This window comes from Notechis scutatus, chromosome 14 (genome assembly GCF_049901735.1).
Source record: "Notechis scutatus isolate UNSWTSFEM ecotype Mainland chromosome 14, rNotScu1.2, whole genome shotgun sequence".
Taxonomy (NCBI): Eukaryota; Metazoa; Chordata; class Lepidosauria; order Squamata; family Elapidae; genus Notechis; species Notechis scutatus.
The window spans coordinates 9,972,257-10,043,666 of NC_142022.1; the positions used below are offsets into that span (position 1 = coordinate 9,972,257).

The 71,410-nt window shown below is 43.0% G+C and overlaps 3 protein-coding genes and 2 long non-coding RNA genes across 5 annotated transcripts; 3 read left to right on the plus strand and 2 right to left on the minus strand.

The window, feature by feature from the left end:
• Window positions 1–6,307: 6,307 nt before the first annotated feature.
• LOC113427251 (uncharacterized) lies at window positions 6,308–9,588 on the minus strand. The gene is made up of 2 exons (XM_026689720.2): window positions 9,185–9,588; window positions 6,308–7,099 (listed from the first exon to the last, which is right to left on the minus strand). Exon 2 carries the CDS (start codon window positions 7,075–7,077, stop codon window positions 6,619–6,621), a length of 459 nt encoding a protein of 152 aa, XP_026545505.1. The 5' UTR covers window positions 7,078–7,099; window positions 9,185–9,588; the 3' UTR covers window positions 6,308–6,618.
• Window positions 9,589–18,817: 9,229 nt separating this feature from the next.
• Window positions 18,818–20,158, minus strand: LOC113430516 (uncharacterized). The gene has a single exon (XM_026692957.2). It carries the CDS (start codon window positions 20,142–20,144, stop codon window positions 19,197–19,199), a length of 948 nt encoding a protein of 315 aa, XP_026548742.2. The 5' UTR covers window positions 20,145–20,158; the 3' UTR covers window positions 18,818–19,196.
• A 17,516-nt stretch (window positions 20,159–37,674) lies between these two features.
• On the plus strand, window positions 37,675–40,603 carry LOC113427249 (uncharacterized). The gene is made up of 2 exons (XM_026689719.2): window positions 37,675–37,768; window positions 38,386–40,603. Exon 2 carries the CDS (start codon window positions 38,401–38,403, stop codon window positions 39,376–39,378), a length of 978 nt encoding a protein of 325 aa, XP_026545504.2. The 5' UTR covers window positions 37,675–37,768; window positions 38,386–38,400; the 3' UTR covers window positions 39,379–40,603.
• Window positions 40,604–45,955: 5,352 nt separating this feature from the next.
• LOC148129555 (uncharacterized) lies at window positions 45,956–47,101 on the plus strand. Its single transcript, XR_015745300.1, has 3 exons — window positions 45,956–46,014; window positions 46,355–46,553; window positions 46,626–47,101. It is a non-coding gene; the product is annotated as an uncharacterized LOC148129555 (long non-coding RNA).
• Window positions 47,102–58,321: 11,220 nt separating this feature from the next.
• LOC148129556 (uncharacterized) lies at window positions 58,322–60,885 on the plus strand. The gene is made up of 2 exons (XR_015745372.1): window positions 58,322–58,409; window positions 59,725–60,885. It is a non-coding gene; the product is annotated as an uncharacterized LOC148129556 (long non-coding RNA).
• The last annotated feature ends 10,525 nt before the right edge of the window (window positions 60,886–71,410 follow it).

The following is a 71,410-nucleotide window of genomic DNA, read 5'->3' on the forward strand; positions in this document are numbered from 1 at the left end:
TTTTTTTCCCTGTTTTTTGCTGTCATCTGGGATTTACTTACCTCCATCTGGGATGTGTCGATGGTGGTTTTGGTACGCAACAAATAAATGGGCAGAGTAACCCGTTGACTCACATCCTTCACCAAAGGCGGGGAAATATTAATCTTTCGGTACAGGACTTTTGAATCTAGGGATGGATGGATGGAGGGAGGAAATACACAAAGTGCAAGCCAAGGCAAAAGGATGTTAGGGTGGAGCTGAAATCCGCAACGCTAACAAAAAAACGCAGAAGAAAACAGGAGCGAAAGAAAAAGAAGCCAGCAACTCATTAATTGTAACAGACAATTATTCAATTACCACAGGTCAAAATAAAGATAACTGGGGAAAAAAAAAATAATGGTTATGGATTAATTAAACCTCCAGGCACGAGGCATGTCTTCCAATTATTTGCCTGCCTCCAGAAAGATATAAAAGGTGGAATTCTCCACTGAATCTTCACCAGTGTGAACTGCTCGTTTGCAACTTCATTCCTTCTTCTGAACTCTGCAAAGAACCGGGTAAGTTTGCATTCCTTCTCTCTCATTCCTTCTCTCTCCGGGAATTTGGGGGAGTTCTTTAGTTCTGAGGATGGAACTGAGACAGGGCTCCAAGTCGAAGGAAGGATTTCTTTCTGTGCCAGTCCTTCTAACAGGAAAGTCGTAGCTCAGGTAGCAATCAAAGGAAAGTAGCTGATGTACCTTCAGGCAGGCTCAGCTTGGCTCATTTATAATCGGCGAACTACTTTAGGGGAACAAAATGATGGAATGGCTCAGTTAGTAATAGCACGTTGACTTATATGCTGCTTCACAGGGCTTTACAGCCCTTTGTAAGCAGTTTGCAGAGTCAGCCTCTTGCTCCCCCCCCCAACTATCTGGGTCCTCATTTTACCGACCTCAGAAGGATGGGAGGCTTGAGCCGGTCAGGATCAAACTCCTGGCTGTGGGAATGCAGAGTTAGCTTGCAATACTGCCTTCTAACCACTCCATCACAATGGCTTGGAGGTGTAGGGGCCTCCTGCAACCATGCTAGAGAAGAAAAAAAAGCTTATTGGAGGGGCTGCCCCAAAGAGGAGGGGGTCAGCTTGTTTCCCAAAGCATCAGAGGGCAGGACAAGAAGCCACGGATGGAAACGAATCCAAGGAGAGAAGCAACCTAGAATTAGGGAGAAACTTCCTAACAGTCAGGACAATTCACCAGTGGAACAGAAGTTGCCTTCAGAAGCTGTGGGTGAAGTTTTTAAGGAGATTGTACAGCCATTTATTGTCCTGCTTAGCAGAGGGTTGGACTAAAAGACCTCGAAGATCCCTTTGGGTTCTATTCTGAATAGAATGTAACTAATTTGCACGTTTCCAATAGTTTGCAAACTGGAAGGCAATCTTTCATATAGCACTATGGGTGGCCTCCCTTAAGCTTGTTTCCCCTTTTTGGACAACAGACAAACGTTTGCTCAGAGCTTTCCATCTCTTTCCTGATGCCTGGAAGACAATTTGTTGTGGGAAGAGGAAAGAGATGGATGAAGTGGCTTTCTACAAGTGCCAAGCTATGCTTGGCTTCAGCTTCAGCTGTATGGAAATAAGTAGGCTTGCCTACTTCTAGATCAGGGGTCTCCAACCTTGGCAACTTTAAGACTTGTGGACTTCAACTCCCAGAGTTCCTCAGCCAGCTTTGCTGGCTGAGGAACTCTGGGAGTTGAAGTCCACAAGTCTTAAAGTTGCCAAGGTTGGAGACCCCTGTTCTAGATCTTGTTCTACTCATGGCTTCCTTCAGCCCCGTAGACAGTAAAAATGCAGATTTTTTTCAGAAGAAACACATAGTTTATTGACTGGAGGAGATCCTTAAAGCCAGGAGAACATTGGTGCTGTCTGAGCTTCCTTGTCTTCTTGCAGACATTTCATGACCCAAACCAGCGAACAACATCGGTGCTAGTGCGCTTTGCTGCAAATACTCCTTCTAGCACTGATGAGGTTACTTAGATGGGCCATGAAATGTCTGCGAGAAAACAACCAAGCTCAGAGAGCACCAAGGACTCCTCATTTCAACCCTGAGCTACAAATCTTCTTTGTTGGTGAGGAGACCGATTCACAAGGTGTGTGAGCCGCCAGATGTGTAGCCAATGGTCTGAATGAGCCCGCCTCCTGAGATCCAGCCACAAACAGCGTCCCTGCAACTTGCTAAGCCGTTAAAGGAAGGATTAATTAAATCCGACCTCGTGCAAATCAAGTCTCAGCTTTGGAAGCCATATTAGCATCAGACGCCTCCACGCTGCCACATTCTTGAGCCTGGGGAAATGGGAGGGGGGAATTTCTTGGAGCGTATGTGGTTAGACCTAATAGCATTCTTTTTTCTAAGTCAAGGTCATGTTGTTTATGCACCTGGGTGAGGGGACATCTCAAGTTGGGATGGATGGTGATGGAGGCATGTGATGCAATGATGGATGCAGGGGGTGGATTTGTAGTTTTTTACTTTTTGTAAGGAAATCCAGAACTTTCACATTCGGGATTCCTCAGATGTGCCAGTTGAACTACCCAAGTAAAAAAAGAACTTTGGAGAGGATGTCTGTCTCGGAGTTATTGGCTGGAATGGGAGGTTTTCTCGAACGCTGGCATCAAGAGCACATCAATTATAACTTCTTCCAATGAGCATTGTTCACCGTGGATATCTTTTCTCATGTTCTTCTTCCAGATCCATCATGTCTTGCTGCCCTCCATGCACACCATGCTGCCCTCCATCTTGCGCCATCCCATCCTGCGCTGCTAGACCCACCGTAGGTCTCGGAGGATGTGGGACTCCGTCTTCCCTCGGGGGCTTTGGAGGCTATGGTGGCATCGGGGGTTTCGGGGGCTATGGAGGTTTCAGCTCCGGTAGTGGTCCTGCATCCGCTAGAAGCCTCGGCACGCTTGCCGGAGTGACCCCATCTCCCATCAGCCAGATCCCAGCCTCCGAAGTGGTGATCCAGCCTCCATCCGTTGTGGTGACCCTCCCAGGACCCATTCTGGCGGCGAGTTGCGAACCGGTGGCCGTCGGTGGTTATTCAGGATGTGCTGCGGGATCTTTTGGGGGCTCCTATTCTCGTGGGCTGCTCGGCTCAAGGGGCATCTGTGGCCCCCGACGCAAATTCAGCATCTGTGGTTCACCGTGCTAAACCGAAGCTCATCCGAGAAGAACCTGAAGGACTGAAAACCCGTTGCGACGTCAGTGAATGTATGCCTGGAACGTAAAAGACTGCCAGCCAAATTGTTAAGTTGTTTGCCCAATGAGACAATTGAGTGCAGGTATTTGTCTCGCGCTCTAGGCCCTTTCTGAAAACCTGTTCTTTTTCTCTTTGCTTGTTCTATGGAAACCGCAAGTTTAAAGCCAACTTTTCTGTCGTTTTCATCTGTTCTGTAATTGCACTGGGAAAGGGAAATTGGTAAAGAGACAGAAATGTTAGAATCCAACTGTTGCTGTATCATACGATCTTCTTTTGCCCTATTAAAGCTTGTGCTGCATTATAAGTCCCGTTTGTGAATATTTTTATTTTCCTTCCAATTTATTCTCTGTTTCCCTGCTCCTGGTAGAAATATGTGGTTTACTCTGCCAGATTCTTGTTCATAGTAAAGACTTAGGGGACTGGAGGCTAAAACATAGGAAGAAGGGTTGCAGGAACTGGGTATGTCTAAGTTTAATGAAAAGAAGGACCAGGGGAGACATGATAATAGTCTTCCAATATTTGAGGGGTTACCCCAAAGAAGAGGGAGTCAAGCTATTCTCCAAAGCACCTGAAGGCAGGACAAGAAGCAATGGGTGGAAACTAATCAAGCAGAGAAGCAACTTAGAACTAAGGAGAAACTTCCTAATAGTGAGGAACAATCAACTAGTGGAACGAACTTGTCTCCAGAAGTTGTAAATGCTCCAACACTGGAAGTTTTTAAAAAGATGTTGGATAACCTCTTGTCTGAAGTGGTGTAGGGTTTCCTGCCTAAGCAGGGGGTTGGTCTAGAAGACCTCCAAGGTCCCTTTTCCAACTGTGTTATTCTTTTCTTTAAGAGTGCACAGCAGTAGTTTGGAAAGATTTATTTGATAGTGCCAGGCACGAACAACTAGGCACACATGTGTAGAGTTCAAATTAGCTACTTTATTGTTTTCTGCCTATAATACAGGAATCTCCTGGCATTTTTCACCTGGGAAAGACCAGATAAGACTCAGAGACATTTAGGGGGGCTAGATCTTGCCCTCTTGTCTTTACACATAGTGTAGTCTAAGCTAATTCCCCACTTGTCTCCTCCTCCTCTTGGCTGGGACAGTTGCTCTCCCCCCAAAAAGTAAGCTATCATAACCAAAAGAATGCTCCCACAGGTTTAAAAAATATAATACAACCCCAAATAAAATATGCAAACAGTGACAACTGTCAGTGACAACCCAGATTCATTAACACGGTCAACAAAATTTAATGAGAAAACCCATTTGTTTCTCAAATGGCATTGTGGTTTCTAAAATGATGTAAATCAGCAACATAAATGCCATTTAAATAATTTAAGTCTAATGGGGATTCTGAATCCTCCCGAAACCAGAGAGCTTGATTTATGTCACATACACACCCTTTAGGTTGTGCGGTTTCATAATGTTTCCCAACCGTTAAAATAACACAAGCCATTAATAGTCAAGGAGTATGAAATAATTCAAATGAATCCAAGTATTTTAAAATACAGGATGCCTTTGTTTTCTGAAAGAAATAAGAGCTTAGTATTGTTTAAAATAATGAAAATTTATTTGATTGTGTTTTGTGTGAGTTAACAGTAACTATTTTGACGCCAATAATCTATTGTCATTCCTCAAATATTTAATAATCTTCTTATTTCGGCAGCCCTGTTTAGAAGGAGTTTGGGAAACTCCCTTTTGAGAGGCCCATAAGTTCTGTGGCATGAAGAATCAGGGTTAAAAAAGTTCAGTAGACATTATTCTGGATGGCCAAAAGTGTCCATAGTGTGTTAGGATTGTTAAATTGGATGTCCAATTGGTTCCTTGGAATCCTTCTGTCTCCTTCAATACAGTCTCATTCAAAGAGAGGAGGATATTCCAGTGGTGGGATTCAAATAATTTAACAACTGGTTCGGTGCCCTCATGATTTCTTCCAACAAGCAGTTCACCAAACTGCTCAGAAAGTTAACAACCAGTTCTCCCAAACTGGTGCAAACTGGCTGAATCTCACCACTGGGATATTCCATGGATGACCATTGAGGTTGAACACGTTTTCATCTTCTACTGAAAGAAGCATGGGACAAAAAATGACCAGCCCTTCTCCCTGACTTTGGAGGCATCTGACCAACCATTGGTCTCAGAAGGTTGAATTTGGTTTCCCATGGGGGGATCACAGAAGACCCTTCCATCTTTGGAATTCCATCATGAACTGCCACAGAGAGGGAATGACTAGAGCGACTCCATTTTCTAGAACTTGCCTCTATGGCTGAAGCCTCAAGGACGTGGTAGGACTTGGAGTAAAGTTAGCTTATCGTAGACAAGGTTCTGTTTAGGACTGGGTGTAATTGGGTGTTCTTGGGACATTCCAATTTCTCCCTTCTCCACCGGGACAACTCTTCATTTTCCCAAACTGGGAACTTCTCAGCTTGAGTTCCAAACCTAACATTGCTCTTGACCAGTTTCATTCTTGTGGTTATAGCCAAGTCTCTTTCCTACAAGTGTAGCTCAGCAGAAGAAGGGTTAGTATCGTGTAGGTTGAAGGTGTGTGGGCTGTAGCATGTAAGCCAGTGAAGGACTGCCTTTTCTTGAATGGTAATTGAAGGGTGAGTTGTGTTTTCTGGGGGAGGTAAACAAGAGATCTCACAAGATAAGAGGATTAAGTTGCTCAGGACCCAGGATGTGAAGGGAAGTGATAGGATCTACAGCCTTCTTTAAGGTGGAACAAACATAGGGAACATCAACTGTTTGGCTTTTGAAGTTGAGTAGGCATGAACAGACTGTTCTTCTGGTCTTGCTTGGATCAACATAGAACTTCTCACCAGCCTTAAATTATGTGAGAACCTCTCACTTTGCGTAACTCTATTCCTCCTCTGACCCAGATCCTCCTTGACTGCAGGAATTGATTAATAGTTACCCTTGTTGAGATGTTCGTAGAGCTTTTCTCCCAGATGTTTTGAGGGCAACATCAATCATTCCTCCAAGGCCTTGACTACCAAATGCCACTCTTGAAGGTTCTTTAGAAGGTGCTGTGGAGTCATCTTCTCCCCCCCCCACCTCCCCCCCCAAAAGGGGAACACCCCACTCACCAACCCCAAGACAAGACAGGCAAAGTGTGTGATGCAACAAAAGTTTTAATGAAGAACGTGCAGGATGATACAGAAGAAGATGGAGCAGTTTTGGGTCTCCGTGGCCTGAAATACCAGCTCTACATTAACACAACGGAGGGAGGGAGTCACATTAAGCCATAGAAACATCAGAGAGGAAGAAGCACATCTAGGTTCAAAGCACGAGGTTTAGGAGTGCTAAGCAGTTCGTAGTTTGGACTTGAAATACAGGCGCTGTGCTTTTCTGGAGAACGGGCTCGAAGGGAAAATTGGACCCAATTTCCTGGAGTCGGAGGTGTCACGTACAATTGGCTTGATGTTCAGCAGGGGTATCCGCAAACGCTCTGTCTACGCTTTGACCCATAGGATCGGCCACCCCCCAGGTACCCACAGGAACTTCCCAGTCCATAACGGGAGGAGCCATAACCTCCGGACATACCGTAACCTCCAGAGGAACATGGGGAATAACCCCCTACAGCCAAAGGCTCACAACTGGAGGCCAGAATGGGTCCCGGGATGGTCAAAGAGAACGCAGGGGGCTGGATCACCACTTCGGAGGGAGGGATCTGGCTGATGCAGGACACGGGGACACCAGGAACCAAACCAAGACTGCTGGCTGAGGTGGCAAGTCCAGAGCCACCGCCATATCCCATCATGCCATATCCGCCACCTAAACCGAAACCACCACTGCCAAAGCCACTGCCGATGCCACAGGAGCCAAGGGCATGGACGGGCCTACAGCTTGGGATGGCACAGGATGGAGCACAGTGGGACTGCATGGCTGGGTGATGCAAGATGAGGCTAAAACGTAAAAAGGAAATAGAAAATATTGCATTATTTTTTAATAATAATAATAATAATAATAATAATAATAATAATAATAATAATAATAATAATAATAATAATAATAATAATAATAATAATAAGGGGTAGGTAGGTGGTGACCTAGAAATGATGTTCTTGCCTCACAATCTGGAGGCTGTGAGTTTGATTCTAGGTAGAAGCAGATCTCTCTCTCTCTCTCTCTCTCTCCTCTGATAATATAGATAGAAACTTAATCTGTTGTGGAGAAAGCTGAGTTGATTTTTAGATGTTTTAAAATGAACAATTATCTGCTGGGCTCTTTTCCAGAAGCGTTAAACTGCTTCTGGATGAAGACCAAAAAAAATATGCTATTTCTCTTCTTAAGGAAGCCAGGCCATAATTATTTCATTATTCACCCTCACATAGAAATTATACTCATATACTTAGCTTCATTGTGCATTTAGCCCAGCGCGGCAATTATATCTCAAGGACCAAAACAAGTTTTTTGTGTGACTTTTAATCATCGAAAACGCCAGAGTTGATTACGAAAGAGAGGGGAGGTGATGCGGGTTCATTCACAAATAAATGCAGTTAATTTGGTTAATTGGGGTGAAAAGAGACCTCGAGGGCAAGATTCGTAACTGGTGCCTTAAAACCGGCATGCTGAGGATTATCTGGTTGTTTGAGCTGGGTGTCTGCTTTGGGAGAACGTAATCAGTTCTAGAAATAAAGGAAGGGAGCAAATTAAATCGGGCCTTTGCTCACACAGGATGGGTTTACATTGTTGCACCAAACCACAGTTTGTTAAACGGAAGAGTGGTTTGGCACAAGATGCTAGCATTCAAGCAGGATCCTGGAACTCCCATGTCTAAATTTTAGTGTGCCTGGGGTTGTCCCCATGGTGCTTTTTCAAGAGGCAACTGGTTTGTTTTTCTTTGAAGACATTTCACTTCTCATCCAAGAAGCTTCTTCTTGTTCTAGGGGACAACTATGACCTGGATGACTGAGAATCTCCATAGATGTGCCTAGGGTTGATTCTCTTTGCAACGAGAAAGCTGAGCTATCAGAAATCTTTGGAGATCCTCAACTTAGAAGTTCTTCCAATGTCTCGTGGAAATAACTTCTCCTATAGCTCCTGGTTAAGCCCGCCCCCTCCAAGTGAGCCAAGTTCACACAACACAAATTAACCAGTTACTGTGTAAATCCAGAGTCTGGACTGGTGCCATCACTGGAGCTAGGAACTGGACCTTCAGAAACTGTGGGTGCTCCATCACTGGAGGTTTTTTAAGAAGAAACTTGACTTGACTTATCTGAAATAGTATAAGTTCTCCTGCTTGAGCAGGGGACTGGACTAGGAGACCTCCAAGGTCCCTTTCCAGATCTACTCTATTCTAAACCAGCCCTCTAGATTCACACAAGGCCGCAAGCAAACAGCCAGGATTTAACCCAAGCCAAGTTGCGTGAATGCAGCCGTGTCGACGTTTCCAGATGTGACCGTTGACTGGATGCCGTAAATAGTTTATGTCAGCCAGACTTTTAATTCATTCAGTACCCTTCTGATTCCATGGGAATCAAATCACAGTTTACCCTAAGCCACCTAGATTCATATGACATGCAAAGCCGCAAGAAAACAGCCAAGATTTAACTCTAACCATTGAATGTAGCCGTGTCGACGTTTCCAGGTTTGACTGTTGAATGGAACACAGCGAATAAGCAATTATTTGGGGGAGAATTCTAATTCGCTCAATCTCATTTTAATTCCAAGGGGCATCGAATCAAAGTTTAAGCCCTAAGACTTAGCTCTGCGGTACCGTCATCTACAGGAAGATCATTTTGCACCTGAGTTTAGTTAGACACGTCCCAGCTCTGAACTCGGTAAGAGCGTTTCCCTGACACTCATTTTAGAGGCATAAAGATATCCCTCAAATACAAAAATCTCCCTTGAAATTTTGGCTGGTTGAATCAAACCCCTGGTAGGTTTCGATCCGAGTTCGCTCCTTCTCGACTCCCGTCGAAATCGGAGCCACTCCGAGGAAAAATAAGCAAGGCACATTGAATAATAAATAAAGAACGAGTCCTTACCTTGTGCTGTAATGCAGAAGGAGAAGATATCAAGAGAGGAAAAGCTTGTGAGGACACCCCAACGGATCCAGCCTTTTATATTCTTTTGGGGGATGGGCACGTCACAAGGAAACGAGGCGTATCACGATACATTAAAAGATTTAATTGTTTTCTTAACAGACTTTTGATCGCTATCTCCCTTGCCCCAAATAATTGCACGGTGTTTGCCTTCTGTTTTGTTTGTGTGTGTTTTTTTGCCTTTCCCCCTTGCTAAAGAGCCGTGGACGTTGGCCCATCCTTCTTCGTGCATCCTAATCTTCTGAAATCTCCACCCAAGGGAGCTATTTAATCTGGCGTTCACCCTTGGTAACATCCCCCATTTCAAAAGCATGATGATATTAATAAGTTTAAAGAAAAAGAAAAAAGAAAAAGGAAGAGAAATGATGCTGTGGATGAGATGACGAGAAATCCCCCGCCCTGGGGAGGAAGATCAAGAAAGCCGTTTCGGTGCACTTATCTCAAATTGGAAGTCAAGGACATGTTCAAATTGGCAAGGCATTTGGGAGTCAACCTGGATTTAGCTCAAGGGTGATGTTTGGGCTTTGCTGAATCGACAGAATGTCCCGAACCCATGATTCAGGGTCATTTCTCCGGAAGAGTCATCTTAATTCCTACTAAAATCAGAATATACCATCATAAACAGGACCAATTTTCTCCTTTTTTGTGACTTGTTCGTGATTTAATGTTGGGTTCCTGTGGAGTCTACAACAAGGGTATGGGATTTAAACATCTTCCTCCATAAATCGTTTTCAAATTCTCTCTCTTTCTTGCTCTCCTTCTCTCTCTCTCTCTCTCTCTCTCTCTCTCTCTCTCTCTCTCTCACACACACACACACACACACACACATGCACAAACACACATACACACTTTCCCCCTCTCTCTCTCTCTCTCTCTTTCTTTCTTTCTTTCTTTCTTTCTTTCTTTCTTTCTTTCTTTCTTTCTTTTTTCTTTCTTCTTTCTCTTTCTCTCTCTCTCTTTCTCTCTTTTTTTCTCGTTCTTTCTCTCTCTGTCATTCTCTGTGTGTTTTTTCATGTTATGAGCTGACCAGGATCAGGTGCTTGAGTTGGGCAGCCATCTAAATTAATTTAACCAACCAATAAACAAAACTGAGCGAATAAATATCAAGAAAAAGGGAGCTACACATTTAACCGAGGGGTATATTTCCTGGGGGGATAATTCATGGTGTCTACTTGCACACTTATTTTCCTTCTTTTCTAATTGTCCTGATTTGGGGGATAAAAAAGCCAAGGGGGACCTTAGCCAACCTCTCACCAAAGTGGCCTTCAAAGGCTGCAGATGGACACAGGACCATAAGCTGTCCATAAGGATGTCCAATTTTTTTGTCCTTCTTCCTGGCGGGCAACTTAACCCCAAAAGATTCCCTTTTGCCCAAATTTACAAAGGAAGTGGAAGAAGAAGAAAAATATATATTCCTGCCACAGAGTTGCTGTTTTTTTCAAAAAAACAAACAAACCCAAACCAAACACCAAGCTTGTTATTCTGGTAGCATTTGAGTTCCACCCTGTTTGGCTGACCAATATCAGAAATAAAAATCTACCCACAAAAACCACTTGAAAAGGAACCTGTTTCTTCATCAGGCTTTGCAAACACACATAGTCAAAAGGAAGAAGGGGAGAAAAACCCACACACAAACACACAAACAAACACGCTCAACGCAAACACTTTAAACCAATTGTTTCAAAGTGTCCACTGCAATTAACCGTTGGCCGGGATGGCGTGATAGTCATTCAGATTTTTTAGAGGTGACATTTGCCCTTGGTCATAAAAACAAAATTGGTGATTAAAGCTAATTAAATAATTTAAAAAAATGCCTGGAACTCACTACCTGACTCTGCGGTTACATCCTCAACCCCCCAAAACTTTAACCTTAAACTGTCTACCATGGACCTCACCCCATTCCTAAGAGGTCTGTAAGGGGGCATCATAAGCTCACCGGCATGCCAACCATCCCTGTCCTACGGTTCCCATTCATTCGTACTCATTTATTATGGATATACTTATACCTGTTTATACTTATATGTTAATACTAGTTCGATACCCATGCTCCGCTATGAAACTATGTGGTCGGGCTCAGTTTTTGGGGAGGAAAATAGGGGGATAAAAATGTCCCTCTGCCTAACTTATGCTTATACTTGCTTTCTCATATATGTTTGACAAACTAAACTAAATAAATAAATAAAAATAAACCTTCTGATGGCTGCAAACGTCTTAAGGATTTTCTCCTTGAGATCCGTCCCCGTTTTCTGTGCATAAACAAAGATGGAGGAAAAGAGGAAGAAAAAAAACCAGAAGTCGAAAAAGAGGCAACCCACTAATTAGAGATTTTGCGAAGTGTTTAGATCATCTGGGTAAAAGAGATCTCAAATCACAGCCGCCACTTTTTCCTCTGGCGTTCCTGCCAGCCGATGCTCGGAAATGAATCAAGGATCAAGCAGATGAAGTCATCAAGGGGCCTATCAGGAGAAGACATTAAAAAAAAAATTTTTTTTAAATGTTTTTTTTACAAACCTGGTTTTTCTCATTGCAATATGGACTCCTCCCTGGAAATAGGAAAGACCAATATTTTTTTTTTTCCTGTTAAAATAGCTCCTACATTCCTTGCAGATAACGACAAGATGGGTATCTTCGTTCTTCCTAAATTTCCTTTTGAGGAGGGAATATAGTTTTAGTTCTTCCCCTTCACATTGCTAGACCAGGGGCCTCCAAATTTGGAAACTTGTGGGTTTCATCTCCCAGAATTCCCTGAGTGAGGAATTCTGGGAGATGAAGCCCACAAGTTTCCAAGTTTACTTTAAGACGGGTGGACTTCAAGTCCCAGAATTCCCTCAGTGAGGAATTCTGGGAGTTGAAGTCCACCCGTCTTAAAGTGGCCAAGTTTGAACACCTCCCATGAGGGTTTTTTTGGGGGGGGGTTGTTTAAGTTTAGCTGGGAAAATCAGATAGCCTTCACACACTGATATGAGTTCAACATTAATCCCAAGATCTATCTGATATTTTCTTCTTTGTTCTGGCTCAGCTGGATGGGATAATTCAAATTTCAACGAGGTGACCTGGGTTTGGGGAAAATAATAAGTATACCCAGCTTGAGAATTGGACAATGCTGAAAGATCTGGAGAAGAACAAGAATTTTAATCTTTCCGCCTTATGAAGGCATCTCAGTTTCTTGTGAAATCTATTCAGCTGGGGATACTTCTTGTCACTTGAATTAAAGGATTACTCAACAATGAGGTTGTTTCCAAGGCTTGATTTATGGAAATAAACAAAAAAATATGGCTTTTCCTTGAGCAGTGAATATTATATTTTGGTTTTTTAAAATGAATTTTTAAATAGGGCACTAGTTAATTGTGGGTGGCACCCAATTAAAAAGCAAGCCCGTTGTTTTTTTTAAACAAGAAGGGGATAACGTTGAAGATGTCATTCTAAAATTGCTGATGGAGATGAAAAAATGAAGTCAATGGGATTAGAACTCCATACAACACTACAGGGCCACTATTAATTAAGTACTTATAAAAATATGATGTCTTAATCCCAGCTCAGGGCCCAAATTTGGATATAAAAAGAATGTGAAATCCAAGCTTTCTCAGGTGCTCCTTCTCCTTATCTTCAGATTCAGGTAAGACTATCTTCTTTCGTTAATTCGACCTTTTTTTCCCTTCTTTTTTTTGAGATGCGAGAGGCCCAAACCAGTTTTAATTTCAACGTCAAGGACAATCTCAATCCAGATGCTTACTTTGATCCAGATCAATCTTGGCCCGAACAAGCAAACTTCTCAAAGGGGCTTGTTTCTGCCAAGTTTGATCTGCCTCACTGGAGGTTTTAAGAAGAGACACTAGACTATCCAACCACTTCTCTGAAATGGTAAAGGTTCTGCTGCTTGGCGGCTGGACTAGAAGACCTTCAAGGTCCCTTCCAGCTCTATTCTATTCTATTGGACGATTGTGGACAGAAGATGGAGAAGATGAAATCTCCACCTTGGATCTTCTAAGGGTCAAAAGGAGATGTTGTCCAGCAGGTTCCTGGAGGGTGTGCCCATTATTTTAATATCTCCCTAAATGGACTGGTCTTGTCCTAAATTTGAGGGTGCCTTGGTGAAAGAAACAGCAACTAGTAGCAAAATGCAGTGGAGAAGATCTGTAGAACATTTTGTGGGGCTTCCGACTGCCTTGTCCTTTCCTAGGGAAGGAGAAGATAAGACCAAGAGGGGGGAAAAGCATATCTCAAAATGATTCTTCCATATGAAAAGTTTAATCTCAGCTTTAGTTTATAGCAATCATAGAGAACCTGACTTTTGGAAGCAAAGAGGATAGGAAGAATCGCAAGTGGTGGAGATGATGTCCCATCAAGAGTTTCCTTCTGCATGTTAGGTTGCTAATATATCCGATATCTAGAACTAGCCCTGGAATGGGGATGATCTCAGACCCTCTGCTGTCCACCAGTCGCAAGCTAGAATTAAAATGTCCTTCAAAGCTTTGGTGGTATCTCCAGAAGCTATCAAAAGATGGACCTTACACATTGGTCTAATCAAGAAATTCCTCTGACATAGTATTGACTGTACAAGTATGAAGCTTAGATCAGAAAGCAATGTAGCTAGTTGAGTTTCATGTTCTCTGCTTCTTTTCATCTCTGGTTTCCATGCTTTGTTCCAGCCAACCTCCATCACTTCACCATGGCGTGTTTCAACCCATCCTACACCATGCCATGTGCCACCTCAAACGTTGGACTTGGGTCCTGCAGAACTGGACCCACCATCTCAGGTTGGGGTGGTTATGGTTACAGTGGGTTTGGAGGGTCCATCGGTGGAGGGCCATCAGGCATGCTTGGTGTGACCTCTGGAACCAACTTCTCAAGAACCAGCCAGCTCCCACCATCGGAAATAGTGATCCAGCCGCCTACATGTGTGTTGACCATTCCTGAGCCTGTCGTCACTGCAATCATGCCACCCATGGTACTCAGTAGTTCCTCACCCTGTTCTTATGGATCCTTGGGTTATGGTTATGGGTCAGGTTATGGCTATGGGTCAGGTTATGGCTATGGGTCAAGTTATGGCTATGGGTCAGGTTCCGTTGGAGGTTGTTTCAGAGGGGATATCATGCGTGGCTTCCAAAGCATTGGTCCACCAAGGGGGCGATGCAACATCTACCGGTGTCCCTGCTAAATCAAGATGGAGATTACGGCCAAGTTCTAAGAGAGAGAAGAATTTGGTTTCAACCTTCATTGATGGCCTGGCAATGCTCATAAGAAGTGAAAGGGTCGATATCTATGACCCATGGAGTTCTATTGTTCGTTTTCTTGTTCTTTTTTTTTCCCCCTGCTGTCCTCGTTCATTCCCTTACTCCCTCTTTAATTGGTCTGGGGCCTAGTTTCTCAATTCTGCATTGTTTTAGAGAATTCTGTCTATGAAGCACGTTCCATGGAATGCCTTCACTTGATCGGCTGTCTCCTTGAAAACGTGGGGCGTTGCTTTCCTAGGTTATAATTCCTAATAAAATGTATTCAGCATCGCAGAAGCAGCCGCTTCCTGTCCTTCTTACGTGTCTGTCATTAAGATTTGGGAATTGCTGAGACAGAATTCGGGCTGATCTAACCGCAACCTAGATTTTGAACGTCTCCATCAGTTCCTAGGTCACACCCTTCTGTGGGATGGGTAGCCCTGTGGTATCTTGAGAACCATTCGTCTGAGTAGACTGAAGAGCATAGACCGAAATCATACAAATAAGAAGGAATTAGAGAACAAGCACCGATTTACATCAGGAGAGAGAAATAACTTTAGAACTAGAGTTGGAGAACAAGCAATGATTTGCATCAGGAGAGAGAAATAACTTTAGAATTAGAATTGGAGGACAAGCAATGATTTCCATCAGGAGAGAGAAATAAATTTAGAATTAGAGTTAGAGAACAAGCAGCGATTTCCACCAGGAGAGAGAAATGACCTTAGCTATTAAAGAGAACTGTGAGAATGGCGTAATATGGTAGACACAACATTTAGATATGATTTTTGTTGCTATTTTTTTTCTTTTAAAAATATGTTTCAAATGCCTGTGTCTTTTTCTACACAACCAACCCTCGTGCCTAGCAAACTGTATTTGACAAGATAATTGTGGCGTCACCCCAAAGACGGTCCCCAAACCATGGTTCATGGAAGCCACATCTTAGCCTGATGTGTAAACCAACCCTTGAGGAAAACCACAATTAAAGGCTGTGAAATTTGGTCCTTTTGCTCTTTGAGAAAAGAGCACACACACACACACATTCACACACACGAATGGAGGCAGTCTGTAAAACAGATTTATCTCGATGCAGACACCTGTTCTGCCACTAATTGCAATGACGGTAAATTATGACGAATTAAAAACTCATTCCCGAAGGATTAATGGCAAATAGTTTCCACACCGAAAACTGCATTCTTTTCTTGTCTGGAAATCGCCAGGGTTTCTTCTCTATGCATTAATTAAGCCCTGAATTACACCCCAACCTTTAATGCTTTGATTCTCATTAGATCTCAATCATCAAAACGAACGTCTTCCCCCTCAGTAGAAAGATAGGGAGCGAGATGCTAAAATAGGGGGGGTGTTTTTTTTCCCAATGAATATTCATACAGTTCTAAAGCTTTTATCTCTCCTTACCTTTAAAAAAACTGGTGAGTCGACTGAAAAAAAGAACATAGGGTTGTTGTTTTTTAAACTGATTGGCGGATACCCAAGCTTTGGTTTTTTGGGACAAAAATATTGCCGTATGAGCAAGAGAAACGATTTGTAGACAAGAAGTAATAGGCAAAGAGAAAATGGCTAACTTAGCGTGAAAAGGTAGGATTTTGTCAAACTGTGTCAAGAGAAGAACAGATGACGGGGATACACAGTAGTTACTCCTGGTTTTCTTATTTTCAGTGACTAGGGAGATTTACAGAAGGCAAAAGGATTAAGGTTGTAAAACAATGAGTGTGAAATAGAATTGGGTTCAAATTAGAATTAGAATTAGGAACGTGGAATTGTTGAAAGGTATAAACTTCGGTTGAACTTTGAAACTGAAGAAGAACAAGTGGAAGAATGGATGATAAAGTTGGCTAAAAACTTATTAAATACGAATGGATTGATGTGGCTGAAGATTAAAATGTACACTATGCTATCGTCTTCAAGAGATTTTTTTTTTTTTTTTAATAAAATGAGCTTTCAAGGGCTCTGCAAATTTGCAAACGTCCACAAGGTGGCTGCAGCAGAAGGATTGTGAAAAGCTAAAGCAATGAAATTGTGGTGGGGAAAGGAAGGAAGGAAGGAAGGAAGGAAGGAAGGAAGGAAGGAAGGAAGGAAGGAAGGAAGGAAGGAAGGAAGGAAGGAAGGAGGGAGGGAGGGAGGGAGGGAGGGAGGAAGGAAGGAAGGAAGGAAGGAAGGAAGGAAGGAAGGAAGGAAGGAAGGAAGGAAGGAAGGAGATGGAGGGAGAGAAGAGAGATGGAGGGAAGGAGGGAAGGAAGGGAAGGAAGGAAGGAAGGAAGGAAGGAGAGGGAGAGAGGGAAGGAGGGAGGGAGGGAGGGAGGGAGGGAGGGAGGGAGGAGGAAGGAAGGAAGGAAGGAAGGAAGGAAGGAAGGAAGGAAGGAAGGAGGAGAGACAGAGGGAAGGAGGGAGGGAGGAAGAAGATAAGCAGATCTTAGGCACTGATGAATGGATGGGTGGGAGGGAGAGAGGGAGGGAGGAAGGAGAAATGGAGAGGAAGGAAGGAAGGAAGGAAGGAAGGAAGGAAAGAAGGAAGGAAGGAAGGAAGGGAAGGGAAGGGAAGGGAAGAGGGAGGGAGGAAGGAAGGAGAGAAGGAGGGGGAGGAAGGAGAGATGGAGAGGAGGAAGGAAGGAGAGATGGAGAGAAGGAGGGAGGGAGGAAGGAAGAAGATAAACAGATCTTAGGCACTGATGGATGGATGGATGGATGGAAGGGAGGGAGAGAGGGGGAGATGGAGAGGAAGGAAGGAAGGAAGGAAGGGAAGGAGGAAGGGATGGAGGGAGGAGGGAAATTAAAAGGAGGAGGAAGGAAGGAAGGAAGGAAGGAAGGAAGGAAGGAAGGAAGGAAGGAAGGAAGGAAGGAAGGAAGGAAGGAAGGAAGGAAGGAAGGAAGGCCTTTTTTCCACCCAGGTGTCCAACTATGATGTCTTTTTTCCATGGCGGTGTGGCCACAGATGTTATTACCACTGTGGCTATTGTGGCATAGGTGGTTGATGAGGCTCCCGATGGGGCTATCCACCATGCTATCCATACAATCTGAATTAAACTCAAGAATCGATTCAAACATTGGAACAGAATTCCATTTCTTCGCAGTCCTTGTTATGGCCACATGGTGGCACTGCTTAACCAAAGTTATTTTTTTTTAAAGATTAACTTTGTTTTTCTTATCCCATGTGAGTCAAGAACAACAGATGCAGTGTATAAAGGCGTCATGCAGTGGTGGGATTCCATTTTTTTTTACTTCTGGTTCTGTGGGCGTGGCTTGGTGGGCGTGGCAGGGGAAAGATAGTGTAAAATCTCCAGTCAGAGGTGGGATTTGCCGGTTCTCTGAACTACTCAAAATTTCTGCTACCAGTTCTCCAGAACTGCTCAGAACCTGCTGAATTCACCACCTCTGGCCTCATGCTTCTTTTTCCGGGGTAACATTTTGAACCCTTTACTATTATTCTATACTAAAAAAAATGTTTTTAAAGGGGGCCCTCCTGTGGTCAATCTTAGCTATTGCATCTTCAAAAATGAAGGTTATGCAGTGTTTCACTGAACAAGCCACTAGATGGCATTGCTTATGCAACCAAAGTATATGCAAAGCGGCGCAATGCAAAATATCTCTCATACCCTATTTGTCCTGAACCAGTTTAGCCAGTATCCTGGAGCCTAATTTAAAAACAGAAGTATAAACCTATATGTCTTCCTAACATCAGCCACTAGGTGGCTGATTTTAACTATCCCAAAAAACTTGATGCCAAATTAGCACCATCCAGTGGTGGTTGTGGAGAGATTCATTTATGTTTATTTATAAATTGTACTCAATGTTGCTGGATAATCTTGTTTCTTTGTTGGTTGGGTTAGGGTTAGGATTTATGTTTATGCTGAACATGACAAACCACACAAGTTTTACAGCCACGGTTTTCTCAAATGTTTTTATTTGTAAAAAATAATAATAATCATAAATCATTGCCATATTTGGAGGCTTGGACAAGTGGGGAATTAAAGATATGTTTAAAGTAAAGGGATGTCAAATGAACAGGAAAAGAGAAGGAGGAGGAGGAGGAGGAGGAGGAGGAGGAGGAGGAGGAGGAGGAGGAGGAGGAGGAGGAGGAGGAGGAGGAGGAGGAGAAGAAGAAGAAGAAGAAGAAGAAGAAGAAGAAGAAGAAGAAGAAGAAGAAGAAGAAGAAGAAGAAGAAGAAGAAGAAGAAGAAGAAGAAGAAGAAGAAGAAGAAGAAGATGATTAGATATCTTTTCTCCATTTCTGATTTTTCTTTTCCTTCATAAGTTTTAGGCGATTGTTCCTGTATTCATTGAAAAGCTTGGAAACTGGGCTAATTTTAATTCCCTCAATTTTACATTTTTTTACACACTCGCACAAGGCTTCTGTTGAATAAATGTACAAATGGAAAATATGTAGGAATGGGATTTGATTTGCAAAATAAACCTCAACGGATGTTTGCTTGCAAAATGTCATGGAAACACAAGTTGATTTGATTGGCAGTTTTTTTGTCACCGCTGTTGGTTTGGGAAATTTCTCTCTTTTTCCCCCTCACTCACCTACACTGGAGGTTTGCACACCTATTCTCCCAGTATGTGCAATGGAGAAAGTCAACAAACTGTGTCACAAAATTCTGGAAAGTGCAAATATCAAAAGATAACTGCCTTCCAGGTTTGTATATTGAGATTTGGGGAAATGTCAAATGTTTCTTTGCAGAGAGAAAAAATCCTCTGCGTTTCTTTTTCTTAACTGAACAAAATAACTCAAAATGGCCAGTTGACTGATGAGGAATATTTCTTCCCAGTGCTTGAAATTTTCACCGTTTTGGACAGGTTTTTGGGGGCCGTGTGGGCAAGGCTGGGCTGGGAGCCTTTGACCAAGGAGGTCCGAGAAGGTTTGACCAGGGAAGCTCGCGAACCTCTGTAGAAATGATTTTGGGAGGTTTTCGTCAAAAAGGAACGGGCCCCTCTCTTGATGAACGAATGCGAGAGCGTCAGGAAGTTGGCGCGTGGGACCTTTGTGGCGATGACCCGTGAACCTTTGGTGGCCCTGGGTTGGGAGGAGATCTTTGCTTCAGGTTGCAGCGGGTCATCGACCTGGGGGAGATCCGAATCTCTGCCTCGGTTTCCTTGAGGGACCTTGGATGGATACTGTGTGTTGAGTTTTTTGGTCCTCTGGGATAGTTCTTCCTTACTGGAGCAAAGCAGAGGCTCTTCAGAGGCGTAGAAGGTTGGTCGTCTGGAGACACGTGGGACCTGGGTTAAGCCCGGGTGAAGATCTCTGGAGGAATAAAGCACGGGGCCTTTGGTCATCCGAGGAACACGCTCAGGAACCACACAAGGCAAAGAACCCTTGTGGATGGGGCCGTGTGGACCTTTGGTCGTGCCGTCGTATCCAGCTGTACTCTGAATTTGGTATGGGTAGTCCTCTACATCGGACCTCACCAGATTCCCGGTCATTCTCAGTTTTGAGAACTTGGTCAGGCATGCGTCGAAGTCCACAGGGATGGTCCGGGGTTGATACCCAGCTACATGGGCCACTGAGTATGGCGTCACCCAAATCCCCCGTCTGTAGAGTGGGATGTTTCTGGAGGAAATCAACTTTGACCCGTAAAGTGGGACAAATTGGGATCCATACCTCGGAAGTCTTTTCTTAACGAACATTGGCAACGGGGGGCCTATCGGCTTACAATGATAGGCATAATAGGGCATCTTTTCTCGGGCGTAGCGATGCCTATAAGGACGAAAAGAGGAACTGCTTATGCCTAAACTTTCATCCCCTGGGTTTCATTGACGTACATCAGTAATAACTATTCATTCATTCATTCTTTCATTCAATCATCGATTGATTCATTCATTCATTCGTTTGTTCATTCACTTTCAGCCCCCTGGTTTCATTGATTCAGTCAATACATCAGCAATAACTTCTTTAATAAATTCTTTCATTCATTTGTTCATTCTTTCATTCATTCATCCATCCATTCATTCATTCACTTTTAGCCCCTTGGTTTCATGGATTCATTCAATACATCAGCAATAACCATTCATTCATTCATTCATTCATTCATTCATTCATCCATTCATTCTTTCTTTCTTTCTTTCATTATTTCATTATTTCCTTCATTCTTTCATTCAGTTTCAGCCCTCTGATTTCATTGAGTCATTCAATACAACAGCAATAACCATTCATTCATTCATTCAAACCATCTTTGTTCTGCCTCCACATTTTTAGGGATAGGTTTTTAAAGATTTGCAACGTGCTTTGCAGATGACACAACTGACTGGACAAAAGGTTCGGGTTAGAGAATGCCTCACTCTGCTTAAGTATCCTGTTTTTTTAAAAAAAAACGGTTTGTAGATTATCTGGTTTGTAGCATGCCAGCCTTATTTTAAAATAATACTTGTTTTTTAGGAGATTCGGATATTCTTTCATACATCTTCCCTTTGTCCAGTCCGTTGTGTCACCTGTAAAGCATGTTGCAAATCTTAAAAAGCCATCCCTAAAAATGTGGAGGCAGAACAATGAATGGATGAATGGATGGATGGATGGATGAATGAATGGGTGAATGAATAGATGGATGGATGAATGGGTGGGTGGATGAATGGATGGGTGAATAAATAAATGGGTGAATGGATGAATGAATGGGTGCATGAATAGATGGATGGATGGATGATGGATGGATGAATGGGTGAATTAATGGATGAATGAATGGATGAATGGATGGATGGATGGATGAATGGGTGAATGAAAGAATGAAAGAATGAATGATTAACAATGAACAGGCCAAGTTGGAAGAGAATTCAGGGGTCTCCCTTTCCAATATAGTGCTCCCCCCTTTTTTCCCCTCTCCTCCAACTTACCACCGAGTAAAGTGCAAGGAGTTACCCCGAATTCCATGGTCCATGTGTTCCAGAGCAGCAGCAAAATCCGTATCCTTTCGAAGGAAGTCACCTGTAATGTAGGAAAAAAACAAAACCCCACCTTTGCGTTGTGGTCAGGTTTCCCCCCAGGGTACTGACTACAAACTCCACAAACGCCTGCTCAGCCTCATTTCTTAGGGTTGTACGCACCCAGCCTAAATAGACGGCTGCATCAAAAACAGCCTTTTGATCATATTTCGCTGAAACAGGTTCCACAGGTAACCAAGGTTAGCAGGTCTGAAAAAGAAGTGAGAGAGAGAGAGAGAGAGGGAGGGAGGGAGAGAGAGAAATGGGAATCAAAGCCATGGATCCCTCTTGTGAGTTCTAAGGAATAGATGTGGGATAGGAACCTGGATTCTTTGTTAACGGGGCTTCTGGATTTCCAGATGTTCACATCTGGCAACTGATGTGGTTTCCCATCATTTCCCATCGTTTCTGGCCTTGGTTGGCCAAGGGGGAGTAACCACTGCCATGCCGTCCTGACTTATTCTCTCCACAGTGCAGAAACAGCATCCTTGAAAATGTTAGAGATGCTAAAATGACAGCTAGTCCTCTTTTTAGCGACTGCCTTGTTTAGTGACTGTTGGTTATGACAGTGATTTAAAAAAGTAACTTGGGGGGGCCAGTCCTCGTGTTGAGAACCTTCCCAGATCTGTAAAGCCAAGGATAAGTCAAACTAGAATATTACCACTTTTGCAGTTTCACTTAGTGACCGCTTTTTCGTTTCCCCATTGTGGTCGTTAAGCGAGACCTACCTCCGTAATGCAGAGGAAGAAACTGTGCACACAACGTCTCTTTGAATCGTCACTGATTTTATAAAACTTTTTTGGCAGAGGTTCTCTCTAAATATCATCTAATTGTTTCTCGGATGGAAGAAGGCAGGCAAAAATACAATTTTGCAAGCCCAGACGCCAAGAGGAAAATTTTATATATAAATATATATGAAAACATTTTGGCTCAGCTCCCAATTTCCAGCTCCATCATTATCCCGACTAATTTTGTTTTAAATGAAATGCAGCCAATTTTATTAAAATGAACCCAGCCAAAATGGGCTTCAACCCTCAACCGCCCCCCCCCTCAAACAAGTCAACCCCACAGATTAGATCAAAACATTTGCACCCCGTGGTTTTTGTTTTTTTTTTTAAATAACAGAAGAGTTGGAAGGGGCCTTGTAGGTCATCTAGTCCAACCCCTCCGCTCAAGGTTTTCTCCAGTCACCCCCCTGCGAAAGAAAGCTTCTAGGGTTCCCTGGGTGTAGAAAGCTAGCTTCTCAAGTTTTCTGCTCCCAGCCAAGGATCCTGCAGGGAGCAACCGACTTACCTGATGCCAGATGGGTGGAAATCCCTTTGCTGAAGGACTCGGGGATCTCAAAGAGCATTTTTAAGCAGTTTAAACATTTCCCCCTCAGGGACGTGAAACATCCCTGCTGGGAGGGACCTCCCCGCCAACCTGCCAATCCTGACACCCCAAAATTTGCTCCGATCTTCCAAGGAAATTCTCTCCGCCTGCCACCTTTTGGATGCGTCAGTTGGCTGTTGAGTTAATCTCTTTTGTTTTTCTTTTCTTTTTTTTTTTGCCCTGCAAAACTGCAAGGGGGGAATTTGTCTAAATGAAACAGGAGCCGCCGGATGTTTGCTCTGCAGGGTCCAAATTCCACCCCCCCACACACACACACACATACCCTAATCCGAAAGGATAATCTAACTTGGGGGGGTTGGGGAGGGGGGAGAGAAATGCCTTGGAGATTTACGTCTTCTTTGGCTGGAATAATTTGGGACGCTGGCTCACAGCCGGTGGAGGAAATGGAAGTGGAACAAGGATGTTGTTGTGGTGATTTTAGACCGTAGAGATGCGCCACTTTTTCAATGAGAAAACTCTTTTTTTTAAAAAAAGTGGAAAGTTGTGTCACCAAATGAGGGTGTTCCTAAAATCTTGTTTCTTCTTCACGACATACCCAAAGAATAAATAGGAAATTCCCTTCACCTTCCTTCTCCTCTGTCTTCCTTCCTTCCCTTCCTTTTCTCCTTCCTTTCTCTTTATCTTCCCTTCATCTATCTTCCTCCATTCCTCCATTCCCTCTCCTTCCTGCCTGCCTTCATTCTCCCTTCCTCCTTCCTTCCGTTCTCTTCTCTTCCCTCCCTTCAACTTCCTCCCTCCCTCCCTTCCTGCCTGCCTTTCTTCTTCCTTCTGTTCTTTTCCCTCCCTTCCTTTCAACTTCCTCCCTCCCTCCCTCCCTCCTTCCCTTCCTGCCTGCCTGCCTGCCTTCATCCTCCCTTCTTCCTTCCTTCTCTTCCCTCCCTTCCCTTCTTTTCAACTTCCTCCCTTCCTTTCAACGTTTCTCCCCCCTTCTTTCCTTCCTTCCTTCCTTGTTTCCCTTCCCTTTTTTAAATTCAAAGCCCAAGGGGAAAGACAGTTTTTAAAAATGCCTTAGATGCTCAAGAAAACATATCTTTTATTTCTGACTTTATTCTGGCCAAACTACAGATATCCAGCTTTTTAATTTCCTTCTTTCTCTCCTTCCCCAAATTATGTCAATCCAGTTGTTTACAAAAATTAGCAATTGATAGAGGAGGGCATGTGAGGAAAAAAAAAACCTATAGTCATTGGACACTTAAAACCACTGGAAGTTTCTCCTTTTCCTGAAAGGAATGTGGGGAAAAAGGCAAAATAAAAATTATGGCAGCCACACCTCCTTTTTTAAACTCTCAAATAAATCAGTGGATTTGTCAGTTAACTTGCTCAGTGTTTGGGGGGTATTTGCTCATTTTTATTTTCTCTCTCTCTCTCTCTCTCTCTCTCTCTCTCTCTCTCTCTCTCTCTCTCTCTCTCTCTCTCTCTCTCTCTCTCTCTCTCTCTCTCTTTTCCTCCAAACTGGTTTGAAAAAGCAGGAATGCATTAAACACTGTTTTGGCTACAAATGACGTTAAGGCAAAGGCGTGCTGGAAAAGAGATCTCTAATTTTTTTTTTTACCCAAATAATTTCCTGCTTGGTAATTAATGCATTTGCAAGGTTGCAGAAAAGGACAACACCTCCTCCTTTTGCTGGATTTAACCTTGTCAGGGATTGTTGACGGTTATTATCTCATTTTCCTCACTTATCCCAAATGCAAAGCTCCTGTCCCGCTTGCAAACTGGGCTAAGAATCGCCCTGCACAAAGATTTGGACTTGAAGATGCAACTTTGCGTCCCAGCCAGGACAAACGATCTGAGCTGGCCTCTGAGCATGAACAGAGTCCCTTTCTCACCATACCCAGAGGCTATGAAGGAAATCTCGGTGATGAAAGAAGAAAGCAAGACAAGAAAACTTATTGGCAAATGTGGTGTGGTTTGTTTTTTTCCCCCTTCTCGTTTGGAAAGTTAGGCCAAATGTCGGACGTTGGAGGAGCCCAAAGGCGAACGGAGCAGAAACAGGAAGCAGAAGAAGTAATAGTTGGTTTCCAAATGTCTCAGTCCAGAAAATGATTTTTAGTTCAGGAAAGGAAAGAGGCGGCCCACACCTCTTGTAACTACTACTGTGTGCAACATAGTCTCGGATACACAAACAAGGTATTTGTGATCCTATCGTGTTTTTTAATTAAATTTTTGGGGAAGCCTCAGGAAATCTTTCCATCTGGAGGAATTTCTCTTGACTCTGCAATCCCAACTACTAATTAGCCGTGATGGCTACAATGCACATCCTTCTTGCTCTCCTCCTTCCTTTGTTATAAAACAGAAGAACGATACAAAGACATAAAGGGGACAATGCCGGACAAAGGATCTTACACAACCGAGAAGGCAGTTTTAGGTGGGTTTAGTCCAGGGGTCTCCAAACCTCAGTCCGTGGGCCACGGCATGCCAAAAAAACGGCCCTTGCAAACAAGCGAAGCCCTATCGGCAAACCAACAAGGTCAATATTTCATGATAAGCCAGCAGAAAGCAACACACAACTCCCTGTCTGTCTTTGGCACATGCGTAGGGTCTTCAACTTTGCAAAGAGGGCCCAACGCAGACGTTGTGTGGTTGTTTTTCCTACCCAACCTCAGAGGGATCCTTGTAGCTTGCTGGGGTTTGGGGGATAGAAAAGGAAAACCCTCCAGCCTTAAATTATCTCGTTCCAAGCCTAGGATCGGAGAGGCTTACGCCGAAATAAGTGTCAATTTCGAGAGAATGAAAGGGTGGTTGATAAGTCTCAAGGTCACTCCCTTCTCCTTGTCCTCCTCCACCTCCCTTTTTAATAAAAAGAATACCGCAAGAAAAGTAACAAGATTGTGGTGATCATAATTGGGATCTAACCCTGAATTAAAACTCAATGGGTGTAATTTAGAAGCTAGCCGGCCAAGCCCTTTGCTTTGAAGAAAGTCACGTCAATTTCACCGCCTGGGTTGGAAGAGGATAAACATTCATGGATTGCTGAATTTGCAATTAAGTCTGAGCTGCTGAATTGCTCCATCCAGCGATACAAGAGAGCCAGCATGGGACACTGGAGAAGATGTTGGACTAGGACTTCAGAGATGGAGGCTCATCCTTGAAGCTCCTTGAAGAACTTCTCAACTCAACCTATTTTGTTGTTCTGGGAAAATTCTAAAAGAAAGAAGTTATACCTCTTGGGGGGTTTTTACGTTGGGCGGGGCAGGTTACAAAGCTAAAATGATGACATCCACCCCACCTTTTTCAACCCCCTGGTGTCCGGTAGAAGTGCTGTAGGAGAAGAGGAGAAGACCAAACAATCCATCAGATCCATTTCAGCTTAACTATTCCATTTTGCTAATAATTTTGCCCATCACCTAAAGAGATCAATCCTGGGTATTTTATTACCTGGGAAGAAGAAGAAGAAGAAGAAGAAGAAGAAGGAGAAGGAGAAGGAGAAGGAGAAGGAGAAGGAGAAGAAGAAGAAGAAGAAGAAGAAGAAGAAGAAGAAGAAGAAGAAGAAGAAGAAGAAGAAGAAGAAGAAGAAGAAGAACAACAACAACAATAATAATAATAATAATAATAATAATAGTAATAATAATAATAATAATAATAATAACAAACAACAGCAGAAACTGCTGTGGCAAAAGAAAGCAAAGATGGTACCAATAGGTGCCCCAGCTGCAATCCCCAAAAAACTGGAGCACTCCTTGAACATTGTCAGCATTGACAAAATCCCCATCGGTCAATTGCGAAAGGCAGCTATGCTCAAACAAGCTTACATCCTGAGACAAGACCTTTAACACTATGAAATACCCTAATCTGCCTAACGCAGGTCCTTGGAAAGGACTCCAGAGGTGGACAGAAAAGGCCAGATCCAGTCTGTGCGACCAGCCATAAATAATAATAATAATTTGACTACTCTCAAGGGATTAAAGGGAGATGGAAAAATGACCTTGAGAGACAAGGGAAAGAGATTTTGCATTGCAAGACTGCAAGAATGAGGTCAGCCTTCTCAGACCAAACAGACAGGAAATGCAACCGGAGAAGCTAATTCTGCTTTATCGTAAGGCTACCTTAACAGAATCTTGCAGGTCTCAAAGCACAGGTCTTCTACTATCTCTTTTTATAACCTGAGAAGTTAGGGACGGTCATTTCGAAGCTTTTTTCCTCCACCCCATTATGCAGCTGAGGACTATGCTGTCTCTTATCTAACCATTCCTAGTCAGCATCTTTCCCTCCCATCTCCCAAGGCCATTCTCACATACCATTACAAGATATTAACAAAACAAAAAAAAGACTCTGTCCAAACTCAGCTGAAACAAAGCATGTGATGCTGAAGAACATGCAAATCAGCCTCATACAATTCATTAGACGTGCTCACTAGAAAGCCAACAGACCATTGTGCAGTCAAATGAAGCAGGAAATCCATCCCAGCAGCTCGGTGTTGGTGTCTACCTTGTGTCCCGCAAGCATAAGAATTGGATTTGTCCTTCTAAAAGAAAAGATTGCCAAAATGTATAAAAATCTATCTCCAGAATGCTGGAAATGTAAGGATTTATCAGATACATTCCACCACATGTGGTGGGCATGTAAATATGCAAAAAAAAAAAAAAATATTGGAGATTGATACAGACTTGGATGGAACAAATGGTGGGAGAGCATATTCCGTTTAAACCAGAATTATTTCTCTTGGGACTGATGATAGAAGGGTATGGGAAAGATATAGCATATTTAATAATATATGTTTTGACAGCGGAGAGAATGATATACGTGCAATATTGGAAAAAATGAAACCATACCACCAGAAAGAGAAATAATAAAAAAAAATGATGGCTTGTGCAGAATTGGATAGATTAACTCTGGAATTGAAAAATAAGGAGGAATCAGCATACTATGAAATGTGGAATAAGTTTTATCAGTGGTTACAAAAAAGAAGGGAAGGTCGGGATAAAAATAGACAGAATGAATAGAACCAAAAAGCAATAATATGTATCAATAATATGAAAGTTAATGGTTTAGTTGTTGCAAACAATACAATTTTAAAAAAATTAAAAAGGAAAAAGGAGGAAAGAAAAGAAGAGAACGCAGAGTATCACATGCAACCAAGAAGTGCCCACCATTTCACAATTTTTTTTAAAATATGAAACCAGGCAGCTTTGAAACAGTAGCAGTAATAAAAGAACAACAGAAACGCTGGCGATGGTGAAACCGAGCCCAGCCAGTTGTGGAAAATTAAACAACACAACAGGTCACCTTAAGTTTCAAAAGGAGCCACTAAACGATCTGACGTGAATTTACAAGAGACAGGCTGACTCGGAGTTGTCAATTACTCAATTTACAAATTAATATTTGTTTAGGATTCCTTGGCTGACTAAATTCTCTAATCACGCCGGCTTAATTGGATGAAAAGATTGCATCGCAGCTTGTCTGTCACGGACAGCCCAGACTGGGATCTGCTGACACAGCAAAACAAAAACAAAAAAAGATTTCGTGTTCTGGGATCGTTGTGTGATTCTTGCACAGAAGATGCCCACGAAAGAGTTTGGCATATACTGGGGTTCCCCCTCCATATTCCCCTTTTTTTTCCCTTGCGAGAGACTAAATAATAAGGAAATGATAAATATAGGCGGGTATATTCAACCAGAGATGACATGATGCCAAAGGAGAAAAACCACGGTCAAGAACGTTAGGGTAGCCAAGACGGATGTTATTTTAACTCCCAGATGAGTTTGAGGGAACAATATCAATGGTGGGTCCGGATTTGAGGCATTTCTCTTCAACAGCAAGGAAGGTTTGGGGTCTGGAAAAACCTGAATCCTCATTAACTACGAATTAATGAGATTTTTGAGCTGGAATGGTTCCGTCTCTCACCAGTAGGGGGCAGAAGAAGAACACCAGGTCTGTAAACGTCAGACTTCCAGAAAGTTCTTTCTTGTACTGAACTCATTATGTCGTGGGAGAAGGGGAGGAGCCTATGGAAATATGAGAGTTACCCTATTCCAGGGGGTCTTCAAACTCGACAGCTTTAAGACTTGTGGACTTCAACTCCCAGAATCCCTCCTCCTCCAGTCATGTTAGCTCAGGAATTCTGGGAGTTGAAGTCCACAAGTCTTAAACTTGCCAAGTTTGAAGACCCCCTGGATTAAGGGATTAACAAGAGTTGGAAGAAATCTTGTAGGTCACCTAGTCCAACTCCCCGCCCAAGCAGGAGACCCTACATCATTTCTGACAGATGGCATCTCTTCATGAAAACTTCCAGTGATGATAATCCAACATAATCAGGAAGCCATCACTAGTTAGCATGAAGCACCTGAACTGTGTTTGAACTGTGAGGATTAGGTGTTCCTTGTCACGTCAGCAGAGGGCAATCAAGGACCATTATCTAGGGTTGAACGTTGTCAGAGAGAAGGAATCCCAATCTTTGAACCATCCCAACAAAACAATGAGTTGGGTTGGGGTTCTCAACAACATCAAACCAAATTGTGACTCATCCTGAAGACATTGATGTTAGTCAAGGAAAAGAAACGTTGTCAAAATAGAACAAAGTAGAAAGAGGGTTGGTCAACTGAACAAGGTGGGAAACCACCCCAAAGAAGGACAATTGCTCTGAGATGGAGATAGGGTATAGCAGATCCGATTGGCCTCATCTATCAGGGATTTACTTGGGGAGCCATTGATTGGTTTGCTTCTTCTGCTGTTGCTTCTGTTCTCCAAGAGCGGGTGGTTGGGTGTTTGGATGTTCTTCAGCTTCTCTAACTGGAAATGGAGGCTGGCCTGACTTGAAGGTCTCCTTGTTTGGGACTTGAGACAAAGTTGTAGGTTCTCTGCAATGTTGATCCACTGAGGTTAGATGTTCCTTCTCCTTTCTGGTCAAGGAACCATGCTTGGCTCCAGATGTATCTTTTGAGACTGGTATCTCAGCGGCTGAACACTCAGAGGTCCACTCTTTCCTTTGGTGGCTCCCTTTTAGATCTTCTGGGACCACATCCCCTTGTTCAGCAGAAGGCAGAGATTCTCCATCGTGTCCTTTCTGAGATGCTATCTCTGGAACCAACCCTGCCGTCAACTTGCTTGGTCCAGAGGGAGGAAAGGAGTTTGTTTTTGTTGCTGCTGTTCTGTTGACATTTTTCAAAATCCTCAGTTGGTTCGGGAAGAAGTGACTGGAGATATAGGAATCTATACTAAGTTTAAAAATCATTGTGACGGGAAAGCAAAGAGAGAGAGAGAAAAATCAGATTTAATTGCGTTGAAAATTTGGAGGGGGCAGCAGAGAAGGAAGGAGGATAGAGGGATGGATGGATGTGCAGAAGAGAGGGAAGGAAGGAAGGGAGGGAGGGGGAGGGAGAAGGAGGGAAGGAAGGAAGGAAGGAAGGAAAATTCAATCACATTGAAAATAGGGGGAAGGAGAGAAGGGAGGGGGAGGGAGGGAGGAGGAAGGAAGGAAGGAAGGAAGGAAGGAAGGAAGGAAGGAAGGAAGGAAGGATTCAATTTAATCATTGAAAAAGAAGGAAGGAAGGAAGGAAGGAGGGAGGAAGGAAGGAAGGAAGGGAAGGATGAAGGAAGGATGGAAGGAAGAAGGAAAGGAAGGGAAGAAGAAAGAAAGAAAGAAAGAAAGAAAGAAAGAAAGAAAGAAGGAAGGAAAGGAAAGAAGGAAGGAAAGAAAGAAGGAAAGAAAGAAGGAAAAAAATTCAGTTTTAATCACATTGAAACTTGGGAGGGAGGGAGGGAGGGAGGGAGGGAAGGAAGGAAGGAAGGAAGGAAAAGGAAGGGAAGGAAGGAGGAAGGAGGAAGGAAGGAAGGAAGGAAGGAAGGAAGGAAGGAAGGAAGGAAGGAAGGAAGGAAAGATTTAATTTATTGGTACACGCATATCAGCCGACTTTTTACAAAGTTCCTAAACATGTATCTGTGTCTGTGCCTACGTGTGAATAAGTGTGTGTGTATGTGTGTGTGTGTGTGTGTGTGTGTAAGACACAGGCAACATGCAACCTTCCTCTTCCTCTTAAATATTCTCCCTGCCTTCTCCCTTTCCCCAGCCTGCTTTTCCTGGCTGAATCAGGCTGGTGATGTCACCGCTCAGATCCTGCAACTTGGCCATGGGTGACATCCTAGGTTCTTGTAAACACCCCGTGTGGTTGTTGGTTTATCTCTCTCTCTCTCTCTCTCTCTCTTTCTCTCTCTAAACAAGGTTATCGGGAGGGCGAGCGAAGCAAGGAAATGAATCATTGGGTTTTTTCCGCACGAAACCCCGCCTGTGGGGGGAAAAAAGCCTTTAAAAATAAATACATTTTAAATTAATTTTTTTTAACTTAAAAAAACGGGGATCCTCGGGTGGAATTCACCCGGCCCATTGTAAAATTAGTCAGAGTTACTTACAGAAAACGTTGCCACTCTGTGGGTCTCTGCAAAATTGCTCAAAAGCTTCCAGAGAAGAGAGTGAATGCTCCCCCCTTTTTTTATACAGGATGGAGGGGGGCTGTTCCCACATGCCAGAGGTGACCTCCTCTTTCTTATCAAGCTCGCTCAAATGACTCGCTTGGGTCAAAATCCAAAATCGCTTTGCTGCGAATCCCTTTGAACATGTCCGTCATTTCCCACTTCTGTCAAGACCGCCTCACCCCACCCTGAAATTCCTCCTTTCCAATAATAATAATAATAATAATAATAATAATAATAATAATAATAATAATAATAATAATAATGATGATGATGATGATGATGCCAGGTTCTTGTTAAAAACAAGACATTTTTCACATTCTCGGCAGCTTCCAATGTATCTTGAAATGAGGTGGAGCCGAAGAGTCTAAAAATAAGATGCTCATCTCAAGGTGGAAAAAGAAGAAAAATTCCTCGTGAAACTTTTGAAACTCGGATGGATGGATGGATGGGGATGGACAAACAGGCAGATGTGGATAGATGGGTGGAGACATGGATGGATGAATATGGATGGATGGATGGATGGATGGATGGATGGATGGATGGATGGATAGATAGATAGATAGATAGATAGATAGATAGATAGATAGATAGATAGATAGATAAATAGATAGATGATGGATAGATAGATGACAGATAGATAGATAGATAGATAGATAGATAGATAGATAGATAGATAGATGACAGATAGATAGATAGATAGATAGATAGATAGATAGATAGATAGATAGATAGATAGATAGATGCATGGGTGGGCGGGTGAATAGATGAACAGACTGATAGAATTGTACATTAAGGATAAATTGAATTATTATCCTAGCTAGGTTGAGGAGATACTCAAAAGACAGAGGTAAGAAAAGTTGGGCCCTGTCCCTTCAGTTTCCATGTTTCCTTCCTTCCTTCCTTCCTTCCTTCCTTCCTTCCTTCCTTCCTTCCTTCCTTCCTTCCTTCCTTCCTTCGTTCCCTCCCTCCCTCTCTGTAGTCCTTCCTTCCCTCTAGTCCTTCCTCCCTCCCTCCCTGCCTCTAGTCTTTCCTTCCTTTCCTCCCTCCCTCCCTCTCCCTCTTCCTTCCTTCTTTCTTTCCAGCTTCAAACCTCAACAGAAGATCCCCATCGAAGTATCAGCCTGCTGAGTTGCACGTGGCAAACTCTTCTAACCCTCCCCACTAGGCCTCTGACTGTGCTGGGATCTGTCAATCTTTCAAGACTGGATCTTCCAACTGAGGACTTTCAACCTGCTCTCTGGCTTTAGCCGGTATTGGAAACCCGCCCCGCTTCCATCCCATCTGCTTCTACTCATCCAGAGGCCAACGCTTTCAGTTCTCATGGCAGACCCAGGCAACTCTAGTCAACAAACTACCATCGCTGGGGAGATATCACAGTTCTGAAGAAGGACACGAATAAGCTTTGCGCCATGAATTGGCAGCTGAGCTTTTGAAAAACGATCCCCGGGAGATGGAATGCAGGCCGTTCCTTGAAAACATTCGGAACAAAGGAAGACAAGATGAGAAAGGGTGGAGAAACAGAGGACAATAACCCATCATTAGCCACCCAGGCTGAGTCCTGCCCTTGAAAGCCAGTTGTGCAGGTTCTGATGTATATAAGGAAATGCATTCCAGGGAACTGGGGTGGTTTCTTCTCAGATGACAGAGTTGAGGCCGGTGTTAAAGACACCAGCCAACCACAGGTCAAAAAGGAGAATGTTCTCCTTAACAGTAAGGTGGTCGTCCAAGCAGACGTCGAGGGAGATTCTCAGTCAACCAAGTCGTGGTTGTCCCAAAGGTGGTTTTTTTTTCCCCAAAAGGCAACTGTGCTTTGTTTTTCCTTGAAGACGTTTTGCTTCTCATCCAAGAAGCTTCTTCAGCTCTGACTGGAAGGTGGGGAATGGCCTTCAAAGAAAAACCAAGGAAGTCCAGTTTCCTCTTGAAAAAGCACCTTTGAGGCAACCATGACCTAAATGACTGAGAATCTCCATAGATATCCAAGAAGCTTCTTCAGTTCTGGGTGAACGATTCAGTTCTTCAGTCAGAACAGAAGAAGCTTCCTGGATCAGAAGTGAAATGTCTTTAAGGAAAAAACAAAGTCCAGTTGTCTTTTGAAAAAGTCTACTTTGGACACCCAAACGGACATTCAACTGATAAACCCACAATTCATTGGGAAGCTGGTGAAATTTCTCCCAGGCTTTCCTTTCAACCAGAAAGCTCAAATCTCCAGCCAAAAATCCTGGGATTCTTCTCGCCAGCTAGGATTCAGAAGTAGATTAGGTTTAAGTCCAGAGGTTCCTCTAGTCATCTGATTTCTCCTCCTGCCCAGATTAGGTCATTGTTCTTCCCATGTCAGCTCACCTGATGTTCATTACTCCATCTTGTGACTCCTTATCTCATCTTTTAATTACGGATAAGGCAAAGAATTCCTCATTTCCCTTTCATTTCCCCCCTCCCTACCCAACTCATTGAATAGGATAATATTTGGGTACTATCTACCAATGTTTATCTTGACCTGGCATGCTAAACTGGGTTAAGGAAGGGTTAGTGTGTGGGATAAATGCCATAAACCTAACCCGTTTTTGGCACGTGAGAAGGATAATTTTAGTTTCCAACAGCTCAAGAGAGGTTTGGAGTTAAACTAAGGTCCCTGTGATGGAAAAGGGGGTTAAAAAAAGGTTAACCCCATCTCAAAAACCATATGCGATTTGCTGAAAAACCAAGCTTTCTAAAAACCAGGAGGAAGTACTTGCCAGAATAAGCTATCTTTCCTTCTAATCATGGACGCCCAACATTGGTTACGTTATCAGTCATGCTGTCTCTTTAAGAATCAATGACAGTTTTTTCTTGGTTGTTTCAGATCAAGATCAAACCAATCTGACTGAGTCAACCTGAGTATCAAAGACTTCATTTCCGCCACTCTCCCCGTTAGCCACCAGAACGAGACTGGGGGTGAACCTTCTGACTATGTTCTGACTCCTCTTTAATATCCTCCTGATTAGAGGAGGAGGAGAAGAGAAGGAGGTTCTAGAGCAGGAAAATCTGGGTTAAGGTAACTTTGGAATGTTTTTGGGTGGGTGGATGGGTGGATTTCCAATACCACTCTGCTTGTACTCATTCCCTACCACCATCATTACATCCTTGGAGAGCCATGGACAAAACAGCCGCCGTGACAGAATGCCTAGAGAGGCCTTCTTTTGAGAGGGAGTGCTCTCTAGGATTTCATCTTGAACTCTAGAGATGTTACAGAATGCCATGCTTGGTTCTTTTCTTTATATTCAATTCAACATTAGATTAAGGCCTTTTTATTTGGGCACTTGAATATGTCTTTCTTTCATTCACGGGAGAGGTGGACAACTCAAGAAATGACAAAAGGGAAATGTAGGAGCCCTTATCTGTATCCTCTCAATTGGGTTGACTTCAGAGGACCAACAGCCCTTGCTAAGGATTCTCAAAGTAAGAACGTCATTTCTAGAGATGCTATAAGTATTTGGGGCACCCACATTCACAGTGACTTCAAAAGCAGCTGAACTCAACCCCCTCAAAGGGTCATTGAGCCAGGATTTGGTTCTGTGCTTGCCAGAAGATCAAATCACCTAAATGACTCAGCCTCTGTGACACAACCCAACTGCAATCCTATAGGATGGTTTCAGAGGTTGAGAGTATTAAACATGATGTGGAAACATCAGGGTTCACCCAGTAACTAACTACTTGGGAGTAAGCCTTACACAAGTCTGATTAAAGGGCATAGCTTCTGTCCGGGATGCCAAAATGACTAGGGAAAGTGAGAAGTGAAAATTAAAAGCTTATGTTCATTAGTTTTTTGGGGGGGAAATTAGTTGCAGGGTTCCTGACGTCTTTTTGAAGAAGAGTTCTATTAGGGAAACATTTTCACCTTTTAGGAAGTTGAGGTGACTGCCTTGTATGAGTTGGATGAGTAAAAAGGCCCAAGGATTAGCTCACAAGCCGGTTCTCTTTGCCAGAAGATAAAGTCATGCCCCATCTTATTCCTTTTCCCAAGTTATCACAAGTTTTGGGGTGACCTTCTCCAGGTGCTGATGGAATCAAGAAGGGTGTACTCATGGTGTCTTCATGTCTTGAAGGGGTCTAGAAGGGCATTCTATCATGGATCCTGAAGGTTAAGGTCAGGATATCTAGATGACATATAAGGTCCTTCAACACTAGCTAATTCTATTCCTACAACGTGCCATAAGATAAGTTAAGACAATGATGTAGTGAGTTGCTAGTCCTTCATACAACTTCATGATGGAGTAGACACCTCACCGTAGTTCTCCCTGGTTCTAAGCCATCCTTCATCCATCAGGCCTCCCTCTACCAAGAACCTCAACTGGAAGTGGCTAAAAATCACCAGACAGACTTCAATCTTGTGGAAATCTTTCTCTTCATTAAGAAAAAAAAAACGAATACATGTCAGAAAGAACCAGAGAGGGAAACGACTTCACAAAACACTCAAGAAGCAACCTTCATTCCGTGAAACTAAGCTGAGAAACTCTTCATCCAGCCATAGAGACATATAACCTAGACCAAAGGTCTTCAAACTTGGCAAGACTTGTGGACTTCAACTCCCAGAATTCCTGAGCTAACATGACTAGAGGAGGAATTCTGGGAGTTGAAGTCCACAAGTCTTGCCAAGTTTGAAGACCCCCTGACCTAGATGATTGCTGTCCCTCCGCAGGTTGGTGCTGGACGCTATACGTTTTATGGAGATTCTCAGTCATCCAGATCATGGTTGTTTGACTGAACTGTTGGTCAGAACTGAAGAAGCTTCTAAGATGAGAAGCCAAGTGTCTTCAAGGAAAAACAAAATCCAGTTGCCTTTTGAAAAAAGCATCTTTGGGACATGATGGAAACCACATTCTTTCTGCCTTGTCTTGCTACATTTCTGAATTGCCCCTGGCAGCTCATTGTCCAAGAGATATCTCTCCTTTATTTTCCCTCCCAGGTGTTAGCTGCAGGTTTTGTAATTGAAAATTAGCTCAGGATTGGAATGAGTAATGCCCCAGCTGAATTATTGCAAGATTTTTGTCCTGGGTTGGGCCCCTGACTTCATGATAATGGAACACACCTCACCCCAGTTATTGTATGTGTCTCAGGCAGTTCCATAAATCAATATGAGCTGACGGTGTGGTTTTATGGACAGATATTTATTTTTCCTTCGCCAGATAATATCTGTGGCATGTCTCCTCAGAACTGCCCCATGCATAGATTAGACTAAACGGTGGCAGTGAAGACGATTAAGCAGAACATGGAATGCAATTTTCAATGTGCTCATCCATCTTTTTAGTTGTATCTCACATGGCTTCTTGGTGCTGGTTGTGGAGGTAGATCATTAACTGTTGGGTGATCGTGATGGATGATCATTAATAGTGGCTTTTCCGATTGATCTGAAGCTATCCAAATGCCCTTGGCCAACCGTCTTAGAATAACTCTATAAATATATGTGTGACATTGAAACCCTGCAGAATTAAGAGGTCTTCTGAAGACAGTTGACCAACAATAGAAAACCAGACTTCATCTTAGTGCCAATAAAAGAGACAATTGGGAGAGGAACAGGAGAGAAACCTTTAAGCTTTGAGTTATTCAGTTTGGCTTTGTTCTGATCAATGCACAAAATGAACTCCATTATCACTTTTAAAATGTCCTCCTCTTAGCATAATGTCATTATTTTCCCTTGAAAAATATGCCCAAAGGTGCTAAGAGTGGACAATTCCTTCCACATTTGCTTCACCATAAGGAAAAAAATGTTCCTTCTGACATAATCAGAAATAGCTGGTGGAGAAACAAAAGGAACATCATTGGATCTAAGCTATGGTTTCTCCTGTAAGGAATCTGGAGTCTTCATATTTTGGAGGAACGTTGGTAGAAACCAGCTTGGTAGAAATCACCTGGACCTTCTTCAGGCGTTTCACTGCAGACAATCAGCCTGCAGTTTCCAAGGCCAAGATAAATAGACCTGCAAGACATTCCATGTGGAACGTTAGCATCAAGATGTTTGCTAAATTTAATTAATAAAACCAGTTATCTCAGGAGCTACCCTGGCAAGGAAGCAATGCTGATTGGTGATTTTGCCCAGAGGGGAAAAATCAGATTTGCTGATCCGGCATATATACATTTTGAAATGTTTGCAAGATGGGACAAATGGAAGGGACAATCTCTCACACCCTCTCTAGCAATATTCCAATGTTGGTTGCTGTCAAAGTTGGCTCATTTTTTTTGGTCAGGGATGAAAAGTCCGGCGTGCTTTGAAAAATTGAGTTGTAGATCTATGAGACACCCGAAGAGTAGGAACGGGCAGGAATAATGAATTAGTAGCCCCTGCCAATTGCAAGGTTGAGGGGGTCTAAGAAGTTCTCTCTGCCCTATGGGCCAATGAAGAAGATTGGCAGATATTGCATCAAACCATCTCAGGAAGCAAGGTTCAAGAAGGGAGTTGCCTTCCTAAAGACAGTGATTAATCCAGCCTTGTGAAAATTTAGAGTCATCCTGATTTGCATACACTATCAGAAGGGCTGGGCTTGGGGACAATATAAAAGTGTTTGACATTGGGGAACAACTTAATTCCTTCCAGCATTATCGCAGAGACTTGTCAGGTAAGACTTTTGACTCTTAGCACTTCTCGATGGAGTTTTAATTTCATCCTGATAGTCTACATTTCTGGGGTTGCTTGGATAATCTCTTTCAGCTCCAGTGATGTTATTACTGCTTACACAAGCTTCTACTCGTCTTGCTACTGGGGTTACTACTTGTGCTACTCCAGTGTGTAGTTACGATTCCTAGGATTGTAACTTTTGGTGGTAACCATGCATTAAGGGTAACTCATCCAAACAGGGCGTTTATTATACGAAGATGATTCATTCTGCATTTTGTGTTGTTTGATAGAAAGCTTTTTATGGGCTATCTTTGGAAGGTGATATATAAATTGTAATAATCAGAATAAGAGTTGGAAGGGACCTTGGAGGTCTTCAAGTCCAACCTCCTGCTCCAGCAGGAGATCCTATACCATTCCAGACCAATGGTTGTCCAATCTCTTCTTAAAAACTTCCAATGTTGGAGCATCCACAAGTTCTGGAGGAGATCCTTGGAGTTTCTTCACAGGCTTGGGAAGCTAATAATGATAAAGCAGTTTGATCATTCCTTTCTTGCAAATGTTTTGTGTCTGCGAAAAGGTGAGAACATCCAATGTGAACCTTTTTTCTCTGATTTTCAGGTTTTTGGAGTGAAAATGGCATCTTCCCACAACCAGCATCAATGCAAGCAAACTCCTACTTTGCCACCTGAAATCTGCAAGACAGCGCCATGCCCACCAGAGCAACAATGCAAGCAACCCCCAGTTGTGGAAGTGCCAAAACCTAAGCCATGTCCTCCACAGGAGCCTCCCTGCAAGGAGCCACCAGTGGTGGTCATCCCGACTCCGTGTCCAGAGCCTAAGCCGTGTCCTCCAAAGGAGCCTCCATGCAAGGAGCCACCAGTGGTGGTCATCCCAACTCCGTGTCCAGAGCCTAAGCCGTGTCCTCCAAAGGAGCCTCCATGCAAGGAACCTCCAGCTCCAACCCCATGTCCTCCAGAGGAGGAACAGTGTTGTCAACAGAAATCTCAATACAAGAAGCCACCGGTCATTCCGACACCATGCCCAGAGCCCAAAAAACCACAAGAGCCTCCATGCAAGGAGCCACCAATTGTGGTCATCCCAACTCCATGCCCAGAACCCAAACCGTGTCCTCCAAAAGAACCTCCATGCAAGGAACCACCAGCACCAACTCCATGTCATCCTAAAGAACCAGAACCATGTCCTCCAAAGGAGCCAACTCCAGATTGTCAACAGAAGACTCAATGCAAGCAGCCTCCAGTGGTGGTCATCCCATCTCCAGAACCCGAACCGTGTCCTCCACAAGAACCTCCGGTCAAGGAGCCACCAGTCGTGGTCATCCCAACTCCATGCCCAGAACCCAAACCATGTCCTCCACAAGAACGTCCATGCAAGGAGCCACCAGTCGTGGTCATCCCAACTCCATGCCCAGAACCCAAACCGTGTCCTCCACAAGAACGTCCATGCAAGGAGCCACCAGTTGTGGTTGTCCCAACTCCATGCCCAGAACCCAAACCGTGTCCTCCTCAGGAGCCTCCATGCAAACAACCACCTCCCTGTGACCAGCAGCAGCAGAAGAAGCAGCCATGTTCATGGCCACCCCAGAATAAATGAACGAGTCAGTGAAGAATCCATCTTTCCAAGTCTACATTTTATCACGTCAAACATACCTCATCTTTGTATTCCTTTGAAATGCTTTAAGAAATTCTTCTAACATTGCAGAAGTCTCACCCATAGGGGAATTATAGCAAATGATAATAGATTGTCCATAAACGTGACCATGTTTCAATTTCCAACCAGAGTGGATTTTTCAATAGATGTGCAATATAACCTCAAATTTCTTTTTCGGCATTTTCTCTTTATGTTAATCATACCGTTGCATTTATTCTGCCTTAGCAGTCATATTCTTGATAATCTCGCTCAACTGTAAAGTTTGTAATTACTTCTTATTCTCTGTGCCATTTATATATATCCCCAAAGGAGGTGTGATAGGAGATTCAGTAGATTTTCCACACCAGCAATTCTCAAGGAACACCGCAGGGTTGGGTGTCAGTGAAACGCAAAGCTAGCTTAGACCTCCAAAGGTGGACTTTGAGACATGAGCGAGAAGGTCCACCATGTTATTTAAGCTCCTCCCCTTCACTATCATGAGAGACCTATTTTGTGACTACCCTATTCAGTTATTTGTCCCACCTTGTAGATAAGACAAATTCCTAAGTCAACTAAAATGCCAGATCTGTTCTCGGTAGAGAAGAAATTGTGGGTTGGTGGTTCTCCAGAGGTTGATAGACTATAAATGGACCCATGGTCAATGGTCCTATTGGCTAGGATGGGTAGGGATTAGACTATAAACCATATCCCAAGGGCCATAAATTCTTCATCTTGGTTTGAAAAGACCAATGCACCCTTAGATCCTGCAAGATGTCTTTTGAAAGGACCCCAAGTATCTTCTGGAATGGCAAGACCCATCAGAAGACACTGGGAAGTTCTTCAATCTTCAGGGAGACAATCAGGAGAAGCTCAACTTATCAGCTGCCAATGGAATATTGGGGAAAGAATGAAACTTTTCAGGGTTTCTCCATCAGAGTTAACACCCCCAAAATAATTAATCTTCAGAAAATCATGGTTTTCAAGTACAGTAATGCAAGTTTATTTTTATATTTTTTAAAATTGGCTTGCAGGAAGCTGCTTTTGCCGGATGACACCCGTGTCACGATAGGGTTGCAAGTGTGTCTCCTTTTCATGGGGTCAACATGTTATCCTACAGATGCTTGAGTCTGCACACTTCAGAATTTATCTTTAACCAACTTGTAAATAAATTGAATGAATAAAGGAAAAACAATGAATCTGTTGACTTTTGTTTTGAAAGTTCTATATCCAGTTTGGGTTAAAAAACAACAACACCCCATCCGTTTTACTTCCTGGGAATTCAATATTGACTTGAATAAAAAGAAAAATACTAATTATACAGAGAAAGTAGAATGTCTTAAGGAATGGAGGGGTAAAACAGACAATGGTTGGACAGATGTAGATCAGTTAACGTCTTCCAGTTCAATTCCCAAACTAGGCCAACTGAGATTGGCCTCAACAAGATGACATACACAGGTAAAACACCTCCCAGATGAGAGGGATAGTGTTCGTGCCAAGTCTTATGCAAAGCAAATTTGAGATCTGCCAGATCTGAACTCATGCTAAGATGAAAAGTGGGTCATTTGGAAAATCAGCTCAGAGTTCCCATATAGTCAAAGTCCACTATATGTAGGTCACATAGAATAGATTTATAATTTGGAAGCACCTTGACTTTTATTTTGGACTAACTGAGAAGATGACCTCAAGCAAGTAGCAGAGACAGAGGTTTGGGGGTGGCCACTTTATCTTCTCAGTTTTCTAATCACACCTCACTGATGGAAAGGAAGATTTGTCACATAATGTTTCCTGGAGAACATCAACCACTGTTAGACAATCGTCTTGAGGTCAGGATTTCAGGACCATCAACAGAAGAACAATTAGTGGGCCTTCAAATGAGTGTGCAGTGACAAGGTTGAGACAATCCCACCACGCTCCAAAGGATGCCAACCAGAGATGGGTATTCAGCAGGTTCTGACCAGTTCTGGAGAACCAGTAGCGGAAATTTTGAGTAGTTCAGAGAACCAGCAAATCCCACCTCTGACTGGAGATTTTACGGTATCCTTCCCCTGCCACATCCACCAAGCCACGCCCACAGAACTGGTAGTAAAAGGTTTTTAATCCCACCACTGATGCCAACCACATGTTTCAGCAGAACCAGTAGATCAAGACTTAAGCTGGAGGACTTCCAGGTGTGTCCACTTCAACTCCCAGAATTCCCCAGCCACCATGGCCCTCGAGGATTCTGGGAGTTGAACTCTCCACAACAAGAGATTAGACGATCAACTTAGATCAAGAACAGAGAAGGCCTTCTGTGAAGCCACTGGTCTACTCAAGGTCTACCTACTCCAAGCAACCTTTTGGTGGATTAAGCTCTAAAGGATGAATGTGGAGGTTTTCTTGGAAGCTATTGTAACTTATCAGTGAAAAAAATACTGTACTGATAAGAAGTCAATTAACAATGGATATGCAAACAAAAAAACAAATTGCAACATTGCTAAGAAAGAGGAGAGGGTTGTGTATGCTGATGTGTACGCTGATGCATACACAACATGGAATGCTGACAGTACACAATTAGTCTACCGCTTGTACGCTGATTTATGCTAGATTATAAGAAAAGCAGATTTACTTCCCTGACGTGTTCATTCACTTTCATTCTTCCTGGTTCTTCCTCCAGCCTCCAATCTGTGGGAGCTGGCTAGTTCTTATCAGAATAAAAATATTCTTGCGTTCTTGGCTGAGCAGTCAGCAGTCAGCAGTCTTGCAAAATTCACATCAGGAAGTGTTTTTTGTTTTTTTTAAAGACAGATCTCTGCAGGCTGAATTTGGGCAGGAAGAAAAGACATGAGGGATCATTGGTGGAAGAAGGAAGAAAGTTAAGGAAGCTGCATGGAAAGGGGTTTAATACAGGGATTAATTAGTTTGTACATGAATTATCTTCTCTTTTTTTTGTGGACGGCGGAAAGCATTCTGGAAAAATCAGAGGGAAGCAATACTTTCTAATTTATTTATTTTTGAAAACAAATTATTTCCCTGGCACTTAATTTTAACATTTTAGAAGCTAGGTTTCTGGAATTCATAGCAGGATTACCTGTATCTGAAAAACCCTAGAATTGGAAATATATAAAATATTTGGATTTAGAGGGGGGAAAGTCAACATTTGGGTTGGGGTTGGGTTGAGTTGGGGATAGTTCATCCCATTCCTTAAAACTGTTATCGACAGTAGAGATTTGACTGGGACAATACTATGGGTAGGATTAAAGTAATTGAACGGTGGTCTTAAGTTCACACAACTTTAAATATGCAATGGAGGCAAGCTTGTTTTCTGCCATTCTGAGGAGTCCAGCGAGATGTTGGTGGATCCAAGATTTGTTTCAATGCAAGAAAACGAAGCTATGCAAGAAAGCAACCACACAGCAGAATGAAATGTACAGAGGCGGAATGAGCACCGGGAAGGTCAGGACAAAAATGAGGACAAGAGTGAGGATTTGCTCACAAACTAACATTTATTGGTAGGCTTCCATCTCTAGGTGATGGACAACTTCCTAAGGGGGTTTAGCACTGCTGCTTGGGGTGGCAGCAGAAACACCCCTCCTTTCCAGATGGACAGGTGGGATTCTGGCATGAACCTCCAGTTGATCCTGAGCAGGGAATTCCAGTTGTCCCTGGGCATTGAGATCCAGTTGTCCCTGGGCATTGAGGTCCAGTAGATCCTGGGCATTGAGTCCCAGACGAGGCACAACAAGTTGATGGCTGACATGGCTTTGAGCAACTTGAAGTACACCGGTGAGACACTGGTGGGACACATGGGGTCTGCTTGCACTGCTGTTGAGACATCTTCAGCTCAGGGACAACTGAAAAGATACAGAGCAAAGATGCATTTCTTGGAGTCGCATAGAAGAACACAAATCTCTTCCGTGACTAGAGTTACAACCAAAACTTCTTGTCCTTCAGATTTGGAGCAATACATTTGATTGGGTTCACAGGCCACCGTTCTGGTTCATTTGTCAACCTGGTCACCCTAGCTTGTTCGGCAAATCACTGGCAGATTTTCAGCTTAATTCATGTGTGGAACAAACCCTGGTTCTTAAAGATCCGGGTTTCCTGGCTAAGTTCGTGCAATCTTCAAAACAAAGAGATGGAGATAGAAGAGCGAGAGAGTCGGAGAGGCAGAGAGAGAGGAAGAGGGGGAGGGGGAGAGAGAGAAATGGAGAAGGGGAGAGGGAGAGAGAGGAAAGGAGAGGAAAGAGAGAGGAAGAGAGAGAGAAAGGAAAAGGGAGAGAGGGGAGAGGGAGAGAGAGAGAAGGATAGATGAAGAGAGATTGTTGAGTGTTTTAACTACAATAATAAGAAGCAACATAAACTAAAATAGAACCAAAAAAGAAGAAAGAGAGAGGGACAAATAAAAGGAAAAAGCTAAAATTGCAAAACAAAGTAAGAAGATAAAAAGAGAAAAGGAAAGTAGAAAATGTACCAAGAAGTGATTTCCCATTTTCTTCAAAGCAGTTACAAGTACAAGTATAGCTTAACCTCCCTCTCTCTCTGGTTATGCCATGACTCATTTCTTTCTCAACCTTCAAAAGAAGGACTCCAAAGTGGAGATCAAAGAGAATCACGTGGAGAGAGCAGGACTAGCTGTCCACCTTTTGAAATCACACCACCTTTCGGCTAATGAGCATTGCCATGATCTAAAATAACCAAACGGAGCTCCTAAGGACGATGTTGGGAAGGGCCATTCATTAAGTAGGAATATGAATGACCACATGAGAAATCTCAGCTTCCCATCTTGAGCCATGAATTGTGAAAGAGATCTGACTCTGATCAATGCTGGGCAAGCTTCTTCTTTTTTTTTTAACTGAGAACCACGGTCAATCAAATGTCATCTCCTGCGCAGAAGAAGACATCAGCCTGAAGGAAGCTGAGCATTTCTTCTCCTCAGAAGTTGAAGAGGTCTACCCCATCCTAGATAAAATTGCTGTTTTCCATAATTAACTTCCCACTAAAGGACCATCAAAATCCCATTAATTCAACGTTAGACATCACTCAAGCTTGAAAATATAATGACCACAAGTATATCTTGAGGAATGGGTACCTAAGTTGAGTTTGCACCTGCTTTCCAATAGATATGGATGCAGACAGCCTTTGCTAGATCGTTGCCTGGGCCAACTGACTATGGAAATTGTTGACCCTTGATGAAGAATTGGGCAGAGAGAAAGAGAGATGTCCCAAAGCAAATAGAACCAACTTACCCACAACTTGATGATAGACGGCGATGCTAAAGGAAGGCTGAAAGCTTTGTCAGGTGTCCAAAGGAAAGATCTTATATAGCTCCTCTTGCCATAATTCATCAGGAGACACGGATGACAAGGTCTGTGTCTTTCATGAAGATTGATAGAAAGAGAAGCCACCCTGGTGGCATCATGGGGCTTTCCGCTCCTAAATTTCCCTTTTTTTCCCCAGAAGAAGCATCCACCCTCGTGGAGAACAACATGTCTCTCTTAATTAGGCTTTGATAGATAGCTGAGCGGTGGCTAATGAAGCATTCATGAGTTTGTCTTGGCTGATGGCCATCCACTTCAACAGGCATCATGTGGGGAGGAAGGCCAGAAGGAGAAAGTCCAGGCCATAAGGAGAAGGCCCAGCAGATTCTGCATTCCAGGATACAACCCCCTCCCCCAAATCTATGTGTACATTCTTAGAGGGATTAGTTACCCACATTAATTAAGTTGACCTCAACTGCAGGCAAAAGTTAAATTAAAGCCAACTTGGAAGAGAGACAAGATTGTCCATTGGGTTATGAAATGTCCCCCTACCATGAATCTGCTACTTAAGGTGCCTTCTGTTGCAGTGGTTGTTGTTATTTTATTCTTCGTGGGGTAGGACAAAGAGCAAATAAAATGACGATGTTCTTTAGATGCATCAACTCTGATCATAAACTTAGCATTTATCCAAGTAATGTCATTGTTATTTCCCTCTTTGTCTTCTTCTTCTTCCTCCTCCTCTTCATCACCTACTACTTCTTCTTCTTCCTCTCCCAAACATTTTTGATATTTTGCCAAAGTATTTTCAGATCACTCTTTAACCTCCGCCCCCTCTTCTTCCCCCAAAAATCCTGGTCAAGGAAGGACAGTCTTGCAGAAGGATATTTTGACCAACATGTGAATTTCAAAAATCACCCAGCATTCACTCTTAACAGAGTTTGACCATCTCAGGAGATGAAGACTGAAAAAATGGTCCTGGATTGATGATATATAAGAAGACCAAAGAGGAAATAGTTGAGTTAGAAGACCTCAGTGATGGTGGCCATCACATTTGACTTCATCACTCAAACTCGTCACTCTCTGAAGGAAAATTGCACACCCTCATTAAGTCGGACATGTTTTCAAAACAGGGTGTTTAATTACTGAAGAAAAAGAGCTAAAAATCACACAAGTCCATTTGAGGAAGATCTCTTGATGACAAGAGGGGTGTTGAAGCTGCATGAGTCTTCAGTCACTCACGTTGACTTCCTGGGTAGGTTAGAAGTAGAAGGACCTCAATGGGTATAAAAAGACCAGATGCGGCTCTGGATCCAACAAGCGTTCCTCTCCTCCTGCCTGAACAGAGTTCACACTTCGTCTTTGGGTAAGTTGACTTCGGGATGGTTGTCTCTTGAGCAGCGGGCAAAGTGGTGGATCTTCCTCGGGTTTGGCACAGAAGGAAGGAGCCTGACCTCTCTTTTTGGCTCTGGTGGACCAGGATAGGGAACCAAACATAGCTTTCCTTTGAATTTTGTAAGAAGGGAGGTTGTAAGGAGGGGGAAAAAGGAGAGGAAAAGCATGGATGTTGGGGGAAGACATGTCTTCTCCTGAAGATGGAGAGATCCTTCCACTGGAGATCATTAGTTTTATTCTTCTGAAGGATCCCCAGGGCCAGTTTTGGTGATTGAGGAAGAGATTTCCATGGGCTTTTTCTTTTCTTCCAGACCACCCCACAAAAAACCAACTCTACAATGCAGCAGAGCAAGCAGCCTCAAGGATTCCCCCCAATGGGCCAGACCACCAACCAATGCAAAGGACCAGCTGTGCAACAGAGCCAGTGCCAGGATTCGGCACCATCCCAAAGCCAGAGCTCGGGAGTGGCCCAGGTCCAGTCATCTGGTATGAGCCAGATGCACGGAAGCGGTGTGAGCCAGATGCAGGGAAGCGGTGTGAGCCAGATGCAGGGAAGCAGTGTGAGCCAGATGCAGGGATCAGGGGTGACCCAGATTCAATCCTCGGGGTTTGTCCAGAGCCATCAAACTGATCTGGGCCAGAGCCAGGGATCTGGCATCAGCCAGTGCCAGGGATCAAGTGGAGGCCACTGCAAGGGATCCCCCGTGGATCAGTGCGGCTGCTCACCTGTGAGCCAGGGCAAGGGATCAAGTGGAGGCCACTGCAAGGGATCCCCGTGGATCAGTGCGGCTGCTCACCTGTGAGCCAGGGCAAGGGATCAAGTGGAGGCCACTGCAAGGGATCCCCCGTGGATCAGTGCGGCTGCTCACCTGTGAGCCAGGGCAAGGGATCAAGTGGAGGCCAGTGCAAGGGATCCCCCGTGGATCAGTGCGGCTGCTCACCTGCGAGCCAGGGCAAGGGATCAAGTGGGGGCCAGTGCAAAGGATCCCCCGTGGACCAGTGCGGGAGCTCCGATGTCCACCAGGGCAAGGGATCAAGTGGAGGTCAGGTTAAGGGATCCCACGTGGACCAGTGCAAAGGCTCCAAGGGCAAGTACTAAGGATCCGCTGAAGGTGCAGAACACACTGGGCACTGCCAATCTGACCACCAAAGATCCAGCCTGTGCTAAGGGTGCTTAGCCTACTCATCACTCCAGAGGAACCAAGCTACCATAAATGGACTTTGGAAGTCTCCAATCTTCTCTCTGGCATCCTCGACCTTCACTTGCCTCTCTACTCTTCTGGTTCATCTGATTCGATGCCAAGCTTTCCAGCCAGCCTCGCATTATGTTCTCCAACCTGCTCCAAGAGCCTGGACTTGTCCTCTACCTTCTCTGTCATGCTGTGCAACCTGTTTGCTTTTCTATATGGTCCCAACAAGGCCAGTTGTCAATAAATCTTTCTCCAAGCACCCTGGAGTCTCTCATGTTGACTTGGTTGGTTGGAAACAGGGAGGGCTTGGGAGAGCTGACGTACAACAAGCATTGTCAGCTGCCACCTTTACGCTTGCTTGTGCCCCGCTACCATGTGGTGACAGTCTACCTTGAACACTGGGGAGGGCGGATGCTTAAGGGGAAAGTGAAAGTAACGGTTGTATGTCCCCAAGAAGCTGCCTCAAGGTCACCCAGCTGGGAGAAGAAAGCAGCTGCATAGTACCAACCTACACTTCAAGCAATGGTGGTATGCTACCGGTTCGACAACCGGTAGTAAACCGGTAGTAAAAATCATTAGGGTCAAACTGGTAGTAAAAAAAAAAAGGCTCTGATCAGCTGAGAGGATAAAAGACCAAACAGCACATGGGAAGGTGGGAGGGTCACTCCTAGTTTTTCATTTCTTCATCCTCACAGCTGATTGGTTTGTTAGGGGCACTCACATGTGCATGCATAATCGCCCACTGAACTGGTAGCGACTAAGGTAGGATCCCACTCAGGGGTGGGATTCAACCGGTGTTAACAACCGGTTCGGTGAGAGTGCATTTGGTGCATTTTGCGCAGCGGTTGCGCAGCGTTCGAAAAGCCTCTGCTTTTTCCTGCTTTTTCAACTTCAGATGGGCCGCGCAAAACAGCTGAGCTTGAAAAAGCAGGAAATAAAGGATAGCCAAGAGCCCAGACAGGCAGGTGGGCCAAACAGACGACCAGAAAGTCGTTGCAGCAAACCGGCTTGGTGTCAGCTGCTCTACGGAGCTACCGGTTGTATAGAACCAGGCCGAACCGGTAGCGTCCCACCCTTGATCCCACTACTGGCTTCAAGTGACCCTTTCTGAAAACATCTTGCTTGAGCCCAATTCGCTCCTGGGGGAGCAGGGGATCTCGGGGTCAGGAGGCAGTTAAGGGAGGGGAAAGTTTAACTAAGGGGTTTGGGGCACACGATTCTCAGTTCTGGCTTTGCGATGCTGCCTTACATTTGACTTCTGATCAAATGGGTGGCTTTCTCAGCACGTGGAACCGAGGTTTAAAGCGGCGGCAGGTTTGACAAACCTGGTTTTCCTGCTTTGACGGAGCTTGTTGTGCAGTGAAGGAAGGAAAGAAGCTTGGGTGGATACGGGAAATGAAAACGCTGCTCCCACAAATAACTTAAATTTACAACCTCATGTCAAGCTTCAAGAACGTTCTTCCCCTCCTCTGGGTTGAACTCCTGGCTCTAGGGTACACGGCCCCAGTATGTAGAGGTTCCATTTATTGATTTATTTTTGCACAGGGAGTCCTCAACTTGCAACAGTTCAAAGTTACAACGGCCCTGGGGGGGAAAAGGAGCCTATGATCATGTTCCGCACTTACGACCATTTGCAGAATCCCTGTCATCACGTGGTTTATCTTTGTATGCTGGACAACTGATTCACGTTTATGACAGTTACAGCATCCTCGGGGTCTCACGATCCCCTATTTTTTGACCTTCTGACAACGGGGAAGCCAGATTCACTTAACAACCGTATGACTAATTGAACAACCATGGCGATTCCGTGAACAAAGGTGACCAGGAATGTCTTAAAATGGAGCAAAACTCAGTTTCTCACTTAGCAGCATCCGTTTTGAGCTCAGTTGTTGGACATCAAGGACTACCTGGGATTAAAATACCTCAGGTTCATCTTTCTTTCTTTATATATATATATATATATATCAATTGTATTAATTTTCTCTTCTTTACATTTATTAATGCTTAATAAACTAAAATAATAAAATAATAGAGGTTCGTCTTTCTTCAGTCACCGAGGTTGCTTCTCCAATCAAGGTAACTTTCAAGTCTGCTCACAGTAAAATAACTTAAGGGATGGACTAGAAGAACTTCAAGGTGCCCCCCGACCTTAAGAAACTCTAGGAGTTCTTGAAAATAGTACAATAAAGAAAGATATTTCAATGAATGGAAACATGGGTTTTGTTTTTTTCCTTCCTCTGATATTCCAGACAGCTGCCAACTTTTAACCCTCTGCTAAAAAAAAAAAAAAGCTAAAACATGTTTGGACAAATCTCATCATGAAGGTGGATCCCAGCAACCTGGTTTGTTTGTTTTTTCCCCACCATCATCAGAAAAAGAAAGAAAGAAAATCTGTCAGCGTGATTTTAGCAAACGCCCCGTTTCCTTCAGGTGGCTTCCTGCTCTCTCTCCCTGGGAATAATATATGAATTTTTAAAATAATAATAATAATGGGTATCAGAGTCTCTAAAACCTGGCAGAATTAAGGTGGGAATTTACGCTTTTCTCAAGCCTGAAAAAGATCTTTTTAACAGTTGCATTTTTTTTCCCACAAGTCCTGGCTTTAGCAGGTGGTAGCCTGGCCTGTTTGTTGGGTTCAGAAGCTAAGCAGGGTCAGTCCGGGGTCGAGTTTGAATGGGCAACTTTCTGGAATTCCCACCACTGTAAGCTAAACTTTAATTTTTTTCATAAACATCCACAGAGTCACAGGAGTTGACTGGAATTTGCACGAAATTCACATATAAACAGGTAGATCGCGACTGTTTGAAGTTACCACCCAAAAAGTGACTTGTATTTATGACCGTTTCAGCAACCCCTGGTCATGTGATCAACATTCGGCTGCTTGGCAACCTGCCCTTATTTATGACGGTCGTCTGGGTCACGTGGATTGTCATTAGGGGCCTTCCCAGCTGGCTTCCAAGAATGGGGGGAAGCCAGATTCCTTTAACAATGGTGTGATTCACTTAATAGCTGAGGTGATTTGCTTCGCATCCATGGCAAAAAGGGTGTAAATTGGGTTAATTGTAATTATTTGGATGTATTTTATGAAGTCTCAGGGGATTAAAAAGTGCCATGAAAAAAAGAGAATAGTGAATTGTGCCAGAGAAAGAATTTGCTAACAGATTTTGTTGGATTTATTTATTTGATTTGATTTATTTAATATGTCAATCACTTACAAGATAAGTAAGTATAAACATGAGTAAGAATACAGGAAATAGATACGAATCAATGGGGACAATAAGACAGGGAGGGTAGGCACGATGGTGCACTTATGCACGCTCCTTACAGATCTCTTAGGAATGTGTATTCTCTCCCTTCCTTTCCTTCCTTCCTTCCTCCTGCTCCCTCCCTTCTTTTCTCTCCTCCCTCCATTCTTTTCTCTCCTTCCTTCCTTCCTCCTTCCTCCCCCCTTCCTTCCTTCCTTATTTTATTTTTTATTTTATTTATCGATTTGATTTGTCAATCGCTTACAAGATAATAGGTGTAAGTATAAACATGAGTAAGAATGCAGGAAATAGGTACAAATAAATGTGAAAAATAGGACAAGGACAGTAGGCACGATGGTACATGCACGCCCCTTACAGACCTCTTTAGGAATGGGGGTGAGGTCAATAGTGGTTAGTTTGAGGTTAAAGTTTTGTGGGGTTAGAGGATGTAACAACAGAGTCAGGGAGTGCATTCCAGGCATTGACCACTCTGTTGCTAAAGTCGTACTTCCTGCAATCAAAGTTTGGAGTTTGTATCTGTTGTGTGCTCTTGTATTGTTGTGGTTGAAGCTGAAGTAGTCATTGACTGGTAGGACATTGTAGCAGACAATTTTGTGTACTACGCTTAAGTCCAACCGTAGGTGGCGTAGTTCAATAGTATAATAATGGGTGTATAGTATAATAATAGGCTTAGTTCGATCCTATCTTCGCATCAGATTCATTTTCCCAACTCAATCAACCCATCAATTCTCGTCAACAGTGTGAATTTCATATCCGGAGTTGATTTTCTTCTTCTAAACCAGTTGAGAAATCCAGATTAAAGTAACACCTTTTTTGATTTCAACATCCGAATCAAACCAAATGATGGGCCTGAATTATCAAATCAAATCGGAGTGGATTGGATTGGGAGGGGCATCGTCTTCGTTTCGTTCTTCAATTTCAGGGCGCACATCTGACCCCCGAAGAAGCCCAAATTGTCAAGGGCAACTCATTGTGTTGCTGATTAAGATCCTAGAAGGATAATTAGAAATTAACGGTTAACGTAGGGAATGCGAGGACTCGAGTGGTAGGGACGCTGGGCAGGAAGTTAGCAAGCCCCTGTTTGAGTACCCGAGAGGGTTGAGCTCCTGGCCTTTGCTCCAACTCCCGCCAGGGATGTGAAAGGACCCCCACCCACCCAACTGGGTGCTCCCTTGGCAATGATGATGTCTTTCAACCTGGAAGGACCTCGGTGCTTCTGACACAAGTGTAAAAAAAAAAAACTAACCTTGAACCAGGGAAGAGTCTGGCTTTGCATTTTAATGAGATGAACTGAAATGCATTCATTATTCCTTTTTTTTTTTTTTGCACACCGCCGCCACATTTTGTAAGGTAGGAATGCATCACAAAAATAACACAACTCTTCAGAGATCAGATAATGCCACAAGATAAAGTCTTTATTTCTTACAAACCCAAGATTTGGGCATTTTGCTCTTTGAAGTCTCTTTTTCTTACATCGCTTTTGGTTCCTTTGCCAAAGGCATCCCTGCCTACTGCAACAGAAAATCCCGGAAACTTACACAATTTAAGGAAAGGAGACAGCCATTGAAATGAGAGAAGCTCAAACATCTGGAGACTTGGAAGAATTGAGAGGTCTTGAACATCTGGAAACTTGGAAGAATTGAGAGATACCTGAACATCTGGAAACTTGGAAGAATTGAAGGTGCTCGAACACCTGGAAACTTGGAAGAATTGAGAGATGCTCAAACATCTGGAGACTTGGAAGAATTGAGAGATGCTCAAACATCTGGAGACTTGGAAGAATTGAAGGTGCTCGAACACCTGGAAACTTGGAAGAATTGGTGGATGCCTGAATATCTGGAAACTTGGAAGAATTGAGAGATGCTCGAACATCTGGAAACTTGGAAGAATTGAGGGATGCTCAAACATCTGGAAACTTCAAAGAAATGTTCCCCTAAACCAAGTACACGAAGAGGACAGAAAAGGTGAGGGAGGAGGTCCATATTGAGCTATTATGGGATGCTTTTTCATCATGGGGACTTTTTCAACAGCCTTTATTTACAGCACGGGTCAGGGCACTTGCAATCACATGGACAAACTCCCTGCGGTTTGACACAGATGCTGTCAACAGCTGGTCCTGCGCACTTCGGAGCACATGGGGGAGGGCAAACAGGGACGCAGGCCTCCCCGACAACTTTAACACTCGGGGTTGCACAGATGGGCACATCACAAGGACAGGCCGGCACACACACTTTGCATTGTGTAGCGCATCCCTTTCCGCAGACGGGTGGTGGAAGGCAAGGCTGCTTGCACTGCTGGTATGGATAAGACATTATCCTTTTCTTTTAAAAGAAAGACCAATCTGTGAAAATAAGTAGAAGAAACATCATTCCTGGTTGGCACATCCTCAAAAGACCTCAGACACTCATGAAGGTAGCTTAAAAGGACATCAAGTTGATGAGAAATATTATCTAAAGATCTGAACCCAGCCAGAAGTTTTCATCTCCAGAACTTCAGCTCTGCTTTGATAAGAACAAATCTGCTTGTTACTCCAGGATTCATTTCAACTCTTCTCAAAACAGTGACCTTAGATTTCTTTCCACCCTTAAGGGACCTGTTCTCCTGAAAATATTGATCTGGGACATCGTGTCTTGTCCTTTTCCCTTTCATCTTCTGTCTGGTGGGATTTCCATTTAAATCCACTTCAGAACCAGCAAGAATAGCCTCAAGAAACATCATTCAATAAGAAATACATTTACCTACTGGAGAATTTTCTTGGTAGCAAACAATTACAGGTCACCATTAGCAATCTTCTCAAATGTAACTGTCCATCCTAAAGATGGATTAAAAGAAGATGCAGGACCATCCCGACAGTTTCCTAGAACCCATAATTTCATCCAGTGATGATCAAAATCAACACACTTTGGGCTTACCTAAATCAGTGCCAATCGCCAAGTTGAGAAGAAACACCATCCACAACCCAGAACCTCTTTTTATACCAGTTGGTTGAAAATGAGTGCCAGAAAGGAAGCATCTTAAGTGTGAAGAACTTGCGGTGATGGGGTTTTTTTTCCCCCCGAGATGACTTCAGGATGTTACACCTACATAATGTTTAAATTGCTAGTTGGAAATAATTATTCCAATACCTTTTCTTTGTAATTGAATGGAGATCTCCCTGTCTTGAGGGCTCTTGGTCACCTGAGCTTACTTTGAAGTCAATCCCTGGAACGTTACAAGACCTGATCTTCGCTCTCCCTATCAGCCGCTGAAAAGTGCGATTCTCAAAGGAATCTGATCCAAGTCAATTAGCTGATTTGCAAATTGCCCAAGGAAAACGGGGAATAAACGCATTTTGAAGACAACTGAGAGACATTTCCGGACAAGAATATTTGAAGGACTGCCACAAAGAAGAGGAAGCCAACTTATTTTCCAAAGCACCTGAAGGCAAGACAAGAAGCAACGGATGGAAACGAATCAAGGAGAGAAGCAACCTAGAACTAAGGAGTAATTTACTGACAATGAGAATCATTAATCCATGGAGCAGATTGTGTCCAGAGGTTGTGGGTTTCTCCATCACTAGAGGTTTTCCAAAAGAAACTGGACAGCCAGTTGTCTGAAATGGCATAGGGTCTTTTGTTTAAGCAAAGGTTTGGACTAGAAGACATCCAATGTCTCTTCCAATTCTTATTATTTGGTTATTGTGTTGAAGAAATGTCATGGAGAAGAGACAAATTAAGAGCACGAGGGAGGAGAAGAATGTCAGGCTTGTACAGTCAAAAATTGGGGTGGTTGTGATACCAATGGATGGATCAATAAACTGAAATAATCTAAACTAAATTAAACTAAATTGGATTATGCTAAATTATATTGAGCTAAACTAGATTAAACTAAATTAAACTAAACCGGATGAAACTAAACTGCATTGAGCTAAACTAAATTAAACTAAACCAGCTTGAGCTAAACTAGTTTAAACTAAACTAAATTAAACTAAACCGGATGAAACTAAACTGCACTGAGCTAAACTAAATAAAACTAAACCGGATGAAACTAAACTACACTGAGCTAAACTAAATAAAACTAAACCAGCTTGAGCTAAACTAGATTAAATTAAACTAAATTAAACTAAACTGGATGAAACTAAACCAGATTGAGCTAAACTAGATTAAGCTAAATTAAATTAAACTAAACTGGATGAAACTAAATTAAACATTGAGCTAAACTAGATTAAAATAAACTAAGCATTTGGTTAAACTGGGAGATCCCTGTTTCCCATTGTTTGACATCTGAGGGAAAAATCTTGACATGTCAGCAAAGGAGCACCACGTGCGCACCACAAAGGAGAAATACTGAAGTACCCACAACAGAGGATTTAAATTAAAATTCGTAACTGCTGCAAAGGCGTTCTTTGTCACTTCTTTAATTATCCGTTTCTTTGTTAGCTGTTTTCCTTACTTTTTCTTTTATCTTTTTTCCCTTCCTCTAACTTTTCTCTTTTCATAGTTTTGCTCTGGCTAATATATTTTTCAATAAGCATTGTGTTTTGTTTTGTTTTTTAAAGGAAAAGAGAGAGAGGAGGGAAGGGGGGAAATGCCACACTGCCTTTTTAAGTGTCACAAATTGCTCAATTATGTGGGACCTTCTCATGTTCCTAATGAACCCCCAAAACGTGTCTTCTGCCTGACCCAAAGAGGTTGAGGGTTGGGTGAGGCTCGGTTGGTGACAGGGACAGGATTAAACAGAAGTCAAACCTCTAAACTGTTCATTAAGAGGAGAACATTTGATGGCTTAGCAGAACTAAAACAAAAGGGCGGGCGAGGATTACATGATAAAGAGATTTTAAGAAACTTGTTTGAGGCTTACAGGAAATCAGGATAAGAACAGGGTGTTATCTTCAACCCTTTCGTTCTGGAATGATTCTGCAAGAAACACATTGTTTGAAAAAGAGACTTTGATAATTTGACGTACAGCTGTGCTCCCAGGGGTTTCTCAAGCACCTGTCTTACCAGCTGTACATGATGTTCAAACGTCTCCGTATATATCAGTATATCGTTCAGATATACTAATACCCCCCTGCACAAATGTTCAGACAACTGGTCATCTGAACGTGTTGGGGTTCTCCTGAACAGGTTGTCAAAGGGTCACTCAAGGGTGCTCATTCACAGCAGAATCCACTCCACACCTGGGTTGTGGTTGTAGGATGTAATCCTATTTAATCCACCCCCTTGAAAACATATGTTTTTGCAACCTCAACATTTGGGCTGTATGCTAAGTGTGGGCAGTTGACATAGGTGTGTTCAGTTGACTTAAAATGTAAAGAATTAGCTTCTTGGTGCCTTGTATTCATCTTGAGATGGTTTGGACCAGGCCCCACAGGAAGGAATTCACTTTCACCCCCTTTTGATAAGGGAGATTTGAGCAATTACATCTCATCTCGGATTCTGTGTTCTATAATGACCTCCAGATCGTTCTTCTCAACCTCTGGGGTCAAAATGGACAGACACTGCCAAGGTGGTCCATAGCACCATTGGTGGTCACCACTTCCAGGAAAATCCCAAAACAAAGTAACCATCCACAAGAATTTGGTTCATGGGACCCTCAAACTTTTGGAGTCAAGTCGTTCCACTGATTAATTGTTCTCACTGTCAGTAAACTCCTCCTTAATTCCAGGTTGCTTCTCTACTTGATTAATTTTCATATGTTGCTTCTTGTCCTGCCTTCAGGTGCTTTGGAGGATAGCTTGACCCTCTTCTTCTTTGGGGCAGCCCCTCCAGTAGTGGAAGACCACTTCCATGTCAGAATACAGAATAACAGAGTTGGAAGAGACTATGGACATCTTCTAGTCCAGAGGTTACCAACCTTTTGGACCTCAAGGACCACCAAACTCATAATTTTAATCCCGCAGACCACTAATATGAATTTTGACTGAAGGTGGCTTGCTGACATTGGTGGGAAAGTTGGTCCCATATTCCAGAGCTGCAGTAGTCACAGGATTGGCCTTTTGGTCGTCCCGGAGCAGCTGCTCCTCCACCCGGGTGCACCGGCCTGCCATGGACTGGAAGAGTTGCTCCAGGATGACCAAAGGGCCAATCCTATGACTACTGCAGCTCTGGAACATGGGAACAACTTTCCCACCAACGTCAGCAAGCCACCCCGGGACGGATTTTCCTCCCCCGCCATTGGCCTTACCTTCCAGTTCCAGCTTGTGTGGCTCTACTCAAGGTAAGGTTTGCACACGGCTGAAGGGTACCATTCCAGACAAAACATTGTCGAATCTCTTCTTAAAAACCTCCATTGTTGCGTTTCCAGCTTTCCTTACCGTTAGTAAAACAGGGGTGAATGGCAACTCACCCAGGAACAATTCAAGCTTATTAGATACTATCTTGTCATAAATGTTCCATCATCCTTTAATTACAAACGCACAGCAATATTTCCTAGCTGTTATCAAATAACACAACAGTTTTATAGTTTTGGTGATCCTCTTAATCAAATCAAATGAAAAATTTTATTACGAGTCCCGAGGTCAGATAACGCTGCCGTAAAAATGCATAAACCTTTAACGAATCAATCTGAAAAGTAGATATAAAGTAGACATAAAATACAGTAAAATTACACAAAATAAACACCTCTTTATAATGTTAACCCTTTTCAGGGGAATGCTCGGAGGGAAAAGGATAGCTATCAAAAACACAGAACTCAAAAAAAATCTATGCGATGGATTATTTTATCCAACTGATGTAAAGGAGAAAAACAATAGAAGAAGGGGGGAAATTACACTGAATTAGAATGAGTTTGAAGAAAGTTTGAATGCGAGAAACAAACATTTATTTTGCCTCCAGGATTCTAGCAGTCTTAGAAAGGATCTTCTCTCTAGGTTTCTTTCCTTTGGCCCATTATTTTTTAATTGGACCGAATCTATTGTTGTGATCTTCCATGTTGTGAGTCAAAGTTTTCCAAAACCAGCTGAGACAGGAAGCGCTCCATAATTGCATGTCTCAGAACACCTGAATGTGAAGCCACAAAGGTATTCAATAATAAATATTAAATGGAGAAATGCAAGATTCCAGTCCTCTTTGTCAGAGTGTTCCTGAGAATTTAGTCGGGTCATCAGTGATACTTAATTAATACGTCACCCTACAACTACAGCACCCATCCCATGTGTCACTTAACCACTTAAACAATCAAGAGGCAAAAAAAATGTGTATGGATTTCCATCTTAATGGAACCTGCTCATAGTAATCAGCTTCAAGGTGTTGAACTTAATGTGATTTGTGAGCTCCTTTCCTCTTAAATAAATAAACTAAATATTTTTGGTCAGATTCTTATGACTCTAATGGTGAAACGGGCATTTTTTTCCAAATTGAACAAAGTCTTTTTCTTTTTTCTTTCTTTTTTCCTCCTAAGAAAATGGTCTGGTTTGAAGAAGGTGTAGGACACGTTTAGGGCAAAATTGTAGAACGTTGGGAAAATGTGGACCTTTCCGAAATGAACAGAGACCAAACTTTGGGAAGAGTTGAGAACTATCTCGGGTCTTCTTCTTGGAATCCCAAAATTTGAAAATTGGGGAAGGGGTGTCACTATCCCACTATGTGGGCAGAAGTCTACATTCCTTTGTGGCATCCTTCAGATACTGAATCAACAAAGTAACAAATTAATAGATCAGGAGATAAATGTTGTTTTTCTCTATTTTTTCCTCCTCCGGAGTCAGAAGAACGGGTTCCTTTTAATTTGTCTGTTGCCAGCAGCATTTAAACAACATTTTTTAATGATAACTTGAGGAGTACTGTTCCAGGAAAATCTGTGGGATTGGACTTTTTTTTTCCGCATTGTGTGGTATCACCATGACGCTGGAAGAAGAGTATATAAGCGAACGCCTTGTGGTTGAGTTTCAAAGCACCAGACTTGTCTTTCTTTCAACTTGGGAAGGTTAGAAGGTAAGTCCACTTTTTATATCTGGGCATCAGTCTCGTTCTCCATATGTGTTCATATTTTGTGGACATGGAGATGTTCTAAAGCAGGGATTTTGCAGCTGTGCTCGATGGACAGCGATGGTTGGGTGAGAAGTTGAAGATCTTCTGAAGAGATCTTGAGAGAGATCATGAACCCAGAAAATTTAACTCCATCACTAAAGACTTGGCTCTTGACCAGGGCTTTGAGCAGCCCTGTTCTAGGAGATTTAGGACATTAATTTTGGAGTGACAATCATGGATCATTAAGTGGAAAGAAACTTTGTATGTTGGTTTGGTTGTCAACCAAACATCTTCCCATGTTTTGGTGTTTGTGAGCATATACCCAAGAATCAACTGAAGGTAAGTCTTGTTATTAACAGCTAAATTTGTAATAGTTCAGATTTTCAAGTTCTGGGAAGGAAGTGTGAAAAGAGCTTTTAAAAAGTTTTTGAGAGGCCAAATTTGGGCCTGATCTTTCTTCTTCTAGAAGCAATATCATCTTCTGATGTTTCTTGTCTATTTCCCTCTCCAAGGCCCATTAGACAAGTGGGCATGGGAAAAACCAACATCTTGTAGTAAATTTGTAGGTGTCATTTGTTTCATTTGTCCACCTTTCATGAAAAGTAGCAATTTGTTATTTTGTCTAGTAGTTGGTATTTTACACTGAACTATAGTTAGAAGGCTCTTCCATCTCAGGGGATAAGACTGTGGGCTTGGCTGCCAAAATGGACATTGTGGATTCTCTGTATCTCACAAAATCCAAATTGGTACCTGGAAAAATAAAGAACTGGACAAAAAGAGTATAGAGAGATTGAGTTCCCCAACCTTCTTCGTCTAGACCAAATGTTAGGAAAAGCACTGGAGTATGCTGGCATTTGGCCTGATTGGAAGGTCTTCAAAACTTGAAGGCATCTCAACTTTTAAAGCCAAGTTGGGTGTTTTACTTCTCACTTGTTATCAGGAACTGGTGAATCTTCCCAAACCTGAAAGCAACTTGTGATTCAGTTGGAACAATCCATTGGGATTGACTTGAATGAGCCACTGGATTCAAGGAATCAATCCACTTGGTCCCAATTTGCCATTGGCTCTATTTCCTTCAAGCAGATCACCCCAAGAGCTTATCTCTATTTGATTCCAATTGGCGAGTATTTTGACCAAGAATGAAATTCCTCCCCACCATCGGGTCAGTTCTGGTTTGTAATTCCTCCCCCCCGCCCAAAGGTTGGCTCTTCCTGATCTCTGCAAAACAAAGGGTGGATCTTTTCCAGCTTCATCTGTCTCCATTTCTTTTCCCTCTTAGGATCTGCAAGATGAACTACGAATACTTGTTCCCAGAGTTCCTTGAAGAGGCTGAGCCCTCCTTCTTTGAAGCCAGCGAAGATATCACAATTCCTACCAAAGGGGGCACCTATTGCCCCAGGCCATATCCTCCTTATAAATGTGTTACCCCCAGACCTCGCTACTGCCGCCCCAAATATCCCTGTCCACCTCCCTGTCCACCTCCCTGTCCACCTATTAAACCTCAATATCCATCTCCATGCTATCCTTTGTATCCTCTTCCCCAATGGCCCAGACCATGTTACCCCTCCTACCCATGCCAACGTTACCCACCTCAATGGGTCTACCCCAGGCCCTTGCCCTGTGGCCCCCAGAGACCCTACTGTCCTCCCTACTGGGGGCGCCCATGCTACCCCAAATACCTGCCACAATACCCATGTGACTTCCTTGAGATCTACTAAAGAAGAAGTCATTGGTCACGTCTCACCCCTTCTACCATAGCCTCAGATTCATTCTGCCAAACCCTTTCCTCGGTCGAACGTCTTGACCTCTGTTCCTGGGTACCTTCTGGATTTTCCACCCCAAGTTCTATTTTTGCTTGCTTTTTTGTTTGTTTTTTGTTATTTCCTTCCGAGGCCAACCATGAGGTCCCCCGGCCACCTCAAGGCCTTCAAGAGCCCCCATGAGGTGGAGCTGCATTAGGTTTCTGCCGATGGAAGAATTGGGTATGTTCGGGCATGGTTTGAGAAAAGGAGGCAAAGGAGAAGGAGTTGAAGGAAGAGAAGGAAGAGAAGAAAGGAAGAGAGGATGTGATTTGGAATCATCCCATCCAAGGGAAAACTCAAGGAACTGAAAGGACTCCAAAGACAACATAGGACTGGGAAACCAAGGACTATAGCAATTGCTTGTTTGAAGCATCCACGCCCAACGAGTGAGAAGAAACTATTTGGGGGGGTTGGAAATCCACATTTATTTTAAAGCCTATTTTTAACTCATTGTACCCTATTCTGGGAGGGAGTTTGATTTCTTGTCTCTTCTGAATGCTGGGGATTGGCTGAATTTGTGAATCTCATGGCCTCTTTTTGCCTGCATGTTACCCCTGCTAAATTATCTGAATAACCCACTATCTGCTCTTCAAAGGTGTCCTTTGTCATCAATAAAATCTGCTTTTCTCTGCATAAAACTTCTTGTGGTATTTGACACATTTGTCCAATGGCTTCAGTTCATTATGTTCCTCAATCCATTTTCTCGAGGGATCAAAAGTCCCAACAAAGACTTGGATCAATTCTATTTCATTCCAAGAGCGTTTAGATAACATTTACGTTACAATCAGAGCATAAAACGTTGAGTTCCTTCAACCTTCTGTTGCTAGGAGGAGATTCTGCCCTCCAAGATGGAGGTCGGCTCTCTCTCTACTTTATGAAAAATTCTTCATATGTTTATCTGCTTTCCATGTTAACATGGAGGACTTCAGAAATGTTGGGTAAGTTTTCACTGATTTAAAATTGAGTTGAGTTTGGAGTCTCTGGATGCTTCCATTGGATGCTACCCAGCTTCATTCAAATCAGACCAAATAACTGTATCGTGGTCATTAACCAACAGAAACCCAGTTTAATTAATAAGTATGTAAGGGGAAGTTTAGTCTTGGTGGCTTCATAGATGCTTTCGGGAAGTTTCTTTGACAGTACTCCATTTCCTGGTCTAATCTAGAACCTGGAGTTTTCAATAACAAATTAACCAGATATGACCTTGTTTAGATTCTCAGATCAAACAAACCCACTACCTCCTGAGAATAAAAAGGAGTTGAATGGTTGGGAGGAAAGCAAAGAACAGGGGATTGATGAGGACCATGGGTCCATAATGAATTGGGGGTTCTAGATCAACCTTGCAAGATGTAGGTTTTCTAGGCGAGAGAATCCATTTCAGACTGATGGAGACTCTTAAGGGGACCATCCTTCCTTCTTTAAAAGGCCAAATAGTTGCAAACCTACCCTTTCCCAGGAGGTAAACAAGCTATGGTGCTTTCCACCATCACCCCTTTTTGCTTCACAAAGATGTTCTTCACCCAGCTAATGCTGGATTTCAGATTATCTTTTCAGTTCCTACTGAATTACTCTTGACCTTCGAAGGTTCTTCTTGACCAGGGTGACACCAGTAAACCCAAGTGAGATGTGTGCACCTTATTGATATCTCCTGCTCTATAATTGACCCACCATGCCCCGCAAATAACTTTTCAGAAAAATCACAGATGGGCCAAGGATGGATATTGCAAAAGTTTATTGCAGTCAAATAAATTAAGAAGTAGCTTCAGCCTAGACAATTAATACATCAGCCTAGACAATTAAGGAGTAACAAAAAGAGCTAAAGGAGGGGGGAATGGCAGATCTTTTGGAAGATCTTCAGATGTTTTGGAAGCCCCCTCCCCAGATCCTTCTAGATAAGATTGCAGAAGAGGTGAGACCGATGGAAGCCAAGAGATGAGATGGAAGTGTGGCAGATGCAGGCGTTGGGTCATCCTCCAACCAGCAGTGATCCATGTAGATGTTTCCATAATGTGACAGCTTCTTATTGCTGGCATGATTTGGGGTTTTGAGGACAAGGATGACAAGAAAGACACCCAGGCTTCTGGGGAGGAGTACAAGGCTTGGGAGACAGACAGCAAGTACTATGCGTTTCTGGAGGATTCAGAACACAACAGTTTTTGGGAAGACATTGTTTCTGAGGTTCTTGGGGTGTTGAGAAGGTGCCGCATTGCTTTTTCTGCTGTTGGTCCTTAGAAGACATCTTTCTAGGGTTTAACAGAGAAGAACATGTTTTTAGTGGCTGATTTTTAAAGGTCTCTGTAACTCACCTCATGCCAAGTTTGAAGGTCAACCAGGAGAACTTCAAGTAAAAATACAAGAAGGTTGAGAGGTCAAAGATGGAGATACTTGAGGAACGATAACTCATAGCAGATAAAATTCACTCTCTGAACTGTGGGTTTACAACCAGTAGCACTAAGGCTTCCCCTGCCCTCAGCTTCAATTCTTCTGGTCTTCAACCAAATTTGACCCTCCCATCAACCCAGCACAAGGAACTGACTCTAGTCCGTTGGTTGAGAAAGGCAGAAAATGAGGACGCTTAACCTGATTATTGAATCACTCTATTTATATAATCCATTGAATCATATCATAAGAAGACAGCTGAAGATGGAGAAGTTCAAGAAAGAAGAAAAATACAATCTGATCTTAGCAAAAGGATCTAGGTTAGTCTTGGTTCTTCAGTTGAACCTTCTAAAGAGGTTGAAACCATAATATGTCTAGCTGGGATTCTCAAACTACTCTTGTTGACAAAGGTTAGGTGCTCCTGACCAATAGAAGTTCTCTGAGATATCTGGATATACTTTCTTTCTAATCACTACCTGAAGATAATGGGTACGTTCAAACCAGAGACCATCTCCATTCAAAGATGCAGCTTAGAAGAGAAGAACTTACCAGATTCACCTGCACGTACCGTGTCTGCAAAGCGATATCGGATTGATTGAGGATGATTAGATGCCTATGACTTTTATAGAGGACCAGCAAACTTGATTTGTGGGAAATAAATACCAAAGGAATTAGATAAGAAGCAAGCTAGAAGAATTGTTGTATTGAGTCAGCTCCATAACTTGTTTTATCTCCTTCTTTACATAATATACTCAGACTTGGTCTCCACATTTCTCCACCCTTCCTGGCCCATGAATATGGACCCTGTTCCTTCTCTTTCCCCTGACGTCAGAATTTTTACACACAAATTGGAGGAGTAAATTAGGTTGCCAAAGCAGATTGGTTTTTAATTTGGCATGGCTTTGGGTACTAGTTAAGAGGGGTGGCATTGCATAGAACATCTGGTTGGCTGGGCACAAAATCTCCTCTTCTGGTTGGCCAAATATGGAAGTGCTTTCCATCTCAAACACCCAAGGACTAGACCCTTTGCCATTCAACTTCCCTCTCCCGCAAAAACAGTCAAGAGTGACATCCGGTCACTGAAAAAGTTTCTATGCTTGGGACCATATCTGGACCACATCAGAACATCTGGGCAGTCAGAAGAAAATGGTTCTTTTCTGCCAGGTCCTACCTCAGATGTCCACAACTCTATTTTTGATGGACACCTTAGATGTCCATGACTCTTATTTTTGGTGACACCTTGATGTCCATGACTCTTATTTTGAGTGGACACCAGACTTGAAGAGTTGAGCCCCCTCCTCTTAAAAATGATAAAACGGATGGCCCTCCAATCGTAATTATTATTATTTTTTTGCTCTTGCAGCTATCCTGTCTCAAAGAAGGAAGAAAAAAAAGCATGAAACGATTTCCTTAATAAATAAATCATAACAAATACATTTTAAAATCTTATCTCCGCAGAATGCTATCTCAGGCTAAATAACAATGCAATTAACTTTCCATCGACCGTGAGGCCTCCCACAAGATTGCTCTGGTTCATTAAAACCTAGCCTCGCAAAGGTTGTCTCATTTGGGTGACCTACCCAGGTGAGGCATTTGCTTTTTAAAATAAGACAAAATCAGATGTTGTCAGGTAGGTTTGCTGAAACGGTTGTACATCTCATTAACTGTTTCCTGTCTTGAGTGGCTTGATTGCACTGCGTCAACTGTATTCTGTATTTATGAGTCTGGGCGTGTGTGAGAGAGAAAGAGAGCATCTGAAGGAGAAGGAAAATATAATTAAATTAATTTGAACCGCAGTCTGGACATTGTCCTCTTTCTTTCTTTCTTTCTTTCTTTCTTTCTTTCTTTCTTTCTTTCTTTCTTTCTTTCTTTCTTTCTTCTTTCTTTCTTTCTTTCTTTCTTTCTTTCTTTCTTTCATGTTGTGTTCTGATTTTCTGGTTGATTTCTTGATGATTGCATAGAGATCGATAAATGGTGCTAAAGATAGATAGATAGATGGATGGATGGATGGATGGATGGATAGATAGATAGATAGATAGATAGACAGATGATACAGATAGATAGATAAATAATAGATAGATATTAGATAAATAACATATATAGATGATAGGTGACATATATAGATCATATATAGATGACATAGAGAGAGAGATTAGATAAATGACATATATGGATGATAGATAATTAGATAAATAAATGACATATAGATGATGATAGATGATAGATTATAGAGATAGATGAGATAGATATAGATAGATGATAGATTAGATAGATAGATAGATTAGATAGATAGATAGATGGATGGATGGATAGATAGATAGATAGATAGATAGATAGATAGATAGATAGATAGATAGATAGATAGATAGATAGATAGATAGATAGTAGAGATAGAGATAGAGATAGATAGATAGAGATGATAGATTAGACAGACAGTCAGATAGATGAGATAGATAGATAGATAGATAGATAGATAGATAGATAGATAGATAGATAGATAGATAGATAGATAGATAGATAGATAGATAGATTAGATAGATAGATAGATTAGATAGATAGTTTGGATAGGCAGGCAGAGATGACATCTAGATGACATATGTAAACATATATTTCAATCATTGTATTTAAAAAGGATTCTACAGAGTTAAAAGACTAGGGAAACAAGAGAGTGAGAATGAGTTGAGGAAAAAAGTAAAACATATCTAAACAAGCAAATTCCAATCTTTGCTGCTGTTACTAGCATAATTATTACAGATTCCATCATCCTAAATTACATCATCCTGATTCTGTTCTTCCCATAATCCATCCTTTGTACTCAGTAATTCCCAGAATCACCTGTTCATTTTTGACCCTGTTCAGCAAAAACTCCACCAAGGTTTTTCAGTCTTTTATAATAATATATATATATATATTGCTGCTTCCCAAATCTGACAAGACTCTTTAGGCATTTCTGTCAGTTCTTCCATCTTCACCATTCTCGATCTCGTGGAGGAGTAAATGTGGAAGGACGAGTATTTTGCAAAACGTGGGGTGCATAATAGCCTCGCGGCTCTTCTTAACTTTAAAATAACTTGGTTTTGGGAGGGAGATTGAAATTGCTCAGGATTTTTAGGGGTGAGAAGTGGGAATAAAATAAACCAGTGCTCTAGGGAAAAGGGCTTTTGTCTGGCAAATGGAATGGATGCATATAAAAGGTAGTTCTAGGAAACAGAGCCAACAATTTATTCCCTATATCCAAAATAACAATAATATATAGGAATTCTTGCCTGAAAATATATTGCTTGGGTCATTTTTTCTTACTATGGTTGGGCACACAGCCAGGTGTTTAGACCTGATTTTGGTAATTTAATGCCTCAGATACCTCTGGAAAGGGACAGGTGCTGGCTACGTCCCCCCCCCCCCCAGGTTTGGTGTCTCGTTATTTACTGACACAGAAATGAAACCTACAACTTCCTGCTTGTGTACAAAATGATGCACGCCTGTGTTGTGTTTTTTTCTGCAACCAATTTCGTGCCGAAGGGCCTGGCGATTTGGAGGATGGGCCACTAGGTGGCGCTGCAGTGCCAAATAATAACCTAGAACGAGGAGGAGGCCAAAATTAAGCAAGGTTTAATCTGGGGTGTAGATTGCAGCGGTAGGCAAGGAAGTAGCTGCAAAAAGAGGCAGGGAGAGTGGGGGGGAGAGAGGGAGAAGGAGAAAGAAGAAAGGAAGGAAGGAGGGAGGGAGGGAGGGAGGGAGGGAGGGAGGGAGGGAGGGAGGAAGGAAGGAAGGAAGGAAGGAAGGAAGGAAGGAAGGAAGGAAGGAAGGACCAGAAAGAGAAAGAAACAATTTGTGCCTTGTAAATTTGCAGTCTATGCAGGGTCTTGTTTCCAAAATACAACATTTAACTCTTGTACAATGTTTAACTCCATAGAGTAGCAGGGTATTTCAGAGGGGGAGAAGGTTGGATTGGATGAATCTGAACCCCAAAAGTTGATCTTGTAATAAGGGTTCTTGGTAGAGTCGGACTTGAAATATTTCAGCTCAGATTCTCCCTTGATTGTGGAATATGGACACTGCTTTTCCCCAAACCTCCCTTGCAGGGTTGTTGTTAAGGAGCAATTTAGGGCCACAGAGGCCACGGGTGTGAAGGTAGGAGAGAAAAGACATCGTAAATGAATTAAACATACATCAAGGAGGGAAAGAAAACAAAGAGTTAAGTATTGCTATGAAAACAAAGTTTATTTGATACAACTTCACACCCAAAGCCAGCAGAGGAGAAAAGAGGAGAGAAGGTGCCCCACTGCAAAAAAAGGTCATAAAAGTATAAAAACTACGACTGTCGTGAGTTACGACCGTGATGGGCAGACTCCATTATGGTCATAACTCAAGGACTACCTGTACAAGATGACAGAACAAAATGGCAGTTTGCCAACGTTAATCCCTCATACATTTCAAAAACTTGAAAAATCGGAAGCAGAAGCGTTGCATTTTGAATCTCAATTCCCAGCATTGAATCTCCATTACGTACTTTTCCTGTGTTGTTTGTTTGTTCTGCGTTCTGCATGCTGTTCTCTGTACAGCAGTCGGCATTCTGCATCTTGTTCTGCATTCTGCATGTTGTTCTTCGTTCCTCAGTCTGCATTCTGGATGTTGTTCCATGTTCTGCATGTTCTGTGTTCAGCAGGTTCTGCATTCTGCAGGTTGTTCTGCATTCTGCATGCTGTTCTTCGTTCCGCAGTCTGCATTCTGGATGTTGTTCCATGTTCTGCATGTTCTGTGTTCAGCAGGCTCTGCATTCTGCAGGTTGTTCTGCATTCTGCATGCTGTTCTTCGTTCCGCAGTCTGCATTCTGGATGTTGTTCCATGTTCTGCATGTTCTGTGTTCAGCAGGTTCTGCATTCTGCAGGTTGTTCTGCATGCTGTTCTTCGTTCGCAGTCTGCATTCTGGATGTTGTTCCATGTTCTGCATGTTCTGTGTTCAGCAGGCTCTGCATTCTGCAAGTTGTTCTGCATTCTGCATGCTGTTCTTCGTTCCGCAGTCTGCATTCTGGATGTTGTTCCATGTTCTGCATGTTCTGTGTTCAGCAGGCTCTGCATTCTGCAGGTTGTTCTGCATTCTGCATGCTGTTCTTCGTTCCGCAGTCTGCATTCTGGATGTTGTTCCATGTTCTGCATGTTCTGTGTTCAGCAGGTTCTGCATTCTGCAGGTTGTTCTGCATGCTGTTCTTCGTTCCGCAGTCTGCATTCTGGATGTTGTTCCATGTTCTGCATGTTCTGTGTTCAGCAGGCTCTGCATTCTGCAAGTTGTTCTGCATTCTGCATGCTGTTCTTCGTTCCGCAGTCTGCATTCTGGATGTTGTTCCATGTTCTGCATGTTCTGTGTTCAGCAGGCTCTGCATTCTGCAGGTTGTTCTGCATTCTGCATGCTGTTCTTCGTTCTGCAGTCTGTAGTCTGCATGTTGTTCTGCATTTTGCACATTTCACAGAAATGGAACATGTTAACAGATCGTGTTTCTTTTTTTTGCCCTTGACTCCACAAGATCAGATTTATGTGATTATTCTAGAGAATCCAACCACTTCAGTTTCCTCTCCCAAACAGAAAAATATATATAGAATACTGTGTGTTAATGTAGGCAGGAGGAAAAAAATTAAGTGCAAGAACGCAGCTGAAAGAAAGGACACCGCACATGACCAGGAGAAAGAAAACAGTCGGCCTTAGGAGTTCAAAGCCGGGTTGCACAACTGATGCAATGCCCAGCACTTCAATTGCAGCATGGTTTGCAACAGCATGTACAAGTGCAGCAGGGGGCAGGGGGTGCAGAGGGAGCGGCACAGGTGGACACCGGTACCAGCACGATCCGGCCACAGCAGCACTGGCTAAGTTGGACAGGGATACAGGTGTAAGTTTGGGTTTGGCACGGTTCAGGGGCAGGAGCACAGCTCTTTGTGTCTTGACACGGCTTTGTGCAATCGCAGCTCTGGGTGGTCACGACGCAGGTGGCTGTTTGGCAAGAACAGGCTGGTTTTGACTCACACGAGCTGACGCACACAACCGGGCAGGGACTGCTACACGGTGAGGTGCACGAACCTGCCGAGGCCTTGGTATCGGCGCATGAGTTTTGGCAGGAGGGGGGACACTTGGTCACTTTCACGGGCTCAGAAACACAAATGCAGGAGCAGGGTGGGCTGCATGGTGTCTGAGCAGGAGCAGATTTTACACAAACAGTAGGACACGAACATGGCTGCTTGCACTGGTACGACATCGGAGGTTGACCTACAGGATGGAGGACAGGAAAAAGAAATGTGAGGATTCAATGGGTCTTCATCTGAATTGAATCGCTCCCAAACTCCAGAAAGCCACTCCAAACTCAACCACGACCCATCTCTCTCCATCAATGGTTTGGAGATACCCACCCAGGATCATAAGAAGGATTCAACAGTGGAGAACTATCTCCCATGTCCCACCACCCACCTAACCTTGGACATCCTTAGAACCCAGGAAGACCAAGGAATGGGTCTTCCTCCAAACCGAATCCCTCCTAGACTCCAGAAAGCTACCCAAACCCAACCACAACCCACCAAGGAAGACCAATTCAATGGGTCTTCATCCAAACCAAATCCCTCCTAAACTCCAGAAAGCTACCCAAACCCAACCACAACCCACCAAGGAAGACCAATTCAATGGGTCTTCCTCCAAACCGAATCCCTCCTAGACTCCAGAAAGCTACCCAAACCCAACCACAACCCACCAAGGAAGACCAATTCAATGGGTCTTCCTCCAAACCAAATCCCTCCTAGACTCCAGAAAGCTACCCAAACCCAACCACAACCCACCAAGGAAGACCAATTCAATGGGTCTTCCTCCAAACCGAATCCCTCCTAGACTCCAGAAAGCTACCCAAACCCAACCACAACCCACCAAGGAAGACCAATTCAATGGGTCTTCCTCCAAACCGAATCCCTCCTAGACTCCAGAAAGCTACCCAAACCCAACCACAACCCACCAAGGAAGACCAATTCAATGGGTCTTCCTCCAAACCGAATCCCTCCTAGACTCCAGAAAGCTACCCAAACCCAACCACAACCCACCAAGGAAGACCAATTCAATGGGTCTTCCTCCAAACCGAATCCCTCCTAGACTCCAGAAAGCTACCCAAACCCAACCACAACCCACCAAGGAAGACCAATTCAATGGGTCTTCATCCAAACCAAATCCCTCCTAGACTCCAGAAAGCTACCCAAACCCAACCACAACCCACCAAGGAAGACCAATTCAATGGGTCTTCCTCCAAACCGAATCCCTCCTAGACTCCAGAAAGCTACCCAAACCCAACCACAACCCACCAAGGAAGACCAATTCAATGGGTCTTCCTCCAAACCGAATCCCTCCTAAACTCCAGAAAGCTACCCAAACCCAACCACAACCCACCAAGGAAGACCAATTCAATGGGTCTTCCTCCAAACCGAATCCCTCCTAGACTCCAGAAAGCTACCCAAACCCAACCACAACCCACCAAGGAAGACCAATTCAATGGGTCTTCCTCCAAACCGAATCCCTCCTAGACTCCAGAAAGCTACCCAAACCCAACCACAACCCACCAAGGAAGACCAATTCAATGGGTCTTCCTCCAAACCGAATCCCTCCCAGACTCCAGAAAGCTACCCAAACCCAACCACAACCCACCAAGGAAGACCAATTCAATGGGTCTTCCTCCAAACCGAATCCCTCCCAAACTCCAGAAGGCCACCCAAAACCCAACCGCCAACCACCTCTCACCATCAGCGGTTTGGAGACACTCACCCAGGATCACAAGAAGGGTTCAACAGACAAAGAGTCGAATTTCTGAGCAACCTGGAAAGATAGAAACACTTTTTATACCGTTCTCATAAGTCAGGTTCCGGAAATGAAACAGCCCAAGGTTACCCAAAACCTAATATTAAATATTCTACACGGTTCTAAGCAATAATCTTTAAAATTACTCTAACTTCATTAACTTTAATGGAGATGCCCTACTGTATCAAGATGGGAAGTGTTGGTGTTTCTGTGAAGGATGCATTTTCCCACCCTAAATTTGGTAGAAATGAAAGGTGATCTCATTCCAGGTCAAAAATATCCAGAAATGATTAAGCCACAGGGCAAGTTGACTTAACACTTAAACAATGTGCTAAGTAGGAAAAATATCTCACCTTGTATGGTATGTACCACAAACTGGTGATTATCTCTTGAGTTTTCCAGTCCCTCAAAACAGTTTTTTTTTAAAAGCAATAAAATAAGGTGGAAACATTCAAGCCTTTTCTTTATTATTATGAGATGCCAGCACTAAGAGGATATTGTCTAGACCTGTGAGCATCAAGGACAGGCGTAAGTCAGCTTTTTTAAAATAATAATTTTATTAAACATTAAAATTGAATAGATAAATACAAACTATTTTAAAAAATAGAAAGTGCGAGGAAAGGGGGAAATGAATAGAAAGAAGAGTGAAAGAAGAATACAATAAAGAAAAGGAAAAGAAATACATAAAGAAATGATTTCCTCTTTCGCTGCCTTTTAATGGATTTTAGTAATTTATCACCTTCTCTTAAAATATAACAAAGGATCTCTTCTACCCATCACTTATTTATAAACCAATTCTTAAAACTCATCGATCAGCAAAAGTCCTTTAAGTGTTACCAGTAATAATAATAATATAATTATTTTAACTTTGGTCAAATCAACCCACTTTGTATTCCTTCCTTTTAACAGACTCTTCTAAGGATCTGAAAAGCGAGCACCGGAATTAACTGAGTTCCCCTCGTGATTCC

What these genes read in the sequence shown, in the direction of transcription:
- LOC113427251 (XM_026689720.2), bottom strand. Translation starts at nt 7,077, where the DNA reads ATGCAGTCCCACTGTGCTCCATCCTGTGCCATCCCAAGCTGTAGGCCC.
- LOC113430516 (XM_026692957.2), bottom strand. Translation starts at nt 20,144, where the DNA reads ATGCCCTATTATGCCTATCATTGTAAGCCGATAGGCCCCCCGTTGCCA.
- LOC113427249 (XM_026689719.2), top strand. Translation starts at nt 38,401, where the DNA reads ATGGCATCTTCCCACAACCAGCATCAATGCAAGCAAACTCCTACTTTG.